Genomic DNA, 72,089 nt, shown 5'->3' with positions numbered 1-72,089 from the left:
TTACGTAGCTGATTTTAATGCATATATATGTATAATATACATGTATATATATTTATAAATTATATATAAAAATTATAATTTTAAATATATAAAGTATAAGATAATTTATACTTATATATTTATATATGTACATATAGACATGTGTTATAGAGATAGAGATATGTAGATATAAATCTATCTCCAGGATTTAATCAAGGATCTCACATTGCATTTAGTTGACATGTCTCTTTACTGTGGTCTCTGTTTTGCTTTGCATTGTTTTTGATTTTGTTTTGTGGTACTGGATTGCTCTTGGCAGTATCAGTATAGACTCATTATTTTTTCAAGACATGTATTTTTCAGTATAATGGAGATATGTCAAGAGGACACAGTATTTAGCTTGAAGAAATTCCCACTGGGAAAACTGGCATAATTTGAACATCAAAATAGCTAATGATAGAAATGGCTATAACATATTAGGAAAACAAAGAATATATTCTGAGGGAGATCACTTCATGGATTGTATAAATGTCTTTTTTTAAGTTAAAATTTAACGAAGAATATATTCTAATGTAAAAAATAGAAGTGGAAAGAAGGGAAAGCTCTTCTTTACAGAAGAATATCAACTAATAAGGAATTTAGAAAATTACCATTTTATAGGCATCGTAGTAAAGATTTAGTCAAGAAGCATCACCTCCCAGTCCATGTTTATCCCTCCTCTCTCCCATAGTGAGAACTCAGGTTCCCAAGAACCCAAGACTTTTACGCATTCATTCAGTCCTGCACGGCAGTTTCTGTACACACAGCAGTTTCAGTATTGCTGCATCATTACCAATACCAACTACTTAGTACGTAAAGTTCAAGGTTATTTTGTAATTTAATTTTCATTCTTAGAAAATGTCAATGGGAGTATAGTCAGAATACTGTGCTTAAAGTTGACTTGAATAATTTTTCTAATGTGTGAGTTTTATCTATTCGACATAAAGTTAGGTCTTCTTTTTCTGTTTAAATTCAATGTTTTTCCCATCGTGTTGATTTTATTTTTTGGAAATGTAAGCCATTAACATAGCTGAAAAGTCAAACACAAATCAAAAGGTATACTCAAGAAAGGTCTCTACACTTACACTTGGTTCCCAATCACCCCTGTCGAGAACCAATTTCACTAGTTCCTGGCTTATTGCTCTTGTGTTTCTTTTTGCAAAAAATAAGCAGTTTCATCTACAACTTTTTAAAGCCAGTTCCACTTGCATCCTTTTTATAATCATTATTTTCAAATTTTGGAAGAATATATGAGAAAATTCTGAAAGGTAAATTCATCCCAAGGATATTTCTTCCCATTTCCTGCTTGGAATTAGGGGAAATATCCTGGTTTCCTCTATGAAGGACATCAGAAAAGGTGAACAGTAGAGAATAGGGTAAGTGACGGAGGCCAAAACCACATATGTGACTTAGGGGATAAACATCATCAAATTCCTCAAAACATGTATTTTTTTGGTCTGAACAGCAAGTGAAAAAGCAACTAATTTGCCCATTTCTGATTCTCTTGTCACTGATATGATCAAAATAATCAGCCGAGTTATAGTACTTCTTAGACTAAAAACAAATCTCATCACGTTGCTCTCTAGCTTAACCCTTCCCCATTGCCTTCAGGATAAATAACACACTTACGAAGTCATCAGTAGGCTGCCCTCTCCAGCCCTGCACCCCACGTGTGCAAAAACACACATACTAGTGAATCCCAACTGCTTGGTTCTCTTCTCACCCAATTTGATTTGCTCACAGCAATCCTGCTACTTAAAAAGCTCTTCCCCACATAGTCCAGGAAATCAGCTGGATGGTTGTCACACTGATCAGCCCCATGAAGCAAGTCTGTTCTTCGAACCCTGAGGAAGACTCTTACACTGCAAAGCTTCCCATGTCTGAAGCTTGAGTGTTGGGTTTGTAACAGCACCTCTAGAAATTGTAGTAGACCCTTGAACAGCTGACCCTTGAACAACATGGGTTTAATCGGATGGGTCCACTTGTATGTGGACTTTTTTTTCAATAAATACTGCAAATGTATTTTCGCTTCATTATAATTTTCTTAATAACATTTTCTTTTCTGTAGCTTACTTTACGAATACAGTATATAATACATAATACATATAACATAGAAAACGGGCATGAATCATTGGCTTATGTTATTTGTAAGGCTTTTGTTCAACCATAGGCTATTAGTTTAGTTATAGGGAACTCAAAAGTTACGTGTAGATTTTCAACAGTGCAGGGTGTTCAGCACCCCTAACTCCCACATTGTACTCGCTGCCAAATACAAGAGAAGTATGAGTTTAACCTTTGAGCCAAGGGCAGTAGAGAAAGGCTTATGGCCATGCCAGTACAGCACTTAGCCCCAGCCTGTCTGGTCATGCACTGGGGTGCATTCTGAACCTTCCTGATGGTGAGGTCTACTGGCCCTGTACCCAGTGCCTTTTCTGCCTCAAGCTTCCCAAGTTCTCAGCCCTACTATCTTATGGCTCTATCTGCCTCATCTCTGCTTCCCTTTTTTGCATTTCCAACCAGGCTAGAAAATTAACAGTCTCCTGAGAGATCTTGTCATTTGACTTCTTGCATTTCTATGTCCAGGATCCTACATCAGATTCTATATGGCACTACAACAATCCCATAAATTCTGACATTTAATCTTGGACTGGTTCCTTCTATTGTCAGCAAATCCTTTCTTCTACTTGAAGAGATGCTAAAAGAGCAGTGATTTTCAGGCTTTACTGTGAAAAAGAATCGACTGAGGAATTTCTGACTCAGTAGACCACTATGGGGCTCTGGAATCTGCATTTCCAGCATGTACTTGGAAAGGCTGTCCTAGAACTTCTTTAAGGAACACAATAAGTAGACAATCTGGGTGCTTTCTGTCACCCTTCACCCAACTGGGCCCTCTGAAAGCTAGAGATAATTTTTTCTCCTGATTATTCAAAATGACTGTTCACTAGACATCATGAGTGGAATCTAGGTGAACAACTGTTCTCACTAGAACTACTGCCCTCAGGTGGTCTAGAGAGGAACTACAAATCTAAGATATCCTCTTAAAGCTCTTTACCCTAATTATATCCTTACCCTAAAATAAACTTATCTTTGAATTGTGAATAATATTTTATTTTCCACTCAAGTAACAGACATTATTCTGTTGACTCTCTTTGTTTATCTATGTCAATGTGGTTTTTATTAGAACAGAATAATACCTATCTGTGTATTTCACGTTTAAAGGTATTTAGGTAGTATACATATTTATAATTCATCACCTTACTTGCAGAAAAACACCCAGCTAATCACATATTACTTTCTTAAAAAATATAACAAAATCAAAACATATGTAATAAAATCAAATTGTCTTTGACATCTATGGAGCTGATACAGATTAGTGAGATTTATTACCACTTGGCAGATGAGTATCAACCAGGAATGGTGAAAAGTGTCACAGCCATTCATAAGCAGAGTATGAAGTGAGGCCCATGGAGTGAAGTCCAGTTGAGGTCTAGAATGGCGGAGATGGGAGGCTGTTTTCCTCTGACCTTTGACAGACACACGAGCATGCTCATCTCCCATTCTGAGGGTGTCAGAGGTATTCTGGCCAAAAATGAAAGTGTTTGTACATATAAAGATTTTTTTTTTAAGTCTTAATAAAATCAGATGAAAAGGATTATCGAAGATAGATAAGGAATACCAAACCACACTAAGAATATGGAAAGAGGAAGTAGAGCGCATGGCATGGGGGAATGAAACCTCTGTACCACTGGACCACGGCAGGGCCAATCTGCCACACCTCACATGGGCAACAGCAGGTGTTGTGGTTATATGTGAGCCTCTGGGATCTTTCTGCTGGAGCTCTACAGCCACTGCTACTTACCAGTTCTCATCTTAGGTGAGTTACTTAGTCTCTGTAACCCTTTGCCACCTACCTGAAGAGGGATGGTTTTAACTTAGACGATTGTGGTAAATGAGTACTAAGGAGTTGCTTTCTGAAAGTTGGGTGATAGAAAGAAAATTCTAATATGTATACTATCTAAATATATTTAAGTAAACATTACTGTTTTTCATTGTAAAATATACACAGCATAGAATTTACAATTTTAACCATTTTCAAGATCACAATTCACTGTCATTTGGTACATTCACATCGTTGTGCAACCATCACCACCAGTATCCATCCCCAGAACTTTTTCATCACCCCAAAATGAAACATCATTAATATTTTTTGATCCACTAACTGGTTTTGGTCACGTTCATACATTTCTTAGCATGTTTCCTAACACATGTTAACTGCAGGCATAATATGGGAGATCACGGAATCCCATTTTAGCTTTCGAATTTCAATTTTGAGCAGTCTTATTTGTAAAGATTGACATTTTATTGCTTTTACTTAGAAGCCTTCCAAAGAAAAAAGAGGAAATTTGCTCTTTAAAAAATAGAATTAAACATTTTATCTTGAATTTTTGTAAATTTAAGATATATTACAGGATCTTAGCAATTTTATTTTTCCTATATCTTAAAATACTTTGCCATTCACCATCTTAGGCATTTATTTGATATTACTCACTAATTATTCTCAACTATGCTAAAAAAAAACTAAAATAATGGAAAATAGAAAATGATGGAATTGTCTGCAAGGTTGATGTAATAATGAAATAAACCAGTGACCTTCAGTTTTCCTACTGTCTTGCCTTAAGTATTTCCAGCATCTTTTAAGGATTAAGAGAAAACAGGAGATACCAACTTTGTAGTTTTTTAATCTTTCAGTAAACACGATTGAGCATCCATAATTTTTATTTTCTACTCATAGTGGCAAAAATAAAGAAATGTACAGAAGATATTTCACAATTCTTAAACAAATCAGAATCTTAATGAAAAAAGATTTCATGTAAGTAAAATCTCAGAGTCTGAGTCTTCAGATGACAATGTCCTGAATGAACTTTCTCAAACTCTAGACTCAATGAGTGGACACTATATTTCTAAGGACAAAAGGAAATATGGTGTTTTCAAGGAGTTAGTCACTCAATAAGAACTTCACTATGCAATACTTTGGGATCAGAACCTGAAACATCCTATTTTGCTAAAAAGATGAGTGACAATATTCTTTCATCTTTTATGATAGCTGTGCACCAAAATTTGTGTGATACCAGCCATAAGTAAACAAGGCTGGTATGTATAAAAGGGTGAATAGAAAAAAATAGATAATGTAAAAAGCAAAATTTCTACTGATCATTCTAATTGATGTTTATAAATCTGAAATGTTTTGCAGTTATGGAGCAAAGACGGTTGTCCTCTTAAAGAAAATTATAAGCCATAAAAGTTGTCGAAAGTATTATATTTTGATGATGTCACTACAAGGAGATAAAAATCAGAAGTAACAATAAGCTAAACCTTTTAGAGATGTATCTGAAACCTGGAATCAGTATTTACAAGATAGATATATTCTGAAATCATACATGACACTTGATGACCAGTTAATGGAATTTTAAGGAAGGTACAAATATCTTCCAAAGCAGGAAAACAGAATGAAAAATAGATTTGCTGTTTAAATTTTTATTAAAATTTCTAATAAAGTGTTTTTTCATAATATCTGATTTTATTTCTGTAAATTATTCATAAAATGACTTAAAACCATAAAAAGGGTTCATTGGACTCTAATGGTAAATGTTGAAGACTATTTCTGGTATATCAAGGATGTACACAGTAAATAAAATTTTGTTATCACTATCATCATCATCTGCAGAGTCCACAAAGTTTCATTAAGTCCTAGATTTATTCTGAAAAAAAAAAAAAAAACCCACATCCTATGTTCCATGGAACAATAAGGACTCATAAACACCAGCAGGTTTGAAGTAGCTTGTTACCACAACCAGAATAGGAGTGTGCCCAGTGTGCCTTCCCACTATGACATGCAAATGGCAGACCTGTGGGCTTGATGTGGCCATTCACAGGTGAGCCATCTTCCTGGAATATGCGCAGGACACAGTGCAAAGCCTGCCAAGATGCATTACTCTCACTGATTACCTCCCACTTCCACTGATTCACAGAGGACTGAGCAGCCACCCAAAGCCCTGGTAATATACCTCCCAAGACTTTTAAGAGCTCAATCTTTAAAGAGAGAGAGAGAGGGAGGGAGAGAGAGAGAAGGGAAGAAAGAAAAGAAAAACTTGTATGCCAAATTCCTTTCGATCAAAGGCTGTGACTTTGAATATTGAAAGAAGCTATGGGAAATGACTATCTGGCTGGAGAAGTGTCCATAAAAAAAAAAAAAAAAAAAAAAACAAGATCATACAACTGAATACAGAAAAGGATATCAATAGGGCCACAGAAAAGAAAATAGAAATGAAGGAATTTTTATAGAAACTCCTAAGAGAAAAACATGAGAAAATGGATAAAGAAGAAAACTTAGAGCTTTAGATGTCTAGGTATCAATAAATGTGTGTGTGTGTGTGTGTGTGTGTGTGTGTGTGTGTGTGATTTTTTAAGTTGGTAAATATGACCTCCTGCGAATGTCCAATCTAAGGGAGAACTTTCCAGTCCCGAGAGGATCTCAGTGGAAAGAAAAATGACCATAAAAGAGTGGTTAGTTCCCATACAGGCATATATTCAAGTAGTGGCCAAAGGACCGCCTAGAATGTACACTGCAAAAGCCATTCCTGAGTTAGGAGAGAGGAAAACTGGATTTCCTCAAAGGTTCCTTCCATCTGAACTGAAGATAATGATTAAGAGAATGAGTTCTGAAATCAGTGTCTGGGTTCAAATACCAGCCCAGTATTTACTGAGGGACATTATATAACCTGACTAAATGTAACTTTCATCATTTGTAAAATAGCAGGCAAGTGGGGACCAGTGGTACCCACTTGATGAAGATATCTTCTGTTTGCCCCTGCAGATCCCTTGTACCCTTCACTGTCCTCCTTTCTGCCCCAGGAGACTGACCAATAGGAAATTCCTCAATAGACTCCTGCTCCGGCAGGAGATTGAAGGAAGGAAATAGGATGAGGGTAGGGTATTGAAGCCATTGTTTCACTCCCTATAAAATCCCATCTGACTGGCTGTGCCCTTCAAGTGAAGGTCGCTGCTGCTCTTCATGAAGCCCTATCTATATAACTCTTTCCTTCTGGATTCTGGAAATTCCTCCCTTTGCACAGCCCTCTAGGCCCAGGGATGGTAACATCGCCTTTGTTACAACCCCAGGGATATGGCACTATGTCATGGCTCCATACCTCTGCTCTCACTTTGTAAACAGTCTTAATTTGAGTGTGCGTCTGTGCTTTGCTGGTTTCCTTACTCTACCTTAAGGGTTATCAAAAGGATTAACTGTACCTAGAAATTAGTAAATGATCATCACCATGTATCTGTATCCTCCTTTCTCTCGTCTCTCACTCCTCTTTCCACCCATAGTCAACCCTTTAGCCAGTTCCTCTTCTGACTCTTTAGCAGAGGAGTCAGCAAACTTTTTCTGCAAAGAGCCAAAGTGCCAATATTTTAGGCTCCGTGGGCTGCAGTCTCCATCACCAGTGTTCAACAGCGCCCTTATAGAATGAAAGCAGCCACAGGCAACATGTAATGAATGCATGTGGCTATGTTCCAGTAACATTTTATTTATGAACACTGATATTTGAATTTCATATTAATTTTCATGAGCCCTGAAATATTCTTCTTTTGATTATTTTTCAATGATTTGAAAGTGCAGAAACCATTGTCAGCTCACAAGTCACACAAAAACAGTTGGCAAGCAGGGTTTGGCCTAAAGGCCCTACTCTGGCAACCCCTGCTTTATCAGAGCTCTAAAATTTTGCATTTCTGCTACATCAGGGAGCTTTACTGCTCCCAATGATTACTGTTTTTCCCTGTTCTCTTTTTTTTTTTTTTTTTTTTTTTAAATAAGACTTGACAAATTCATTGTTTGAAGCTAAAGCTTGCTTGCTCTTTCCCATCTTTGTCAGCTGGCTTCCAAGATCCTGTCCCATAGCACGTTCACGCCACTCCTGCTCTATAGCACCTTCCAGGGGCAATGTCCTTGAAGCTGTTCCCACACTAGGAACTTATTCCAGCACTGTTTCATCCAGTAACAGGCATATCCAGGACTAGCCAAGTGCTATTCGTTCCACGGAAATAAGAAGAAGTCTGGTGCATTTGGGCAAAACCTGTATACTGACAATGTTGAGAAGATGAAGTCTGTCTTTGCAGGAATTCACCTGATTATGCCCACCGTGGACTGGTACACATTCGGGACAGATAACAATATGTGATGATTTACCAGTCTGATGATTAGTCTCTCCTCCCTCCCCTTTTCCGAAGGTCAATCTGATCACTCAGAGCAAAAGTGCCAGTAGATGCTAAGGTATTTAACCCACTCCAACAGACATAAAATGGCTTACACAAAGACATTGTTGAATTTTAATGAGTCTTTTCAAAATAATTCCTGACCTAAAGCAGTGGTTTTCAACACTGGCTACATATTAAAATCACATGGAAAGCATTTTTAAATGCTGGTGTGAAAGCCTCATCCTACAATAATTGAAATTTTATATGCAGTTTTAAAAAGCTTCCCAGGTAAGTCTGGTGCAAGGTGAGGCTTGAGAATCACAGACTTAGAACAATGGGCAAAGAAGAAATTTTTAGACAGCTGAAGGAGGTCAGAAAGTGCCCATTCAAATCATGAGCCTTTTTTATTTTCTTAACTCTACCATGCGAAGTCTCATAAAAGAAGGCAGTATGGGATGGACGTGAAAATTATTATGCATCTAGTTTTTGTTTTGCTTTTACTAATTACTTTTCACTGATTGATTCATTCATCTGACAATATTTATTAAACTATTTTGTGCCAGGCATTCTGCTAAACATTGCCGATACAAATATGAATAACATAGGTATGCTCCCTACCCTCATGGAACTTACGTTTTCATGGGTAGGAAGGGTAAAGGGAATACAACTAATTACACTATTATTTTTTAATGACGATTATGGTAAATTTCATGAAGTTCAGGGTGCATCTGCCAGGGAGATCTCACTCACTTGAGGGAGATCAGGGAAGGCTTCCTTGAGGAAGTGATGCTCTAGCTGAGCTTTAAAGCATGAATAAGAACTAATGAGATAACTAAGTAGGGATGAAAGAGGGCACTACATGTGCAAAGGCCCTATGGTGGATGGGTAGGAGCTTAGAGCATTTGAGAAACTGAAAGAAGGCAGTGTGGGTGAAATTCAGAGAGGTAGGAAAGCATGGTGGTGCACCTGGGGGCCAGGTCAGGCAGGGCTTTGGAGGCCTTATTAAAACACCGTGTGTTATCTCATTTGTACTTTATTAATACCTGCATTTCATAGACTCGGAGGACTTGAAACATGCTCAAAGTTCCATCACTGGAAAGAGATGAGGCCAGTGCTCAAACTCCCTTCTGTTTAAGGCCAAGACCTGTACTTTTTCTGCTGCCCATCCGTCTCTCCCTGCAGTTCCCTCCACCTTCTGAGGTGAGATGTTTCGCTAGCAACAGAAATTATAAATCAAGTCTATGTTTCTATATAGAATCTCTCCATAAAGAAATATAGTATCTGTGTTTATATATAGATGGGAAGGAATGAAATAGAAAGGAACGAAACTATTAACTTCAGGAAAACTGACCTTCACTCTATGAAAAAAGGACTTGTGTGCACTTCCTAGCCAGTCCTTTGCAGAATTCAAAAAGGCTCCTATCATTGGACCATAATATAAGTTAATTAGATAAAGTCATTCATTGATTTATTTATTGGTATTTATTGAGCACTTATGTACCAAGTACTAGAGACAGATGAAAATACATGATCTCAACATCAATGGAGCTTAGAGTCTAAAAGAGAGTAGAGAAGAAATGTATTTAGCCAAATTCAAGTCAGAAATTCTTGAAGGTTAATAGGAGATAGGAGAAGAGCATGGTAATATTTTACAATTAATATTTATTTCTAACAAGGTTATCTCTTTCTGCCCCACTTCCTTATCCCAATATTTTTCAAACACGACCACCCAAAAACTCAAGGTCATCAAGAATTGCTAGTATCTGGTAGCTAAGGAAGACCACTTCATGAACAAAATTTAAGCAAGGACATTCTAAAGTTTGATCGATGAGGGAAAAGTGTGTAAATCGTCAAAAAAAATTTTCTGATCTAGTTCCAAAATCAGCAGTGTACATGAGATTGATCCAATCCTCTTCCAGATGGTTTGAGGAAATCTGAGCTGAGTCCTAGATGTAATGGTTAGTATAAGAGAGATGAAATGAACAAATAAAAAACTTCATTAAAATCCTAAAATAAAACTGAAAAATCTGCAGCAGATGGTATGGATCATAGACAGTTAAATGTCTGACAAAGGCAGTAATGATTTTTTATATCAGCAACAGAGATTTGGGGGAGAAATGAGAAGACTAAATTATAGGAAATACTGTATTGATTTTTGAAAATGGAAGTAAGATTGATTCTGGCCAGTACCTCAGGTAAACTTTTTTGATCTCTATTAAAATATTCAGTTTGATTCTAACAATCAAGGAGGCACCTCAAGAAACTTTCCTGAGACCCAGAGGTAGGTCATGGGAAAATAAGAAGGGTCTATCTTCCCATTATTCTCCATGGATCTTCAAGAAGCAGTCAACAACATGCTCAGAGTAGTCCCACTCATGATCCTGGAGGACCAGCACATTTACCCAGGTGAAATTTCCAACTGACTTCAGCCTCACACACACAATCAGGAGAGATGGCTAAGTGGGGATCTCCTGCTAAGTTTTACTGTACATCAAAAACACACTGCAGGGGTGTGTGTGTGTGCATGCACACGCACGTATGTACACAAATTTACATATATGCTACCAGTTACCCACCTTCCTCCCTTAAGAGATACTTCTTCCCTACAATTCAGTTAGAACTTGACAAAAGAGAACAAGAAAGTCAGACTATCACAGCACATTTCAGGCCTCTCCCAACATAATCTCCAAACAAAGGTCCAGAAGAACACCTTCTTGGTCCTCTTTGGAGACTACTAAGTCGTAACTGAGCCTAAGAACAGTCCCTTTCAAGAATATCTTACATTTTATGCAGTCATCCTTCCCTTGAGTAAAATGTTAAAATGGAAATAGATTATAAGAACTTTGTTTTTAAGGAAAACAAAGTTTTACCATACAACACCAGCCCCTCAACCATCAGCTTTACTCTCACTAATATATATCTGCTCTCAGGTCTTATCTTCCAACATATGACCCTTAATTTGATGGTCCCATTTCCCTAGATCAAAGCCTATGTAGCTGTCCACCATGTTCATTGTTGTGTGTGTCCTTGGTAGGCTGTCAGCTGTCTCTGATGTGTACATTTGTGTTCTAGATTCACTACTCAAAGTGTGGCTCCTCAATTAACACAGTCAGCAGGACCCCAGGCCTCAACACAGACTGACTGAGTCGAAATTTTCATTTTCACATTATCTCCGTGTGATTTTTATCCACATTAGTTAAAAATCACTGCTAAGAAGTAGGGAGTTCTGTCTAAACTGCTAAGCACTTATCATATTGCCGAATACAGGTTAGCGGTAAATCATTAAAAGTTATGTCACTAGGATGAGATTTTATACAGAGTCAGAGGGAATATATGAGAATTGGCTGTTGCTATGTACATCTTGACTCTGGAAATTATGTCTCTTATATGAAGCACTTAGAGACTCAATGACACTATGTATTTAAATGGTGTTAAGTACCAAAGAAGTTCAAAGAAAGAAGAGCTTGATGTGATATTTTCTGGTGGGGAGAAATACCATGGAGAAAGCAGGACTTGAATTAAGGAGAAGTGGATAAGATCTTGTTAAAATAAGACTACTAGAGAAATCTTCTAAATCCAAAATGGATGGGCTGAGTTGTCAGTCACTTACGAACCATGTGAACGTTAATAAATCACTTATTTTCTCTGATCAGTAATAAAACCAAGAGGGTGATGTGGCATAACAGAAACAAGATTTGGTGTTAGGTGGACCTGGCTCCAATTCTGTTTAGACCATGCAACCTTGGAGCAGTTAACCTTACCTTGCTGAGCCTTACTATCCTACCTAAAGATGAAAGTAATACCTGAGAATTAAATATCCTGACAGTTTCCAGGTTAGTGTCCGGCACACAATAGGTGGTCAGCCGATTTTACTTTACAATTTCTCCTCCCTTTCCTCTGGCAAAGAACTGGGCCAAGACAAATGTGAACTAAATCTGGATCTGAGCCAGCAAGAGCAATCCAGATTAGGAAAGTCCTGAAGAATTCAAGCTTGATGTGGCAGAAAGTAAAGCCCATTGTGCAAAGTAATATTTTAGGAAGACCAGCCTAGCAATGTATCCAGATTGGATTAGAGGTAGGTGACGGTTAATGGTGAACTGGCAAGCTCACCGAAATGCAGAAAAGACTTTGTACCTGCTTTCACGGCACATCTGACCACATCTGTGTTGGTCATTTGTCTCTGCTCTTAGATCCACTTCTGAACTTCCCCTGCTCTACCCTGTATATTTGGGGACTAGATTTCCTGTCACCTGGCTTCCCTGTACAATCAGCCAATGGAGTCTAGAAAGATTCAAAGTTGGAGGAGGAAGGAAGCTAAGATGTCTATCTTTTCCTCTCCCTGCCCAGGGTGGCATCTTGGGAAGTGCTATTTCTCCTGGGAGCCTCCAGTTCCATCCAGCAAATTTGTCCTCTGTGCTCTCAGCAAGCAGTCTCTGCAGAGCTCCCAGCTCTGCCAGCAGCCCCAGCTCAGGCTCCCTCTGTGGTCCATCTGGCCTCAGAGTAGGAGCGACTTCCAGCCATTGCCATCCTCTGGGTTGCTGTACCCTCTCCTCTTTGGCTTCTCAATTTTATCATCACTTGGGTAACAATACCAGTTTCCTGTACTAATTCCTTCTATCAAAAACTAAAAGTGGTTTATATTTCCCAACTAGACCTTAATTGACATAGCATCTAAATCGAAATAAATCTTAGATTATTTTTGAATGCTTATGTGGGTTTCTAAGTCTTGGAAAATGTACAATTAAAAGCTACATAATTATTGATCTCCCAGTGAAGAGCTGGAGAGAAATTGGGGTCAGAATTCTCCAACCAAAAAATATTACAGCTCTGTTACTTCAAGATAACTATTAATCTGTAAATGTAGTAATATATATGAGAATGCCACATTTAATTTAGCATTTGCATGGGTGATCTGGAAAGGTGAACAACAAATGCAGAAATTAATTCCACAGATATAATTAGGAGATGTTGTAAATGCCCAAAAGGATGGCGAAATGATCAAAAAAAAAAAAAAAAACCTGGCAGTTATGGAAATATGGGCAGGACATGGTGGTGAAACTCATAAAAATGCATAGTTGGATCAAAATAGCAAAATGAGACACAGTCTGAAAAACATACACTTGTATAGGTAAGAGTAATCAAAAACAGATTTCCATGGGTAAGGAAAGAAAATAAGAAACAAATAAAACTAAAGACGACGGAGTGGCAATGCAAACTTGGATGCAATTTTGAAAAATGGTGGAGGAAAAGAGCCTAGTTATTTTAAGCTTGGACAATAGACACCTTACGATTCTTTTAAACCAAAAAATAAAATTATGTTCTCTCTCTCTCCAACTTTCAGTCAATCTCCCCAATTTATGCAGTATTGATTAGGCTATATTTGCTATAGCTTCTCTCCAGAACAAAAATAAGAAAATTATTAAGAATTGCAAGAACTCTGGGAAATAAAATGTGAAAAATAATGAGCTGGAGGATATGAATAATAAAGGAAGTTAAAAGAGCCAGATTGGCTGAACAATCATATTTCTAGCACAGACCCATAGAAAATCAGGCATATTGTGTGGAACAAACAAATTCCAATTAGAGAATAGATTTCAATGTTGACCTAATTATCTAATGTCCAGCTCTTATTTTTATGGGATGAATCCAGGCAAGTAAAATAAATTCTTGGAGACAAAATTGCTCTTTCTAATAAGGAAAATTATTTCTTCTTTCTCCATGAAGCCCCAGATGGTCAGAAAAAAAAAGCCCGATATATTTTATTTTGTTCCATTCAAACCTGAAATATCACTTCTATAAGGACGATATTGACTACAAGGGGCCAGACAGTGTTTTTCTGTGTGATCAAAAGGGTTTTCTTTTAGGGAAAAAAAGAGTTCAAAATAAGGACAAGAATTCATGACTCTGAAAGGATTCAACCAGCACCATGTAGCAGCCACCAGTAAAAATCACTTGCTCCCAAGTAAATTATTAGGTGAAAAAACAGTGAAGGATTAGAGCAAAACACTCACAGCTCCGTGTTAAGCTGGGCTGTTATAATCTAAGTATTCATGAGAAACCATTTTAGAATTTAGAAGGGGGTGGGAGAGAAGCAACTATAGTCAACTGTAATATAGTAAGGGTCTGTCACATGATCTAATTACAGAAATGAAAGCAACCCAGGAATTATGTGGTCTATTCAAGCCTGCAGGGAGTACGAACAAAGAATATAATTATACATCAAGCCTGTTGATTAAACAATTACTATTTAAAGCAGATATAGATTTAAAATTAATTTGCTTCTGCATTCTGAGGATTTGGGGACTGAAATAAACAGTATTTGAAGTTTAATTATCCATGTGTAAGATGAAGGGACTCATTTCAATTTGGTTAGCACTGCAGAGCGTTTTGGGTGGTGTAAAAGGAAGGATCTGACTTGGCTGCAAGCCCCGGCACTGCCGAAATGTGTGATTAAAGGGAGCAAGGAGGCTCACTCAGCCTAATCCCCCCAGAGTGTGGTAATAGCACAGGAGAGATTGTGCAATTGCAAATTAATATTTAAATGAACACTAGTTTGAAGTTTACCTGGAGGGGGAAACACACTATCTCAAAAAGAACAGAAGAAGGCTAGCCAAAGAGTTCCAGACTCTACAGCCATGAGATCTGGGAAGTGGAGACCTTCATGCATGTTTGAGCAAATAGGACATCTACCTGCCAGCTACTCTGAATGAAGTGATTCTTATCAGAGGCCACGTGTTCAGTGTCCCAGGGCAGAATTACAGGGCTGAGGGGTGGGCAGGGTGAAAGGGTGAACTGGAGCTGGAGTGCAGGAACGTAAACAACAGAGACTAGAAAATTCAAGTTAAAGAACAACTGTTGAGATGCATAGTATTATGTCTGTGTTCACACAGCAACATCAAAATGCAAGGGGACAAAATATCCAGATATCAGACCCAACTCACTACTCTGAGACAGGTGTGCTCAGTGACCCTGTTAGGCTCAAAGACCCCGGAAGAGGAGGGCACGGCATCATGGGCTTTAGAACAGGGTATGTTTGAGTTTAAATGCCAGCTCTGCCATTTTCCGATTTTGTGACCTTCGAAAGCATTTGGCTCTCCAAGTGCCTTCCTTTTCATTGGTGAAATGGCTTTCATTTTGTCCTCACTGGGTGGCTGTAAATATTAAACATGGTAACAAGGGCAAACCTCAGAGTGTCCTCTCTCTACTTAAAATGCCCAGAGGCTCCCTTTCTGGGTAAAGACAAATCTCCTTAACTTGGCCTGCAAGACCTGGCAATGGAGTAACCCTTCCCACCTCACAGGGCTTCTCTTGCTTTCCCCTCCTCAACTTTCTCTGAACGTCAGCCATGCTGGCCTTTTCTCAGTCCTCTATTCTCTCTCCTGTCTCAAGGTGTACCCATTTGCTTTTCCCTCTGCCTTGGAATAGTTTCCCTTCTCCTCTTCCAACAGTTAATGTGTATTCATTCCGTAGATTTCACCTCACATTATCCCGGTTGGTAGTTAGAAGCTCAGGCTCTGAAGACAATGCATCAGGTTCCAAACCCAAACTCTACGTAGCACTTACAACCTGTGTGACTTTTGCCACCTAAGAGTCAACTTCCTGCAAAACAGGCATGAATGCTAGTACCTACATCAAACAGTTGTGAGGATCACATGAGAATACATGTGACACTTCCAGAACAAAGCCTGGTACAGAGGGAGCACTACAAAACTGTTCTTGTCAGTCTCCCAAGGTCTGCCTTCCATATCACTTCCATATCACTTGCCACAGTTGCAATTATACATTTCTGTGATTATTGCCATAAGCTACCTCTCCACTAGAACGGGAGCTCAACAGGGACAGGAATTTTCCAGGGTTCAGTCCACATTATAGATTCAGTTCCTGGCAGAATAGACATTCAAATATTTGCTGAGCAATGACTGAAAATGCTGAGCATAATGCCTGGCACATACTGAGGCCTTGATAAATACTAACTTTTAAATAACTCATTAAGTAAAAAATAATACTCACATTGCCCAGTAGTTCTCAACTGGGAGTCGTTTTACTCTTCCCCCTCCCCCGCCCCCTGCAAAGACATTGGCAACGTCTGGACAGGTCAGGAAGGGGAGCTAGAGGGTGCTACTGGCATCTAGTAGGTAGAGGCTGGGGAGGCTAATAACATCCTACATAGCACAGGACAGCCTTCCCACAACATAGAATTATCCAGCATAAAATGTCAATAGTACCAAGATTGAGAAACCCTGAATTTTGCCTTCTGTCATTTTTCCATAATTGCTTAATTCACCAGTTCAGTATAACAGGCAAATCCAGCTTAAAGGTTATCACCCTTGCCTTTTATTCAGTTCACCCCTGTAGGTACAAGACCACCCTTGCCTCTCCCTCTGTCCCCAAACACTGTTAGCCTAACTGGACAGCCTTAGTCCTCCTGATTCTGGTGCCAGGTGTAGTGTAGAAATGTGGGTGAGGCTAAGGAAAACCACACCCTCCAAGAAATCTCCCATTTGATCACTATTCTGTGTCATACATGTATTCCTATTTTCAGCAAAGCTATCAACAGAAGCCAAATATGAACACCATTTATTTGCTTTCAGGAGAGAGCTCTGTTTCAAATATCATGCTTCAAAAAAGTTCATGTAGCCAAAAAAAAGGGGTGGGGAGGAGGGCAGGGGCCCACAGGTACAATCTCTCATGTGTAATACGAGATTTCTCTAAGATTGAAGAGAATTTGCTCCAACAAAAAACACTGTGTTCGAAAATTATCAAATGTAAAGTCACAAGGATGAATTATAGGATCTGAGAAAAAACAGGATAAAGGAAAAAAATTGTCCTTAAGTGGCAACCAAGATTAAGGCCAAATGCACCAGCATACACAAATGCTAGAGGTTAATATAAATTTTTAAATCTTAATATTCAATCAATCGCATAAAATTACATGTTCACAATGGTTAAAAATCACAAATGTTGGTGAGGATGTGGAGAAATTGGAACTCTCGCACACCGTTGGCGGGAACGATTCAGCCACTGTTGGTTGGAATGATTCGGCCACTGTGGAAAACAGTTTGGCAGTTCCTCTAAAAGTTAAACACAGAATCACCACATAACCTAGAAAATCCACTCCTAGATATATGCCCAAAGGAAGTGAAAACAAATAAACAAGAACATGTACACACATATTCACAGTAGCACTATTCCCAAGAGCCAAAATGTTGAAACAACCCAAATGTTCATCAGTAGATGAATGGATAAACAAATTGTGGTATAGCCAAAAAGTAGAATATTATGCAGCCAAAAAAATATTGATACATGCTACAACATGGATAAACCTCTAAAAAAAAAAGTATGCTACATGAAGGAAAGACATATAATATGACTTTGTTCATATTAAATATCCAGAATAAATAAATCCAGAGAGACAGAACATAAATTAGGGGTTACCACAGGCTGGAGGAAGCAAAAGATGCAGAGAAACACAAAAAAAACCTGTTTAATGAGTAAGAGGTTTTATCCTTTAATACAGATTACAATCACATTTAAATTAAGATGGAAACATTTTAGAACTAGATAGGCGTGGTGGTTGCACAACACTGAATGTATAAAATGTCACTGGATTATTCACTTTTAAATGATGGATTTTTTGTTATGTAAATTTCATCTCAATAAATTACTTTTTAAAGTATGCCGAAATTGAACAAAATTGACACACATTGAAAAAGAGAATACCTCAAAATGAAATAGATATAGTAGCCTGAGGAGTTATAAGTGATTTATTTTTGCAGTCTTTTTTTTTTTTTTTTTTTTTACATTTGTTGTAAAAGAAAGATAAACTAATGAAACAACAGAGTCTAAGTTTGGGAGTTGTTAGACAGGAAATATTAGATTTAACTTCTATAAATTATATCTGAAAAAAGTGACAATGAAATCTGCAGATAATCTGATCTCAATGTATTACAAATGTTATTTTTTAAAAACAGACTTCTTATTCCATATATTTATTTTTATTATCATTGTACTGCCCAAGCAGTATGTAAACAAATATGCAAATCCCTTTATAAGTGGTTAAATATTTCTAATTAGCATGTGGCAACCAGAAATTATAGGTATTTTTGATAACTGTTTTTGAGAGTTGACTACTTTCATCAATAGAATCAGGAATGTAACTGTTTGGACTCTCACACTGAAGGATGGTATGGCAAACTCACATAGACTACAGGTTCTATTTAGGCTATTTGCAGATTGCACACCAGAGAACTGACTGTAGGAAATTGTGGACTGTATTCTTTAATAATTTTTTTATTTTTCAATTACAGTTGGCATACAATATTATAATAGTTTCAGGTAGACAACATGGTGATCAGATATTTATACACCTTACCTAGTTATTGTACCTAGCTCTTATACTATTATTTACTATATTCCTTATACTATATTTTACATTCCCATGACTATTTTGTAACTATTAATTTGTACTTCTTGATCCCTTCCCCTTTGTCACCCAGCTTCCCAAACCCCCTCCCATCTGGCAACTATCGAATGTTCTCTGTATCTATCAGTTTGTTTCTGTTTTGTTTATTTTGTTTTTTAGATTTCACATGTAAGTGAAATCATATGGCATTTGTCTTTCTCTGTCTGACTTACTCCACTCAACACACTATCTTCTAGCTCCATCCGTGTTATTTCAGATGGCAAAATTGCATTCTTTCTTATGGTTAATATTCCATTGCATATATGCACCACCTCTTCTTTATTCTTCCATTGATGGACACCTAGGTCGCCTCCATATCTTGGCTATTGTAAATAATGCTGCAATGAACACTTGGATTCACATGTCCTTTTAAAGTAGTGTTTTGGGACAAATACCCAGAAGTGGAATTACTGGGTCCTTCTTTGTCTCATTATGGTCTTTGTTTTAAAGTCTGTTTTATCAGGTATAAGTATTGTTATCCCAGTTTTTTGTTGTTCTTATTATTTCCATTTTCATAAAATATCTTTTTCCATCTCTTTACTTTTGGTCTTTCGATCTGTAGTGTCTTTAGATCTGTAGTGAGTGTCTTGTAGACAGCATATGTAAGGGTCTTGTTTTCTTACCCATTCGGCCACTCTATCTTTTGATTGGAGCATTTAATCCATTTACATTTAGAGTATTAATTGATAGATATGTAGTTATTGCCATTTTATTATTTGTAGTTTGTATTTTGTTTTCTTCTCTTTAAAGAATTTCTTTTTATATTTCTTATAGGACTGGTTTGGTGGTGATGAACTCTTTTATGAAGCTCTTTATCTGTCCTTTAACTCTAAATGATAGCTTTGCTGGGTAAAGTAATCTTGGCTATAGGTCCTAGCTTTTCATCTCTTTGACTATTTCATGTCAATCCCTTCTGGTCTACAAAGTTTCTGTTAAGAAATCAGCTAAAAGTCTTATGAGAGCTCCCTTATTGGGAACTAGATGCTTTTCTCTTGCTGCTTTTAAAATTCTTTCTTTGTCTTTAACCTTAGCTATTTTAATTATAATGTATCTTGGTGTGGGCCTATAACTTTATTTTAAAGTAATACATATTGGTTATAAAAACTTTGGAAAATATCATTATTTCCAAAATATGTGCAAATGATGGTACACTGTATGCCTCACCCACCAAACTTCTAAACCTTTTCGAGCATGAACTAAGTGAAAACGAAACAAAGAGAAGAGCAAAAATTTGAGGCTTGGCTCAGTACAGAATAGATATGTTACCAGTAAAACATCAACTATCAAAGGCTCATGTTGTAATCAGCACTGGGGTGATGCTACATCTAAGAAAAGACTGAAGAACACCATCATGATTCACAGATCCAAAGGTTTTGGTTTTGAATATTCACTCTTACCTTAGCCTATCAATGGCTTCTCTCTCAGTCCCATTTTATCATCGAAAATTCAGTTCCAATATCTCTCCTCTTCTTTCAATAGTTGCTACTCTTGTTCTTGCAGTAAGACTTCCCTGAGCGAGTCACCTTCTCCTAATTAAAAAGACCAGATATTAAAGATGTATAAGTATCCTAAAGCGATTTTCTTTCTAAACAAACTGGTAGGATGAAAAGACACCCCCCAAAATGGTAAATAAAATAAAAATAATCAGAATAATCAATGTTGAGAACAAAGGCTAGTGGATGGATTTTCCAAGTATGGAGTTTGCCCCTGGTATGGGAGGTCTATCCCATGGCCGATCGAAGGGACTGATTCATCTCCATTTGCCCAGGAAACTTAGCAATAATGGTTTCCCTCAAAACAGTTGCTTGAAGAAACATGACCTTAAACAGTTAGAGAGAAGAAGCCCAGCCAGCCGGCCTTGCCTCTGCTTTTTGTGTTTGATGTGCAATCACACACAACCCACAGCAGAACACCACAGAGTAACATAGCCAAGAGAGACAAATATTTAGTCAAATTTTCAATGTTCTCTCATCCTGTCTTGTCATGACATTCAGACATGAGATACTAATAGAAGCCTAAAAAAGAAGTGAATTATATTCATCTTATACTAAGTAAGACACTTCAGGCTCCTTTACATTGTACAGTTTATGTCTCAAAACCTGCTCTGGTCAAGACCTTAGAGCCCAGTTGCCTACAATGGAGCCTGATTTTATTCTGGGCTGTATAGAACTGGCTATGGCAAGCAAGTAAAGACTCTAGAGCGATGGCATTTCAAGTCTTCAAAAAGGTATATTTCCATATAAACCAAAGTGGCCACCAGAGCTGAGGCACTCATACCCCAAGTTCCGAGAAAATGGAAAAGACACTCTCATGAACAATTTGGTATCATTAAATTTCTCCTGGGACACTCTGTCCTGTCTGTAAATATTACCAAATCTAATTCTGGGTGGCTTCTGAAACAAGGCAAGTAGTCAGGATTTATTCAGGTCAATGTCTGGAAACATGCATGTCCCACACACAGTTAACTCTGTGAACGAGAAGTCACCCCACCTACACACTCCTTTACCAGCCTAAAACCTTCACAGCACAATATGTCTCTAAGATGCTTTAAGACAGCATCACAAAATTGGACAATGGCTGGCAGCAATCCTCTCCCAACCTTGCCAGACTTGGGTATTTTTTTAGGGCATAAAGCATCTAATGGTCATAAATACTTCATTTAGTACTTTTTTTTCTAATGCGTTGCAATAAGTTCACTCTTCAGCACTGGACACTGCCAAATATCCCATCTTAACCTCTCATCTAACTTCTAGAGAAATTTCATCACAATCTTTTATTAAGCTTCTCTCAAATGTTTAGTGTTTGCAAAGTACTTTGCAATAATTTAGTAGTCTTCTCCCAGATCACCACTTAGAGAAAGGAGACTGCACTCTCACTATCAACTTACTTTGCAGAAACAAGCCCTGGAGATGTGAGAGGTTTACAGCTAGCTGCCAAGATCTTTGGGGGGTAATAAATGAAGTGCCAATATAACCTTTCAGATATCTGCCCCAGGGCCTGTCACACAGACACAGAAAAGGCAGCTGACTCCACTAAGAGGACCAGTGGCTGAGATGTCTTCACTTTTTGGCTGGTGATAGTTCTTGAGTTTCCCATTAGAAGATGTCCTTATATAGACAAAAGCCTATACTGAAATGTTTTAAGGTTTTGCTTATCAGGAAAGAGTAACATATTAGTCACCTAACATGTTGGCAAATTTTCATTTTATATGGACAACCTGGTATCATCTACAAAGAGAACAGGTCCTGAAACAACAGGACATAGGACAGGTAAGTTTGGATAATTAGGCTCAAAAGGAAGAGAAGAATGATCCACAATAGGTAGTGACCTAGGAAGACAATACATAAAATAGTAATGGGGGTAGCAAGTGGGAGAAAGAGGATGAAGGCACCAGACCCTTGGCTTGTTTGAAAAGGAGCAAGAGGAAGAGAAGAAATGAAAACCAGATTTGGCTGAAAAGACAAACTCTCCTAAGGCCAGAACTTCCTTTACCATTATACAGGAGAAGACATGAGCAGAATGGTGATGGACCTGGTCTGCAGGTCATGTTTTATACACCCAGCCTGCATTGGCACCACTCCTAAGGGAACAATAAGATCTCAGAAAGCTGTGAGGGGTTTGAGTGTCAGGAGTAGAGCAGGAACAGAGGAAAGGTAGAGGAAAGGGTGAGAAGTTCTCCAGGTTGAGAAGAGTAAAACATCTCAGAGGCCCATCTCCTGGCCAAGCATCTGTAAGTGTCTCTCTAAAACCATCTGGGATCTCTATCTCAGAGGGAAAGACAGCACGTGAGGAAGAGCTGGCAACCTCAGATGGCCCTATCCTGATCATGGCGTGAGAAATATGTCCGTCAACTTCGCAACGCTCTTTCCATTTCCCATCCTCTCTTCCCACAAGCCCTCTATGCTCCCTTTAGGACTGCCAGGGCCAGACTGTTAAGAGAAATGGTTTACTTCTTTGATAAAATATAATTATTGAGTGGTACCATTGATAAATCTTACCAAAAAATAAAAAGCCATTTAAATATTCAAAGTTGCCCATGGGTTCCCTCTTGCACACAGACATCCTCACATTTTAGCTTCACAAATTTCCATGGTTTTACCCTCAGTTCCTGAAATACTCAAATTCTCATGCTGATCTCTGGCTGCTTTAGCTTCTATCATGATCCATCCCCAAGGGACAGGGCCAAATGCTCCTGATCTTTTCTGACACCTGCTCCTGATAATATTTCCCACCATTAAAACTTACTGTCCTATGTTCCACTCCCTAAGGACTTTGCTCAGTGCTATCTTTGCTGATAAACTAACCCATGCCAAGAGAAAACCATTGCCTTACCGTTTATTGAGAGAATCAAGTGAGAGAGATCAAAGCATAAGTTAAGGAGTTAATACTGTCATCAGCACATTAGTCCTCACAGGTAACAAACTGACATTTTAGCAGAGACCATGAAAACTGTCACATAAGTGAATGGTCCGGTTCAGGGGAATTTCAGGCATCAGGGCAGGTTGGCATGGGAGAAGGCAAGAGAGAGAGAGGCTATGGCTTTTGGCTCTCGTCCACTCACATTTTATAAGTCAGTTACCCACTCCTCCTGCACTTGCTGCCCACCCTATGCCCAGACCGTGTTTTGCTTCACTCAATTGAATCTGAAAAAAAAAAAACAGTTTGATCTATAGTTAATAAAATACCGTCTGAGGGACACAAGAGCGATAACGTAGTTAGTTCCCAATTATGGAAAATAGCATGCCTTAGGGACAAATGTCTTAAAATCTTCTGCGTTTGGCAAAGCACCATCATTTAGTGACTCAGTCCCATAGACAGGGGCAGAATGGCTTTCATTCAGGCGAACTGGTTCTGTCACTTTCTAGCTCTGTGATATGGGACAAGTTGTTCAGCCTCTCTGGGCCTCAGGTGCTTTATCTATAAAATGGGATAAATACATCTATATCACCAGGCTAACTTAATAGTTAACATAATATCCACAAACCACATAACTCAAGGCTTGTTACACCGTACACAAGTGAACACAGTAGCAACCACAACAGCTCTTCCCAGGTATTCTGAGAATGGAAAGATTCAGCCTTCAAAAGGTACTCAAAGGTAACTGTGTGATCTACCTATTGACTAACAGAGACTTGGAAACCACTTGGGGTTGAGAATTTCACGCTTTTGAGACAGCTTGCAGAGCTGTGAAGTGCCTCAACACCTCAGTGATTGGAATTTCTGCTCTAGAGAGAGACATTACTTGTCTCAGGCAACTCCAGTAACAAAAGAGAGCCTGGCCACCCCTGCGACAGGACTTCTCTTACCCATAAGCCAAGGTCCATACCCATTACCTGTCCTTTTTCTGACCTTTCCCTTGTCCACCCACCTGTTCCGCGCTACCCTCCCAGCTGTGAGTGCCTGCAAGAGCCTGCCTAATCTCAACTTGGAAAGTGCTCTTTGCTTTTAAAATGCCTTGCCCAGCTTAATCAGTAACCAGCAGCCCTCCACTGCCAGTTAGTCGCCTGCCCTGACATGAGTTCCTTCTCCTGCCAGCCAGCAGATGTAACTTTTTAAGGAAGATTCAATTTCCAGCCAGCGCCCTTCTTCCAATGACAGCCTCCCTCTGTGAAGGTTACCTGTCACCAGCATTCTTGCTCATGAATGCAAAATAAAGTGGGTGCTTACCCTGACCTTGGAGAAGCATGTCATGCCGTATACGAGTTCTAAAAAAGAGCATATAATGTTTGCCACCTTATTTGTGTCAGGACTGAGAAAAGGAAGACCCATCTGGCAGGCTACCCTCTTAGGTTCACAGATGTGGCTTGTGAATGGCACTTATCAACAAAACCTAGCAATGATATTCAGTAGGCATGACATGGAGAAAATGTTAATAAAATCCTGCCTAACAGTAGGAACAAATTTGAATAGAATCAAAGTCATATGTGGGTTTTTTTCTCATATACTGTCTCCTCGGCATATATTAACCTTTTGCCAGCTTTTTTTAAAAAGGGACAAAACTAGGATGATTCATTCATTCAATCATCCTTCGAACATTTTTTGAGCACCCATTATGTAGCAAACCTTGTGCCTAGAACTAGAATAAAAAAATTGAAGGAAGCATAAATTATTTTAGGCAAATAATGCTATTATTCAACATTTTATGCCAAGAAACCGAATTCTCAGTTTGTTAAAAACATAGCAAAAAGACTACATGCATTTCTGAACCTTTATTTCATTTGGAAACAGGCTTAGGGAAAAGCAGGGCTCTAAGAAAGAGCAAATAACATGTTAAAATAGCTAGGCATGCTGTAGACTTGGGAAAATGTTGCAAAGGAGGAAAGTGTGTTGGGTTATGAGAAAGAGACATGCAAACAACAAGAATGGATAGGATGATCACGGGCAGTCTTTCAGAAGGAAAGTGCCTAGTCTTGCCATTGTTTGTGAAATGGTCCATCGTACAAGAAGAACCTGCAATAGCCAAAACGGGCTGGCCTTCCTCATCCAGTCTGTGCCTCGCTGCCTGACACACTGATAGTGAAATCCGGCTGAGCCCTGCTCTGATAACGGTGCAAGGCATCATTTAGCAGAAGCTTCCTGTTACAGAGCTTTTAACGAATTCAAGGACTCACTCTGTCATCATTATCAGAAGTCCATGTTTCCATTGCTGAGTCAGAAGAACTAAATTGGAGCTGGACCAGAAACAAATGGTGAGTCAAATGAAAAACTAGCTGCAGAGCAAACCCCCTGCTACTAAGATGGCTGGGGCTTCGTGTGGAGTACATCAGAAAATTCCTAGGGCCCATTCATTCATCCAAAAAAATGATTATGGAACACCTTCCATGCTTCAAGAGTCATCTCGGGTGTTGCGGACAGAGCAATGAAGCACAGACAAAGCCCCATTCTCATGAAGCTTATATTGTAATGGAGAGAGATCATATGAACATGATGAAAGTGAAGAAAAAAGAAAAAAAGGAGCTAAAGAATAACTTATGAAAGGACCTTATAGGGCCAGACTTTACTGCAGACAACAGAATCCACTCTAACGACTTTAAACAGAAAGGGATTCTATACAGAAAATTCAGTGATTATAAAATTGTTAAAAAGGGATGGAGGAGCAGGCTCTCTAGCCTGACCTCTCAAGAACAATCCCCAGCCTGTGCACAATCTGTTAAAAGAAGCTGTTGCATCAGAAAGGTGAAACGACCCTGCTGACTGCGGGACATTCCAGCCCAAGTGCAATCAAAACAGCTGTTGCTGCTATCCCAGAGCCCCTGACGGGAAGGTGCCTTTTGCTGCTATATACGGTAGCCACAGCTACGACTGCCTGCTCCAGAATCACCCCACTTCCGCCGCGATCCATGCCAGCCAAATTATGCTTGGTCCTGTCAATACTGAGACCCTGTGAAACACAGAATGCATTGTGATGATAGAAACTAAATCACTTCTGGGATCCGAGCTCCAAGAGAGTCAAGGAAATGTGAATTTTAGTTTTGCATTCTCAACATAGGAAAAGACGGTTTGAATGCATGTCAAACTCCCTGATCTGTAATCACTACCACACACCTTGGAAGGCTAATCAGGGAATGCCTCTGGAGGAGGTGACATTTAAGCTAAGATCATGTGGCAACTAAGGAAGAAACTACGCACACGCACACGAAAAAAAAAAGAAAAACAATAACGACCCCGGGCACAGTAATGAAGGCAATAGACAGCTTGGAGGAGTTAGCCGAAGCTACTTCAAACAGGGTTTAGGAGAGCACAGTTAGGAGGTGGTGTTATTCAGGGTACTGAGAAACCATAGAGAGTTTTATGAGGGAAACTGGCATACTCTGATTTGTATTTTTTAAAAGAAAATTCTGGCCTCGAGTTAGAGAATAGATTATGCATGAGCAAGGATTGAGCCAAGGAGACAAGACAGAAAATCCCTTTGGATGAGATGGTGACCTGTGCTAGGATCTTGACTGCGGAGATGAAGTTGACACATTCTGTGTGTATTTTGTAAGCAGAACCACAGGCTTTCAGAATGAATTAGAAGCAAGAAATAACAAAAATGGAAGCACTAAAGATCATTCCCATGTTTCTAACGTAAGTGAAGGGTAAATAATATTCTATTTCCTGGGTTTAAGAACAATGGGTAAGACATGTCTGCAACCCACCAAAACAACTCATTCAGTCCTTGATATTAAAAAAAAATATATATCAGTCACATACACATGTTAGAAGGAGACTCAACAAGAAAGCCTCTTTGCTCTCCCATCTGGCCACTTATTTCATTCTTCAGCATATTCAGAGTATCTTTAAGGTTCTGGAGTAGGGGTCTCGCACTCTGTATGTTAAAGGGTCCGACACTGATGGGATCCATACTTTGACTTGGATTAAGGTTTATGCAGTAAAAGATATGTAGGGCAGTACAGAATAGCGTTGGGAGTTGGTGTCTAATCTGTGAGAAATGAAAGTCATAAAATACAGTCATTGGAAGTTGAAAGGCTGAGCTCTGAAAAGTTATATGAATATAGGACTGTGGCAAGTCAAAACCTCATGTTCATTTTGGCACAGTGAAATAATCTCAGGTCACCTACTCCCAGATCCCTCCCCTCCTCACCTCTCTCTGTTCATTTCCACCATCAAAACACCCACTAACACTAGAATAGGATGCTTCTTGGGTTTTATGAGTTAATAGTTAAGTGATAAAATTATGTCAAAAGTAAAAATGTAAATTATTTGTTAATAATTTTTGTAATCTTTGTAATTACAAATAGTATTAGTCATCATCTGAGAGTCACCCAGAAGAACAAACGCAGAAAAACAACTGCTCTCGACTATGTTATAATCTCTTCAACAAATAAATAAACCAACAAGACTTTAAAAGTCTAAGCAAGAGGGAGAAAGGGAAACCATGCCTATGCCCTGCCTCTCTTAAGCAATCAGAGCTCTTCGACTAGCTCTGTTGCTGGGGCAGAAGCAAATCATCTTTTGCTCTCCGTAAGCATTAAACCTTCCACATGTCTTTAGCACTCTCCACGGGCATACTGGTGCCAAAGCAGAAAAAGATTTAATTTCATGTTGCTAGGTTTTCCCTTTTCTGCGGTTAATAAAGAGGCAGGTGCAGTCAGCTGGGCTGTTAGGAAAAAAAGGGGGAGAGGGTTAAAACTGTTTATTTGACCAACTTTAAGTCTCGCTAAACCACAGCATAAGACAACTCATAACTTGTTCCCAGTGCCCATACCTTAATTGCCTTCAAGGGAAGTGTTTCTGAAGGTATTTCTCACTAACAAATGAAATTATTTTGCCAAAATAGGACACTCTGAGTTCTGCATATAAGTATTTTTGAGCCCTGCTCCTACTGCTCCAAAAATAATATATGTAAGTATGTAACGTAGTAAGCCCAAGAGTAAAGTTGCTACCTGTCAAATTGATGAGTGGTGGGGGATGGAGAGGTATACCACGTGCTGTCTAGAATTAAAGGTTAAGTCCATGTAATCTATCACCTGGTAAAGGGAAGTTGGTCTATGTAAAAAGAAAGATTCATTCTTTTAAAAATTTGTGTTTAATCAAATAATTGGTTAGTAACTAAATGGTTGACTGAATCCGGCCAGTTTTCTTGATTTGGAGCCATTGATCTGGTCTCAGTTTCCACCTTTAGTGCAACCCTGGGCTGTGCTGGGATTTTGTTGAGTGCTTATACCAAAGGGTAGGGAGGAGAAAGCAGAGGGGCATGAGCCACAGTTTGTCTTTTTTGTCACCTAATAGGAAAAGGGATTCATGTGTGACTTTTCCTTAAAATCTCTTTGTTCTGAGCAGATGGTAGATATTTAATACATGTCTCTTGAATATGTCAATGAATCAGGGTACCCATCTGGTACAGGCAAAACTTATACTGGGGATTGTGGCTGCCTTTGTAACATACATTCCACTTCTCTCTTGCTGAGAAAAAAAGCAATGATGTCTGAAGGAATGACCTCATTTAAAGAGATGAACCTGTCTGACAGTGAGTAATCTCGACCCGTAGTGGGTCACTATGGAGGAGATAGGCATGCCGGTGGAGAAAGCTCAGGATGAGATCCCAGCACTGTCAGTGCCATGGCCCCAGACTGGCCTTTCATTCCTGGGGCCTGAGCCTGAGAACCTGAAGGACCTGTACAGCCGCTACAAGAAGCTACAGCAAAAGCTGGAGTTCCTGGAGGTGCAGGAGGAGTACATGAAGGATAAGCAGAAGAACCTGAAGAAGGAATTCCTCCACGCCCAGAAGGTGAAGCAAATCCAGAGCATCCCACTAGTTATTGGGCAGTTTCTGGAGGCTGTGGCTCAGAATACAGCCATTGTGGGCTCCACCACAGGCTCCAACTACTACATGCACATCCTGAGCACCATCGACGGGGAGCTACTCAAGTTCAATGCTTTGGTGGCCCTCCACAAACACAGCAATGCCCTGGTGAATGTGCTGCCTCCCGAGGCCAACAGTAGCATCATGATGCTCACCTCAGAGCACAAGCCAGATGTAGTGTATGCAGACATCGGGGACATGGACATCCAGAAGCAGGAGGTGCAGGAAGCTATGGAGCTTCCACTTCCACACTTTGAGCTCTATAAGCATATTGGCATCGATTCTCCCATGAGGCGTCCTCATGTATGGCCCACCTGGCTGTGGGAAGACCATGCTGGCAAAAGCTGTGGCTCATCACACCACCACTGCATTTAACTAGGTTGTGGGCTTTGAGTTCATACAGAAGTACCTGGGCAAGGGCCCCCACATGGTCCGGGATGTGTTCCACCTGGGGAAGGAGAATACACCTGCCATCATCTTCATAGATGAGATCAATGGCATTGCCACCATGAGATTTGATCCCCAGACAGGGACTGATAGGGAGGTTCAGAGAATCCTGCTGGAGTTGCTGAATCAAATGGACAGCTTCAACCAGAACATCAACGTCAAGGTGATCATGACCACAAACAGAGCAGACACCCTGGATCCTGCCCTACTGTGGCCAGGGCACTTTAACCATAAAATTAAATTTCTACTCCCTGACTGCCACCAGAAAAGACTGATTTTCTCTACTATCACCAGCAAGATAAATCTCTCTGAGGAGAGTGACTTAGAAGATTATGTGGCCCAGCCAGATAAAATTTCAGGGTCTGCTATCAACTCCATCTGTCAGGAGAGTGCAATGTTGGCCGTTCAAGAGAACTGCTACATTGTTCTGGCCATGGACTTCAAGAAAGCATACAGGACAGTCATCAAGAAGGATGAACAGGACCTCTCCCCCTACAGTACAGAACCCAGGGACTTCCCTCACTCCCCGGTCTCTTTTCCCAAGCCTAGTTCTCTTTTCTCTTTACCCAGGATTGACTTATTCAATAAATACACAACATTGAAAAAAAAAATCTCAACCCATTTTCTAGAAATTAGCTAAAAAATGGTTATGTGGCCCTTAATTCTGACCAGTGAGAAAGAAAAGAGGTTTCTGGGAATGCTGTTCTTGGTTCTGAAGAGACAGCAATAGGAATCCAGAAGTTTTCTCTTCTCCACTTATGAGAATAAGGAGTCTTATAGCCCCAGATCCTGCTAGCAGCCATTCTGTTAACACAAGGAAAACCAACCTGAGAATGAAGCCAAACTTTAAGATAGCAGCATGAAGAGACAGAGAGAACCTGGCCCTTTGATTACATTTTCTGCATCACAGAATCAATCAGACATAAAGCCTACTCTAACTTCTGAATTGCATGCCATAAGACCTAATTAATATCCTATTGTTTAGGCCAATTTGAATTTGGTAGTCTGTTTCTTGCAAGTAAATTTGAATGATGTGAAGACTGACACCATTTTCTAAACAAGATTTTTTTAAGTATTTAGTTATTTCAAATATCCAGTTTACCTCTCTTTAAAATGGATAACGAGTCATTAACTATTCTATACTTAAATGTCCTTAATAATCCCGTCTCCCTATAATTTTAAGATTTTAAGAATTGAGAGTCCACGAAGGCAATAAGAAGTCAGGGGTGATCGCATATAGCTCCCCCAGAAATTATGCTCTCAATTATGTTTTACAACAAATCTTATACTTTAACTACAGTTTTTAATTCTTATAATTTAGTTATATTTAGATGAGGGTTTTTTTTAAATTTTATTTTATAGTTTATTCTGGAGACTCTCTAATCAAAATCAATACAGAAGTAACTTGTAAATGGGAAAGGAAAGACCCACCCAGCCCTGTCCTCCTCCTACGTATCTGATGAAGTGCCCATTCTCTAACTGGGTAGTTGGGTATGAGACTGATTGTTCATTGCAGGACAGCATAGCTGCTAAGAGCAGGGACTCAAATCTTGACTCTGCCATTTATCAGCTATGTGCTTTTGAGTGAAATACTTAACCTCTATAAACCTCCATTTATCCTTCTATAAATCAAGATACAGTCGTACTTACCTCATACAGTTATTATGTGGATTACATAAGATAATGCATGTGAAACACTAAGCATAGTGCCTGGCATGTACAAAGTGCTCAGGAAATGTTATTAATATTCTCTTTGTGGTACAAGTAATCAATGAGTTTTGCCTAGAGGGAAGACATTGGCATTTTTTAAGTGCAGCTTGATAAACCAAATTATTATCTAAATGAGTGGGTTTTAGGAGAGCGCCGTTTGGGCAGAATGGGCAGAGTGAGATAGTCCTTTCCCTCTTAACGTGTATTTCCCTTCTCCCTCACAGGGAATGAGTCTGGATCCCTCTTCCCTCCTCCGTCATCACAACACTTAAGAATTCACCTCGACTGCTTTGTATGGAGTTCTGCGAAGTAATATTGTAACAGGATGAAAATATCGTGGATTGATATAGAAATGCTCAAAAGTGTCTTTTTAAAATCTAGAATATAGAGCATAAATAAATAGACCCAAAAAATGAAGAAAAAAAATCAATACAGTCTGTTTATATTGGCTCATTTCTAAGAAAATCAAGAAACTGCTTAAAGGGACAAGGTAGAAAGAACACTGGCAGGGGTGGAGGAGCTCTGTCCCCACCAGCTGAGTGTGACCTTGAACAAACCACAGTATCCTACTGGAGGTCAATGTCCTCATCTGTCAAATGAAGGCCTTGGACTTGAATAGTATTTTACACCATGTGCTTCCTAGAGCCTGGTCAGGGCTGTCAGGGGTGTGAGTGAGAGGGAAGGGATGGAGAAGGGGAAGCAGGAGCACTAAGAAATATTCCTTAGGGACCCCATTTGCTTTAACCAGCACAGTTTCATGATCATTTGTTACCTACTCTGTTGCAACAAAAGTTTGAACACATGTACACAAAAGCTTAAATCGATGGTCTCTAAGGTCTCTTCCATCTGACTTTCCAAACTTTCCCTCCACATGACTCTGACCACCAAAGCTCCCAGCACAGCCCGGTCTTTCCGTTTCCACTGAAGAGACAAGGAGATGTTATCAGAGGTGCTGGAATGCCACAGCCCCGTTACTCAGGATGCCTAGAGGAGCAAGTTAATAAACCCTGTGAGGGCTCATATGAATGGTAGGAAGCCTGATCCTGAGAGCAGAAATGAGAGCACAAGTTCTTGAATCTCTTTAGAAGTTCCTGAGCTGAGCTTCTTCATGAACCGACATTCCTTCCCCTATCCTATCCTCAAAGTCCCCAGAGAAAAATCAAAGGGATCCCATCTGACTATTCTCAGTGCCTTTGGTTTATTCATGTTCACCTAACTATCCTCTTTCAGAGTCCCTACAGAGTAGAGGTGAAGTTTATTGAGCTAAATGCCATGGTCTATGGAAGTTGGGTTTTACTGGTCAGAAACAAGGATTGGCAACTTTAATTTTAATCCAATCACAATAACAGATTTTCACCTATTTAACCTCCTTATTTTTTTTTCTTTTATTAACTCGTGGAGTAGTTCAAGCATACCAAAAAGTATCAAAAATAAACATTCCTGCATTCACCAATCATCTTTGTTAAGCTTAAAATCTGCCTTCTATCTTTAAGCTTCAGAGTTTGTAAAAAAAAAAATTAGATATGATAAAAACCCTTCCTCAGTCCCATTCTTCTCACACTCCCCTCTGCAAAAGAAATTATCTTTAATTTGATTTTTTTAACTTCCATTCATGTTATATTTCATTATATAATATATAACATAAACAATATGTGTAATATATTAAAACATATAATTTTCATACTATATATGAAATATATACAGTATGTATATATTCATAAATAATATATAGTATTATACTATAAATTTCTTCAATCTTGGGTTTTGTTTCAGGGGAGTTCAAGATTTTACTATTTAAGGTCCATCCACATCGTGACATGTGGTTCTAGATCACTTTAACTTCAACGTAATATTTCCCTGTATATAATATGTCCTTGTACGAATATACTTTACTTATCCATTCTCCAGTGAATGAAAATTAAGACTGTTTCATATTTCCATTCATTCTTGTCCACATGCAAAAAAATTTCTCTAGGGTAGTAGAGAATTGCAGGGGTTAAAATTAAGTTCATCTTAAATTTTATTTGATGTTATCAAATTGCTTTCCAAAATGGCTTTTCCAATTTACACTCCCACTTTACACTCCTACTAGCAGAGTATGAATATTTCTTCATCCCAACTTCTCACCGACAGCCAGAATTTGCAGATTTCTCAAATTTTGCAAACCTGATGGGTATGAAAAATCATTTCATTGTGGTTTTAACTTTTCCCTGATCACTGGGCAGGGTGAACAACTTTTTTAAAAAGTGCTGGCCATTCAGGGCTCTTCTCTGAATTACCTGTTCTTACCTTTTCCCTATTTATAAGCTGACTTCTCTCTTTCTTATTGTTTTCTGGGAGTTCTTTAAATATTCCAGACATTAATCCCCTGTCAGTTACATATATTTCAAATACCTTCTCTCATATTATGATTTGTCATTTAAATTGTCTTTGTTGAACAAAACTTTTAAGGAGTCAAGAGTTATCGATATTTTCTTTTAAATGTGATTTTCATGCCTTAAGAAATCTTAAAACCTATATAATTTTGTGAACCAATATCGTCTCAATGTAATTTTTTTAAAAAAGGTTAGGTGGCATTACTAATGTCAGGACTTGGTATAAAAAAAATTCTTACAAATCAAAAAATAAAAAGAAATCTCTCCCCACCTCAAAGTTATAAAGATATTTCTGTATATTTTTTGTAAATGTTTTATAAGTTTTATAATTTATACATATCTGATTGACTTAGAATCAAACTTGTATACATAGAATGAGACAGGGATATAATTTTCTTTTTCCATAGAAATAATCAATTGACTCCGCGCTATGTATTTTTCAAAAACTATTGTTGTCCCAATAATTTACAATGCTACTGCTCTCATGCATTAAGTATTATTCAAACAAGGGTCAAATCTCTCTTAGGTTGCACTAGCCTATTTATGTATTCCTTTGGCACTACTTTTCTATTTTGATTATTTTACTTCTTAATAAATCTTGATATCCAGTAGGGTAAGTCCTCCTGCCTTGTTCTGCTTTTAAACTTGTTTTGGCTATTCTTGGCCATTTGTTTTCCCATATAAATTTTAGGATAAAGTTGTCAAATTAAAGAAACTATTGAGGTTTTGGATTTTATATTAATTTACAGAGCATTAATATTTTATAATATTAAATTTTGCCATCCATAGACATAGTTATTTATTTAAATCTACTTAACATCTCTCAATAGTTTTAAATTTTTTTCTCAAGACAGCTTGCACATTTCTTAGATTTATTCCCAGACACTTTTGAATTTGTTACTTTTTAAAAGGTATTGTTACTTAAATTATGCTTCCAAATCTGAGAATTTTCCAACTTTGTGGCCAATGGATAGAGATCTTTGTAGTGAATGCTGTCGTGTACCCCTCTGATCTTCATTTAGACTGAAGGGCTTATTTGCCCAGCAGTGGGAAATGCTACTGGCAAACAGCCCCCAGTTGGTGGTCCTCTTTAGGAAGTGCCTTACCTAAGGTCACATGCCTTTCCTGGATAATCCTACATGCAAAGGTTGATTGACAGGACATAAAGACTCATCCTCCTCATACCAACTTGGGACAACTCTGAAGGGCCATCCCAGCACATCTTCTCCTCTGTTCAGTCCTGCTTCTTTCCTGTTCTGTCTAAAGGTATTGACCTCAAGAGCATGCTTCCTACATGTCTGTCTATCTCAGAGCCGGCTTCCTGGAGAACCCAACCTGAAATAGTCTATGAAAGCAGATGCTAAAAGGGAATTTTGGAGTTGGGTCATCCTGTGCCTGAGTGGCAATGAGAACCCATCACTGGCACAAGGTCGAGGGGAAATTGTTAAAACCTCCCTGTGTGCTTGAGGGCATTTTGGTCAAAGTACATGAGAGATTGACCAGGCTTTTGAAAACTACAGGGCAAATAATTATAGGAACAGTGAAACTGAGATGTATTAATCCTTTGAAAAACATATTGGAAAAACTAATAGAAATGAATTATCAATTAAAAAATCCGTGTGAAAGCCAAAGGGTCTTTATAGTATCATATCAAGTGGCTCTCACACTTTGTAGTCTGAGGGAAGTGAAGAAGGAAAGCTACAGACCAGGCCCAAGACCTAACCTAAGAGATGCAGAAGGTTCCAGTGAAGATGAAGCTCTCAGTTCATATAGGCCAGCTACATGAATTCAGAGCCCTGGCTAGGAACAAATGAACCCTCTCACAGGAATAGAGACACCTGGGTTGACGCACCTGAAACTAATCTCCACATCACCTGGAACCCTCTGAGCTTGCAGAAATGGCCCACCTCTCCCTGCTAAGGCCTAGTTCTTTCCCTCTCATTTGCAGATAATAAAGAGGCCTCTCTCCTACAAGGCAATACTCATTCCCCCTCAAGGTCCACCTCCACCTCCCTTCCTTACAACCAGCACAATAACTAAGGTTAACCCAGTTAGCATGTCCTGAGCCTGACAGAGAAGAAAATAGAATGTGACAAAAGCAGCTGCAGGACCTAGAGAGTACGTCCCAGCAGGAGGCAGGAGCATGTGAACTGGGCTGGATTCTGAGGATGCTGATTCACAGGAGGCAGAATATAAAGTTAAAGAAGTGAGGGTTTATTAACTCAGGGTACTATGGCAGAACATAGGATTCAACGTGGGTCCTGTTAAGGACCTTGAGAGACTGTGCAAGCACCTTGTTAGGATGGTTCCCAGAAGCATAAAGAGCGAACGCCCAGGGATTTGCAAACTACAGTCCGCTGGCCACATCTAGCCTATGCCTTATTTTTGTACAAGCTGCAAGCTAAGAATGTTTGGGGTTTTTTCCCCATTTTTAAAGTACTATAAAAATAAAAAAGATATGCAAACGAGGCTGTTTGTAGCCCACAAAGCCTAAAATACTTACCCTCTGGCCCTTTATAAAAAAAGTTTGGCCCCAGCCCCCAATAAGTGAAGATACAAATGGCTGAATTGCCAAAGCAAAATGTAGAATAATTCAAAGACTCAGGTGAGCAGGCACGGGAAAATGGACTTACCGTGTAAGACTGCAAAATCCACAGGATGACAATGCCCCCTAAGAGCGCCCAAAGCAATAAAGAATGTGCTGGTGAGAGGGGCACTGGCTTCCCCTATGTTCAGTGGTGGGTCTCCTCTGCAGGCCAGGGGTTACAGGAGCAGAGCCCATTACAGAACTGTGCTCACCAAGAGTAATGGGGATATGAGACCCTGAAATAAGAGAGGCCAGATGGACGCACTTAACTGTTGGAAGCCAAGGAGATGTAATTATCGTAATGAGTAGCAGGTTCAGAGCAGCCGGGGTATTAACACTGACTATCAGGAGAAGGTAAGTTGCTGTTTCACAACACAGGCAAGGAAGAACACATTTGGCATTTAAGTGACACACCTGGGTGCCTCTTGATACTATCTTGCCCAATTTTGATGGTAATTGGGCAGCTGCAGCAACCCTGGCCTAAGAAGGGCACCAGTAACCAGGATATCAGACCTCTCAGCAAGAAGGATCTGAGTCACCCACCAGGTCAGCCACTGAGACTATCAGAGGGACTGGCTATGGCAGGGATAGGGAATGGGGGTTAGAATGCATAATAAAGCAGGAATTAACAAGTATCATTTATGGCCCTAAGACCAGCTACAACGGAAGCCACAGTCCATCCCACTCATCTTTCTCTTATAAGTCTCTTCCAAAGAAGATTCCCACTGGAATCCTGAAGGAATGGCTCCCAGAGCTAGATGAATAGATCCCAGTGCCTCCCAGATCCCCCTTCAGAACTAAGAACTTACCCCCTCAGATGCAGGGAATACCATCAGTTAGATCTCATCTACAAGCCCTCTTAAAGAAGTGTCTTGGCAGAAAAGAGCTGCCAAGCCCAAAGCCACGCCCCTCCCTAGGCCATCTCACACCCAGTAAATGGTCATCTTTGGGATAGAAAGGCCTGGCCTCCTCACCCAAATTTGGGACAATTCCAAAGGGACCTGCCAGCTTCAGATCTTTCCATAGGGTTGTCCAGGCCTCTTCGAGGACTGCATCCCTGCTCAGCCCTGCTTCCACAAGTGTTGATATCAAGAGCACAACCTAATATACTCTCTACATGCTAATCTCCACTTTGAAGCTTCTCTGGAACTCAACCTACAATCTTTTATCCAACAACTTTATTACTGAATTATGTGATAGCTTTTCTTGGATATACAAATAAAATGTCTAAAAACCAAGACGGTTTTTCTTCTTTTCTAATCCTTACATCTTCTATTTTTCTTTTTTATCTAACATCACTGACTAGAACCTCTAGTACATTCATAAATAGATGCTGAGATGACAGGCATTTCGTCTTATTCCTCCTTGAAGTGAATACCATACTGTAACATTCGCTCCAATATTTTAGTAAATATTCTTTATCAAATATTCCCCTCTTTTCCATTTCACTAAGAATTTTTTTGAATTATTTCGAATTGTTCAAGAGCTCTTTCTGCTTCAATTTCAATGATTATATTTCTTCTTGAATTAGTTAATATACTAATTACATGAAAAGGAGTTATTTGTTTAGCCATCTTTACATAGCTTCTGAACTGCACTTGGTTCACTCTCTCTCACACACACACACTCTTGTGCACATGCACAAAAATGCATATGTATAAAACTCAAAGATACAGCTGGATTCTGAATTGCAAATATTTTGATTTTTGGCCCTCTGTTTATTAGTGATTATTGATCTGCAAATTTCCTTTTTCTTTTTCTTTTCTTTTTTTTTTTTTAAATGCCTACGGCACCTGGTATTTCTGGGTGGCCTCCCATCCAAGTACTAACCAGGCCCAACCCTGCTTAGCTTCCGAGATCAGAAAGAGATTGGGCATGTTCAGGATGGCATAGCCGTACACTTCCTTTTTCATGCTGACATTTTCTGTTTTTAGCATCAAGTTTATCTGATTTTCTATCAAAGTTATACAAATTTCATAAAATGAGTTGGAGCGCATTCACTCTTTTTATCACCTGGAACATCTGTTTAAGATTGTATGTTTGATAGAATCCACCTATAAATTTGGAGTTTGAAAAGTGTGTGTGTATACACATTATATGTGTAGATCTTTACAAACAATTGAATTTTGTTAAATGATTATAATTTTCTGTTTCTTCTTGAGTCAATTTTGGCAAATTTATATTTTTCTATGAAATAGACTACTTCTTCAAAGTTTTTACATTTATTGATATTTGGTTAGCCATAGTATACTTTTTTTATTTTAAATATTTCCTATATATCATTAATGTTTCCTTATCCATTTATAAAAGGATTTATTTGTGCTTTCCCTCTTTCCTGCCCAAATTATGAACAAACTGAAAAATCAAATAAAGGTATAATAAAGGTAAATCAAATATAGTATAATATATTTATACTGATAAAGGCTAGGGTGGCGATAGTAGCTTAATATGGGAGCCAGAATTTGACTAACTGACTGACTGATGGACATACTAACCAGAATCCCCCAAAAGGGCTGCCTGAGTCAGATCTGTGGCATAGAAGGGCAGGGGAACACTTATTCTGACTCCAGAAAGGTTTGCTCTGGAGAAAAAAGAAAGAAAGAATGGTGGTAGGGAGCAGAGCTGAATTGAGTAAGCTCAGTTTAGTCCTCTCAAATTTACCAATTAGGTAAATCATCTTACCTTCCTAGGGACACAATGCATAAAGAAGCATAAGAAAGTTAGTTCTTAGATTCTGGTGAACCTTTCTATTGTCAGCTTTTGATTTTATTAGATTTTGTTCTCAGCCTCACCTTTTCCTTCCTTTTAATTCTTTGAGTTATTCTGTTCTTTTAATATATTCCTAATTCATTAAGTCCTGATTTTCTTCATTTCTAATGAACATAGATAAGGCTGTCAATTACACTCTAAGAAGCTATTAGCTCCTACACACTATTATCTATGACATTTTAATTTTTGTTTGATTATAAATATTTGTTTCCATCATTATTTACCATTTGACCTATAACTTATTTAAAAAGTTATTTTTAATTTCCAAAAATAGTTTTTAAAAAAAATGTTTACTTATTGTTTTCTCATTTAATTCCATTGTAGTCAGAGAACTTGATGTGTACATGCTTTTTTTGTATTTACTATATTCACTGAGACATTCTTTATAATCATTCATGGTTAATTTTTTAAATGGTCCTTGAGTCCTTGAAAGGAATTTGGATCTTCCTAGCATACTGTTTCTTTTATCCTTATTTAAGGATCTTTACCTCTAATAATAAACATTACTTTGTATGATATCAATTTAGCTATGTACGCTTTCTTTTAGTTAAAATTTGTCTGGTGTATCTGTTGTCATCCTTCTACTTTTAACTTTGAAGCTTTTAGATATGTCTCTGGTTTTTGTTTTGTTTTGTTTTGTTTTGTTTTTCTTTTCAATCCAATATGATAATCTTGATCTTTTAACAGGAGGGTTTAATCCATTTACATTTATTGAATTATGGACATATTTGAACTTATTACTATCATCTTATTTTGTTTCCTATTTACCAAAAGGCATATTTATCTCCTATTCTCCTATGTGTATTTCTTGCCCATTCTCTCCTGGTTTAGAAGTTGCATATTAATTTCCTTTTTTTTTTTTTTATTGGTTACCTATAAAGTTGTAATGCCCATACTTACCTTTAAAAGTTTAATCAATTTCTCTCTCTTCCTCCATAACAGTACAGGAACTTGGAACACTTTAAATCCAGTCTATGCCTTCCTGTCTTTCATATTACTTTTGTAGGCTTTTAATTTTCCCTTGTCTTTTCACCTCTAAATCAAACCATTGCTGGCACTGTTATTTTATAGAGTCGCTACTAATTTAGATTTATCCCATGCTTACCAGTTTATGTGTTCATCATTCCTCTTTGTATCTCACTTCTAATTTCTGGGTCTAACATGTTAATGAAAAATTCTGTGTTCAGCCAAATTATCATTCAAGAGTGAATGTGTAATACAATTTTTTCTTGGCACATTGAAAATATTATTCTTCTTTCTGCTATTGAAAACTCCATTGTCAGTTCTCATAAGTAATAAGCTGTTTCCTTTTTATTGTTTCTAAGATTTCCTCTTTGTCTTTTGAGTTATGAGATTTTATTTCAGTAAGTCTAGTTGTATTTCTTTTTACTTAATCTGTTTGGAATTCATTGTGCTTGTCAAATATGAGGTCTTAGGTCTACTTTTAACTCTGGGAAACTCTTAATCATTATCTCTTCAAGTACTGCCTTTCCCCTACTTTCTTTATTCTTTTCTTGGGAATGATGATTAATATATATAAACCTTTTAATCCTATTCTAAATGCATTTTCACCAGACTTATATATTTCCTATCACTTTATCTCTCAGTGCTAGTTTCTGGATAATTTTATTAGATCTACTTTCCAATTCACTAATTCTCATTTCAATTGCTTTCAATTATATTCCCTTCTAGAAGTTCTAGTAAAGTCTTTTAAAATCTGCCCTTCCTTTTTTAAAAAATTATTTTTGTAATAACTTATTCTTTTTTTATATTTCACATTCCTTATTATATATCTGTAATCATTTAAAACATTATTATCATAGCTTTTACCCAATGACATTACCACCTTAAATTACTGAAAACTATCTAATTTCTAATGTACTTTTTTTTTTATGTCTACTAAATGCACATTTATGGTAGATTGTTTTCTTGTGTATTTTGCAACTATGTGTCATGAGCTCACGCTGAGCAGGTATTTGTCTGTGAAAGTCTTGGGAGATTCGGATTTAAGAGTTCATCCCACCATAGCAGTTTTGCGTTTGCTTCTGCCAGAAACTTCAGTCATTAGCTCTTTTTATAAAAACTCCTTAGCTTGGGGGTTTCCCAAATAATGTAAGCAGAATAAAATCAAATGTCAAACAGGCACAGGTCTACAAAAGGCATTTTTTTCTTGTCTTTCAAGGAGTATCTTGCTAATGCTCAAAATACTGTAGAAAACAAGCAGATTATAAGAAACTTGGTCCATTTTTACCCAAGGTGGATATCCTCTTACTTACTCCTTTCTCAATAATCATATGCACCCAAAATGATACCCTAAGTACTGTTTTTTCCCCTTCTCTCTCTCCAGTAATCCTGAGAATATTTTTCTCCAAAGGAAACTAACTGGCTAAAGCATTTTCCAAAAAGGGCAGGCCCATAGTCCACTTTGGAAACAGTAACTTTATCAGCTGTAAGGTAAACATCTACTAGCATATTAATGAGGAAAGTCAACAGGAAAAGAAAAAAAAAAAGAGTGAAAATAGAAAGAAGGAGAAAATTGCTATCTGTTAGCCACGGACATCAAGCCGTAAAACCACTTTGTGCCTGATACTCTCTCTTGGTTTGCAGATGGGGTCCAGAGTTAACCCAGGTCTCCCTGACTCCCTTCTTCAGGAGAGCCTATGAGCCCGGAAGGGTTACCCAGGATACATTAGAAATATAGCTGTAAGTGCAGGAAAGCTCAAGGCAGGTAAAAGTCCTGTTTCTCATTGAATCATAGTGGTTGCTCTTTTTGTAAACTCTGCTTTAGTCAATTAGATCCCTCTAGACATACTGCCCCATTTCAGATTTTCATTTCTTATCCTCTCTTAACCACACTTTACCATCCCCCAGGTTTTCAACAGCAAGTGTGCACATGTACTGATCCTCTAGGCTGAAAGCTAAGACCACAAATGGGGAGGGAGGAAGGATTGGAGGAAAGGCTTTTGTAAGCCTCTCAGTGTCAAAGTAACTTTGGCATCCCCCCCTTGAAGGCCAGCTTTACCTGTGACATAAGGTTGCAAGGTAATGTGAGTCTAAAATTCAGGCCTTCTGACGCTCCAAGACATTTTTAAAAATCATATAGTCATCAAAAAGCTTTACTCCCAGCTGTGTGGAAAGTGACTGTACATCTCTCACTTAATTTTGGTTGCATTACCTCATTCTATACATCATTCATGACAAGCAAGGAACTACAGGGTTCCCTTGGCTAAGTCCTCTTGTCCTTGACCCAGCTCTAATTTATTTGGCCATTTACTCCATAAATGTGCTAAGTCCTGTAGCCGAAAGAGATTGTGCAGAAGTTTACATGCACTGAGTTCTTTCCTCCTTGTCACAACAAGCAAGAAAAGCCAAGGTAAATAAGAATCTTGACCTACTACCACCTTCTTGTCCTTCCCATGGGATCTGCAATGACATTACTCTGGCAACTAGGATAAAAAATGGGGAGAGAGGGGAGATTTTTAAAAATGTCTTTGGATGGTAATTTATGCCTTCCAACCTGGCACTTTTCCTTGAACTTAAAGGGAACACCAAGACAGACTGTGGCGTGACTCCTCTACCCCACGTAAGTGAATACATTTACATTTTCTCAGCTGTTCGTGTTGGGGAAAAGCTGGGAGCCTCCATGTGCTTCAAGGGCCCATCCAGGTCTCAAGCCTGTCAAAAGGGAAACTCAGGGAGCAGGCTGCCTCAGGCCTCAAAGTGAGAAAGCATCCAGCCATGCTCAGGCAAACAGTTCCTGTGCCAGTTTTGTCTTGTTTGTAGACACAGCTCTTCCCCCAGTCTTCATTATCAGAGCTTCACAATTCTCCTAGGAGGAGATAACATGAAGCAAAGGATTCATTCTGAATCTGCTAGAGAAGTGGCAATTTTGGGGGTTAAAGTCTGCAAGTATTTGGAGCTGAACCAGGAATGCCAGTCTGCCCCAGGACTCAAATACGATTAGATAAAGGAGACTTTTCAGCCAAGGCTTAGACCCACTCCAATCTTCTATACCCTCTAACCCTGCCATAAAACTGTTAGAACTGATGGGCTGCAAGATGCTGAATCATCAGAGTTGAGATTAGATCATGTCCATGTACTGTGCACAGACATAAAAGCAAATGTCAACATTTTAGAATGGATTTCAACAGTAAGGATTAAAGCAAAAGGGGTTTTATGTTTAACTAGGAGTTAAGCATAAATTCTATTTCCCCAGAGTTTCATTAATAAAGATTTGCTTCTAAAGTGTTCAGGGGCACTGCACAGACCTTGCTTGAGATCTAGGGCGACAGTAGGATAAATAAGCAAGACACAAAAGCAGCAAAATTAACTGGAATGTCTCCCAAAATATGCAATGCACTTTGAAACCCCAAGAAAGAGGCCAGCAAAAAAGATACACACTGCTCTGTTTTAAAAGGACTGTGTTTATATTTGCTTAAGAAAAAGGAGCCAGAAAAGCTCACTCAACAAGATCATCTCTTGAGTCCCATTCTCATAGAAGCCAGCTAATCTGGTAATTGGAATCACTTTCCATCTATCCATGGGTCCTGTTGAGCCCTTTAATTCTTGTATTATGGAGACCTTAAAACCAATTGCTAGAAGAATGTATCAAAGAAAGTTTCAAAGTCAGCTTAAGGTTAATTTCCCTCAAGAAATTCCTGGCTTTTCTTCTTTCAGTCCCTCCCTGTCCCCTCTACTTAATTGCTTCTGTCTTCCCCCAGCCTAACCCCAACTTGATCTTTCTTACCAAGGTCTGCCCCAGGACTGGCAGAGCAGACAGACAAGCTCTTTAAGAATATAGAGTTTACTATTAATAGCAGTGACACAGGCCACTGAAAGCCAAGGCAGTCAAGTAAGGAAATCTGTCAGCCTGGATTAGCTTTCCAGCACCTGGGAGGTAGGACTTATTTATAAATAAATATAGACAGCAAAAATGTCTGGCCCCGCATAGGCCTCTGCTGTCTGAGGAGGCTTGCACAGATCCAAGTCCAGAGGCTTTCTCCCAGCTGTCTTCTATACCTAGCAGCAAACTGTCGTTTTTGAAATTGGAATTAAAAAAAGGAAGGCTTGTTTCAGTTCAAATCAAAATCCTTGCTTGTCCATCTTCCGTGGACTTCCAAACACTTAAGCACATCTCCAGTACTGGACCGGAAACTGTACCTGTCACAGCATCTTCTAGGATTTGTGTAGCAAAGTAATTGATGGTTTTTACCAAAGTGTGGTCCCTTGCCTTCTACTTTACTCTCTGGGCCTCTGTGCACTCACCATGGAAGTACCGTGCTTTCTCCACGTGAGGTATAGCCCCTCTATTTCCCAGTCTTGGGAGAATTCCTTTTCTTATCACAGAATGGACTATAAGAATCAAATTAAAACCTTTTGAAAGGAACCTACATTTTAAAGAGCACTTTGGGGTTAATTTGCTAAGTCTCTGGATTCTAGATGCTGCACACAGACACTTGTTACTAAGTTTAGAGGTCAGGTGACTACCAGTATCATTCACTTTGATCAAACAATAAAATTACAAAATATTTTCACAGACTCTGTTATTGGACTACAATGGTCTCTAATCTAGAGAAGTTTACAGTACCATTATACTGAAAATCTATTTTAAAATATTTCAAGTAATGGGGTACACATACACACACATACTGAATTTCCTTAGGAAATAGTGGTCCTGTTTTGTAAGCTAATACAATTGGCCAGAGCATTTCCTTGCGCTATTCGGTCTTTCAATTCCCATTTCTTATCTTCTAATTATATCACCTCTTATTATAAATAATTCTTGCCTTCTAAGGTGTCAAGAGTAAGTACTATTTCCATCTACCTACTAACTACCCATATTTAGTTTCTTTAATCTTTCCTTCAATCAGATTCCCTAAGTCTCCCTCACCTCTGAACTCCTCCTTGCCCTTCTCCAAACTTCCTAAGGTTCTATGCCCAAAACTGAGCTTTACCAAATCGAAGTGATGTTCCAGATGCTTGTTCACTGAGGATCAGAGACCAGCTGTCACCTCTGCTCTCTGTTACCCCATGACTCAGGATTCATGTCCCAAAATAGGTCTGGCCTTTCATGCCACCTTCTCTCATTGCAGTCTGGCTGCTCGGTGGCTGTCCACTATCACCCCAGGTCCCCTTTGGCATAACTGCTTTCCAGGTTTCTTCTCCCCACGAATAATTTTCATGAACATTTCCCCTAAAGGAGTTCTATAACGCCTTCCACTCTGGAAGGAAGGAAAATTATTTACGATTTTAGGCGCTTCAGACAATATTCTGGAGAATGTTACAGAACATTCCAGGCAGGATCTGCCTCAGAAAAGATTTGATGGGTTTGTGAAGGATGACTATGCACCACACCTGAAGATACTGAAAGGAAATTTTCCCCTACTCAAGTCAATTCCCCTGGAGTTGCCATAAGCATCTCCATCTCTGTGGTGCTTGGTTGCTGGGAACCCTGCTTTCGTCTCTCCGCCTCCCCCAGGATCTGTCCTCCTCTCTTTTCTGGTGTGCTCAACTCTGGCAGGTGGCAGGAAGAGCGTCCATGGGGATTCAGAGGCCCCACCCTCCTCCAGGAAGGTGCAGGGGCCCACGCTCTGACCTGGGGAAGTCCAGGAGGCACTCATTTCAGGAACTCCCAGGCCCACAGCATAATCCCTACAGCTTCAAGGGAAAAAACATTCCTATTTTAAGAGGCCCTGGGTAATGAACGCTGTGCTCACCCAGGTCTGAGTCACTGCTCCTCTTTAAGGTTTGGGAAAGATGTATATTTCTCAGCCTCTAGCTTTGCAGGCTCCATTTTCCTCAGCCTCAATGATCAACTGGTTTACCACAAAATGTACAAGGAAGCACAGTGAGGCAATGGTAACTAAGGAAATTATTGTGTCTGGAATTATAATAACAGAGGCAAAGTTAAGAGTTGTATGAGTTCTAAAAATAAGTCACTAACCATATCCTACTTCCTCTAACATACATATATAGATAGCTAGAAGAGAAAACCACCCACAGTTCAAAAGAATCAATAAAGCGCACGGTGATTAACCACAGCCCACCCTGGCCCAAAGAAGTATTCCTACCCACTTAGTGAACAGACTTTTTACCCAATGAGAATATTTCACTGGAAAGCAGTTCATCAAGATAGAACCACTAGGGGTCTCCACATCAGCCACTGCAGCACTAAGTGGGATTGAATGTCATGTTACATCCACAGCATCTGGTACCCTTTGTGAAAACCAGTGCGGGTGAATGTGAGTTCTTCCACAGCGTTTGCCTGCAAAAACATGTATTTCTCCCTCATCAGCAAGTTGCTGTTGAAACAACTTTGTGTTTTAATATGAACACAAATAATAATAACAGCTTATATTGGCTGTACATTTACCCAATAACTCACTTTCAACTCACTTCATTCTTATGGTAACCATATGAAGTACCCCACTCTTACACATGAGAAAATAGAGGCTTGGAAAAATTAAGTAACTTTACTAAAACCACATGATTTGTAATGTTAGCGTGTAGGTTAGAAGTCAGCTCTTCCTAGCTAATCACTTTAAGAACTTAATCACATTCCTATACTGTTGTTTACACGCCAAATTTTGAATGGTAAAGGTTTCGATCCTTACTTTAATGGCAAATTCTCATTCCCCTGGCTAGTCGAGCTGTTTCTTCACACATCTAAAATGACTTCAGTTAAAATCCACTTGGAATTCTTTTCTTAGGCTGCTGTATTTATTATCACTTTTGAGGTGTGGCCCAGCAGCACATCACTGGTTCAGGGGGTCTCAGGCTCCTGAGCTCTCAAGCTCCCTTTCATTTTTCTTCCTTTGAGAAAAATAGTGCCCAGATCTTAATGGAATGATATCGGCCCCAAGTTATAAGCTCCCAACTCTTTAGGACTACCTTGGCATCTGTATTTGTTTAGCTGGGCTGCCATAATAAAGTACCACAGACTGGGAGGATAAAACAACAGAAAATTATTTTCTCACTATTCTAGATGGCAAATGTCTGAGATCAAGGTATCGGCAGGGTTGGTTTCTTCTGAGGCTTGTAGGTAACTGTCTCTTCTCCATCTGTTTTCAAATCACCCTCTCTTTGTACCTGTCGCTGTCCTGGTTCCTTCTTCTCATAAAGACACCAGTCATATTGAATTAGGGCCCACCCTACGGACCTCATTTTACCTTAATTACCTGCTTTTAAAAACCCTATTCCCAAATACAGTCACATTCTGAGTGACTAGGGGTAACAACTTTGACATATGAATTTGCAGGGGGACATAACTCACCCTATAACAGTATCCCCACAACTTCCTTATACAAAATTGTCTATGTTGTGTAATGTAAACGCCTTTGACCCTGACAACCAGGAGTTTAAACCATTAAATGCTTTTGTGCGTTACCTCCCTATAATGATGTAGTTAAGTTTTTCTGTGACCAAACCACAGTACCTACTGAAAGTGTTAGCAGTATCAATTATATTATAGTTTTCATCTTAGGAGACATTATGAATCTCGTTTGTAAAAAATAATTATATAAAATGTTTTTGCCAATTATGAATTACCAATTACCAATTGGTAAAAACAAATTCTAGATTTTTAAAAATTTATTCAGACCAATAACATCTTCTTAAATTATTATTGTTATATGCCTGGCAATTAAAATAAGTATAACCTCTAGTTGAAATACAGCCTAGCATAGCTTACCCTGAGCCTCAACATATGTCACAATTCCTGATTGTGTAAAGATTCAAAATGACCTGATTAGAGGCAATTCAGATGTATAGAGTTACATCAATATTAAATCTATCATTAGGGGGTGTCTACTGGTTTCACATATTACACTAGGTGCATTATATGCATTAAATCATTTATCTCCTCAAAATCCCTGTGAGAGATATTATCATCTCTGCTTTACCAGTGAGTAAACAGAACATTAGAGAGATTAAGTAAATTGCCTGAGGTCACAGAGCTCACAAACAGTCAAGACTTAAATGTCAAGTCTTAGATGTGAACATTGTCTCATCTGACTCCAGAAACTTTTAAAGATATGTAACACTGTACTCTCAGTGGCTCAGGACTTTTCCTGGGCCATAAAAATATGCAATCTAGATTCACCAACTGTCAGTTTTGGTAAATAAAATAAAAGCATCCCTGTTTCTATGTTTTGGCTGCAAAATAAATCATGGGGTATGCATCATCGGAAATAAAATCTATATCTATCTTTGGGTGGTGATGAATATTAAGGTTATGTAAAACAATGGACACATTTATTTTTCATAGAAAAAGTTAAATATATTGAGTAAACCTAGTTAGTAATCACAAGCTGCCTTGTAACATCTCTGGGACTGCAGTCTTGTGTTCCTTTGAAACACTTATATCATTGTTAAATTTGGTCTGTTTTTGTGCCCTGGCTTCCCAGTCAAGATTGTAAATGCGCTGAAAGCAGAAACCCTTTCTTAGCCTTCTCTCTGTTGGCTTGCAGTGCTAAGTGCAATGCCTTGCACAGGGCAGGTGCTCACTAACATCTAATGATCAGCTTTAAAGTCTTTACAAAATAAGAACCAAGAGAAGCCCATTAAAGGACTTGGTGATGAACACTGAACACGCGCAACAGGATGTCTCAGACATCCTTAAAACTGGCCATGGCGAGACGGCTTGCTTGCTCTGTGAGGTCAGATGTGTGATCCCCAGAGCTTTGATTTATAAACCTTAAATGCCAGAGTGATGCCTGATGGTGGTGGTGAGGTGTGTTTTTCTGTAATAATTGAGAAATTCTATTTGTTTACATAAAGTAGGAGGTGTAAGAAATCTTAACAGGTCCTATGTGGGGCCCTCAAGGCAGTCCTAAATAGAATAGGATTCTGCTTGAGGCCCTCAGTCAGTGGCCTGAGAGAAGCCAACAGAAGCACCAAGTCAGTTCAAGGCCATCAGTAGAAACAGAAATGCCTTCCTCCTTCCTCCTGTTGCTCAGTTGTCTTTTTTTTCTTGGTGGGACTCCATTGTCTCAGCCAAAAAGTAGATTACTGAAGTTACACCAACAGGCAATAGCAGAGTAATTATATCTAGAGCTTTACTCTAAGAAATACATAACTAGCTACAACATACCTAGAAGCAAAAATTAACAATAGCTCAAAAGAACACGTAAGCATGCTTAGTAATTAAGACTGAGCCACGGGGCCCCTTGGCAAATAGAAGAGAAACCCTGATGCCAGAGATAAAGAGGTCTTTCTCAAAGGAGAGCACTATCTTCAGAAGATAGAAGAACAGTGAGAACATGATTAGATGGATACTGGTAGATCTGGTCCCCAGGAAGAAGGCATTGTTCAGGGAGCCTGCTATGAGGAATGGAACTACTCTTTAGTCTGCCATCTCCTTTCAGTTCAGGACATCTGTCTGCACGTCTGCCCTAGGCCCATATATTTGTCCCAGAGTGACTCTGGGCACCTCTTCTCAAGCTTTCTACACCTCAGAGAACTAAGAATACTAAAAAAAAAATTGTTCAGCTATGGAGAAAAGACTTTGAGAATGGTTAATAGATGAGATGAGTTTATGGATTTATTGATCCTTTAAGGAGGCAGAGATACTTTGATGTGGAGTTAGAGGCAGTTTAGAAAGCAAACAAGCTCTAGGGTTTAGGCGGTTCCCTCTGAGATGTTCAATAGCTTAGGGCGTCTTCACACTAGTACGCAGCTCTCTCTTCTCTATCTAGGAAACCTTTAGCTGCATCACACCCTTAGGGAGGTTATAAATGCACTGACACTTAGAAGCAGAAATAGAGATGGAGGGCAATAAAAAGGAAAAGGTCTTTCTGGTAAAATTCCTTTAAATCTGAGTTAGCTTTCCTTAGAAGATGCAGATTTGCAGAAAACACTGATTTAGAATAGGCGAGAAGGCCATGAATTTGGAAAAGTAAAATAAGCTTAAATAAGAACAAGAAGGTGAAATCTGAGGTGCAAAATATGGTAGAAGATAGAACCTGGATTATCCAAGCCACCACCAGTGATGCTTCTGAATGCGCTCTCCTAGTGCGGACTCAGAATACGGCCTAGTATAAAGCATTCCTCCACAACAGCAATTCTAGAAAATGAAAAAGGACACTAGGGCTCCAGAAGAAGTGAGTCACACCAAAGCCATCACGACACAACTGACCCACCCCTTTCATCAAGGCAGAAATTACTCCATATTAGCCACAGCTTCCATGAGCTCATTAACAAAGATATTGGGAATCTGCTGTTCCTTTAGGAGGGAAGATTGAAACTGTGCCACAAATTACTTCACCCGGAACACTTTAGTCTGATTGGATGGATGGCAATGGGAAAGAAAATCTATCTCCCCATAGCAGTTTCCTTAATCCTGTTGTTGGGAGGGTACTTGTGTGATAGGAACTGAGATATGTCCTGATGCCAGTCCAAGAAAAGGCCTCAACCTAGAAATCCTGAAGATCTGGAAAATGTTGAGATACTTTCACTGTAAGTGAGTAGCTTGGCCAAAAGGCAATTATGGGCTTACACAAATTAAAAGTTCAGAGGTATTTCTGGTTCGGTGCATAGACGGATTCAGGACTCAAATAATATGATCTGGACATGGCTTTTTTCCCATGAGTTAGTCCTGCCTTCTGAAGTCTCAAGTCCCATTGATGGCATTGGCAACACAGGCCTCTCAGCCCTTCAGGTGCCCAGCACAGGAGCAAGAGTCCTGTTCCCAGAGCATCTGACTGGGTCACATGTTCACTTTCAAAACTAGAGTGTGGCCTGGAACATGTGGAATCAAAAGACAGAATCGGGTACACCAAAGCCACGTAGATTGACTTAGAAAAAATGGAATTCAAGCTATGGCTATCGTAAGAAGAAAGAATAAATACTACTTAGTGATAGAAATAACAAACGCCCACTATAATTAGTGAGCGCTCTTGAAGCCGGTGTTTTCGGAAACCTTTGTCCTCGCTTGGGTTTCCCCCAGAAAACAAAGCCTGAGATAGAGGACTACATGTGGGACATTAATTTACAGAGTTGATTTCCAGGAAACAGTTGGGAGCTAGAAAGAGTGAAACAGGAAAGGAAGGAAAATTAATACAAGGTACACTGCAGAGGTATGTAGGAGGAAGGACCCAGGAGAGGAGTATTTACTAAGCAGCTACCACCTTCCATTGGTGAAGGGTTGCCCATGGGTGGTAATTCTCAGTTCCATAGTTGTGCATGCTTGAAAATGGCCTGGTGGGTTCCTGCAGGTGTCCTACCCTGTCAAGTCAGAAAATCCTGGGGGTATAGCTGGTTTCCATGACAATGGTTAGAGTTAAGGTAGGGCAAGAGGATGTAAGGTGCACACAAGAGTTAGCCAATGTATCTTTCCTCTTGGATACTTGTTTTGCTTTGTTTTGTCTACTGTTGCAGGTTAATTTTTACCAAAAATAAACTGTAACAAGAAAACACCACAGGGCTGGGTATGGAATTATGCGGAACAGCAGGGAAAGACTTTGGCTTGAATCCTGACTCTGCCATCAGCAGTGTCACTCAGAGCAAATCAACCAATCTCTTTGACTATCACCAGTGAAACACAGACATCAGTAATGCCTACCTTATGTGATTTGGGGAGTATTATTAGTATATAAAGTCACACTGTCTCCTTATTTAGAATATTATTTCATTTTCACTATTCTTAACAAACGAAGAAGATTCTATAAATTTTAAATTGTCCATACAAAAGAAATCAACTTTTATATAGTGCCCTCTCACCATTTCTGCTTCTTTTCAGTCATGAAGTTTGTAATTCACAGTATTTAAAACACCCAATGCATTGCAGGATTGAGTGGTGTACCACACCAACAAAAGAGTTGTGAAATGTCATTGAAATTGCCACAGGATAGACCATCAAGATTTCCCCAAAAATTCTAATTTCTTGAAAATGTATCACCATCATCTTTTAAAACCCACTTAACAATTTAAAACAAGGGAGGGGCTATTTTACATCTAGCCATGTGGTAATGCAGTTTCCAGGAATTTAGAAAAATATATATACCATACATTTGTTATCATTGACAGCAGCCCATATGCCTGAGCATTTGCTTTCCACAGTTTCTGAGAAACATGATGGGGAAAAAATTGCTTAACCCAAACATAATTCCAGATCCATTACATAACGCTGAAGCCAGGACACTGAGCCATGCAGTTTACCCCTTGGTCCCTAAGACAACACTGTGTCACCTTCTCCCAAGCCCCACCCCGGGCTTCCGTCTCAGTCCCACTTGGTTCGGTCTCCCTGTGGTTATCTACAGATGCCTTCTCTCAGGCTCTGAGCATCAGAAAGTCAGTCTCACTACCTTCTTACTTCCAAAGATCTTTGCTTGTTGGGGAGTAAAGGCAGGAAGCCACCTCTTCCCTCTCCGTCTCTTAAATTTCCTCCTCAACCTGGCTTTAATCCTAAAGTGATTCAGATATTTTCAGAAGAAAACCAAACCACCGCTGGGAAAGAATAGGCAGAGATGGCCCATATCACACTCCAGACTCCTGTGAAAAACACCCTGAAATGTCCAAATCCCTTTTAGTTCCCGAACTACTTCAACCTCTACATCAAATATCATTATTCAATACAAAAAAAGCAACTTGATTGCACATTAGTCTCTACAGGTGTTTTGGAAAATGCCTATGGGAAAAAAAAAAAATCCATGTTTAAACTAGCCTCATTCATCCCCCAAAGGTGAACTTCATGAATATCATGCAGCCTAAATTTTAAGTCAGGCCATATGAATGCTCTCTCCATCCAGTTGTTCCTCCATCAGGGACTAACAGGCAAACAAACAAACTTTCATATACATGGGAAAGAAGCCAACAAGTATGTCATTGTTGTAAGAATTTCTCAGCTCAAATTTTAGAAAAAGAGAAATGGGGGAGGGTGATAAAAAGATTAGGCAAAAATAATTGAGATAGAGCTTTAAAATAAAGAGCAAACTCTGATGCATGGGAGGAGAACGAGGTCACATAAATAAGGACAGGTGGGAACGGAAGCTGAGCGGAGAGAAGCACATGTCATTAAAATGAGAGCAACAGCTACCCAACTCGGGCTGCTATGGCCACAGAGGTATGCTGGCCCAATGTTGCCGGGTTTTTCTCTATAATTTCAAGTATGGTTAATCTGCGTCTTGCAGTTCAGATTTTTGAGAAAGAAAATATCATTGACCAGCCTACCCTACATACTGATTCTTCTAGAATCAGGTGCCTGCTCCTATTTCAATCACTTGTGGTTGGAGGGCCTGAGGCGGGCCAGGTCACGTGATCTACTGTCTACACTGGAGAAACTTGGAGAGGGCAAGCTGATTTATGAAAGGGGACTGTGAGAGGGACTGGTATGGAAAAGTTTGCTTTTACAGACCTAAAAGATAAACTGTAGACTCATGACAGCCACACAATGATTTCTACTTGGGAAAAGGATCTTGCCTAAAATTCCTCCATGTGCAGACGGGTGCTGTATTCACAACTCTGATGCTGTGCTGCTTGTCTGAGCCAAGGTGGGGATAGAGTAAAATAATGAGGCTTCACCCTTGATTCTTTATACTGTTATTAAAGATAGAGAGACTTGGAAAAGAGGAAACTGCTCCAGAAGTATGAATGAAGATGGCTCCAAAACGCTATGCCTCCAAAATGTTACTGCCCCATTCAGAATATGATGCCTGCATCAGGAGTAATATGTTCCATCAAACTATGGCAGCATGTGTGCAAGAGTGTCCTGCTGCAAGAGAACAGGAACAGTGTCCCCAAGGGAGCGATGGAGCTCTCAGCCATGAACACCTAACCCACTACAATATCTTTGCAAACTCTTAGCTTGGGAAGCTGAGGGTGAAGCTCTAGGGTGAGTACATTAAGATTAGAAGAAAAATAGAAAAGACTTTGGAGATGTACTTTTCAGAGACAGTGTAGTCAGGATCTCACTTCACACACCAAGACAATGGAGCCCAGTAGGAGTGAATCTAGTATCCTTTAATAGAACATGAGCTATACTTCTAGTCCAGGGATCTTCAAATGTTTGTAGCAGGCTCTGAGTTTGAGGTGGAAGAACCAGAAAGAATATGACCACTCAACTATAAAAGCTACATCTTTCTGTAGTAGATTTCCAAACTAAAGACATTTTTTCACTTGTCAAAAGTGGGCAGTCAGTGCCTTGAAATACAATGACTGAAGGGCAAATGCTCCTTGACTTGACAGAACCTGTTTATAATTACAGCATTAGCACAGACACACTTTAATTAAAAATCATGAAAATGACCTTAGCTGTGCTATAAGACATGTATTAAAATCCTGGCTCAGGAGCCACTTTCTAGGCAAACTCCCATTTTCAGATCCCTTGCTGCCTTTTGTTAAAGGACTTCCTTTAGCCTAATACTTCTTAGGTTTATTCTCTGACCACTAATGACTCTAGCAATATCTGAAAAATAATAAGCCAAAAGTACATCACTCAAACCTGAACAGATAACACTATCCTACCCCTAGTCCAACCAGCTGTGGGTGAGGGACACAGTGCTCAAGCCCTGTGACTGTTTAGCTTGCAGGAATTTGGGGAAGGGAGACACTAGAATGGTCCAAAGGGTCACCTGGCCAAGCATGCTCATTTTACACATAAAGGAATGAAGGCTTGAAGATGACAAGTGACTGTCCAGGGCCACCATCCAGTGGTGGGAGAGCTGGGACATACCAGTAGCCATTCTAGACAATTACTGCTCAGGAAAAGGAGATGATGCCCAAATTAAAGAGAGATAATTTTGAAATTACAAATATCATCTTCTATTATGTCCCAGATTGTACTCCTGAAAACACTTAGATACGTGGTTTAAAAGAGACAGACAGATAGACAAAAGATAGAAAGACAGAAAAACAGAGAAAGTTAGTTAATTAATCCAGGGCACATGAGGAGGAGAAATACTACATGCTATATTCTCTTCTTGGAGATTCACATCACACACTAGGAAATCTGAGAACGAAGCCCAACAGTAAAGAAATCTATTTAACCCAAAACTCTTTTTCCAAGTCACATCTATTAACATCCTACAGACCCCAGTGTTCTTGGAAATATACATACATAGGGACATGCTGGCTTAGTGAGAAGAGAAATGAATTTCAAAATAATTGGGCTGGAAAGTAAAGAAATTGAAACAGTCTGGCTCATGTCAAGCAAGAGTTCAAAAACGGCATCATGTCATCCATATTTTCTTCCCCTGAGTCTTTCACGCTTGAAACTTAGAAAGAAATGGGGTATAAGAGTGTCCTTGAGTAGCAAGGGTAAAGAGAATAAATCTTTTTCTTTAATTTACCATTAAGGTTTGTATAAAGGAATAGCAACATAGACCCTGCCTTTGCCACTCTCCTCCATGTGTTTTTAAATCCCTACCAGAAATATAATGCTTAGAATAGTATTCACGCATATTTATAACTTCTGTACGATGAACTACCATGATTTTCTTTTCCCTCGAAGCTGGTAAAGTTACATTCCTACCTCAGAAACTGTGAAGAAATCAAACTTGGCCTTTAAATAAACTAATTTGAAAGGTTTAAAAAAATATTAGAGCCTTTTAAAAAAGGAATAAGAGACTTGAATATCCCAAAGTGTGAAAATGCCACATTTTATACTCAAATGATTCAAAATAGATGAACAGAACGCTTCCAAACTTTCTAAAAATACACACCTTCAGGCAATTAAAAAAAATCAATCTAAAGGGTCATTTATTTCAAGAGCCTAAAAGCCTGATTTAGCACTCAAGTGAGCCCCCACAGCTGACTGGATCTGGGAGTACAGGGCTGAAGAAAGGTCATTCACTCCTCCCTAACTCCTTAATGATATGTTTAGCCAGGCTAATTTTAGATCTGTCGGAAGCTTTTGATTCAGTTAACCATAAAGTGTTGGTGACAAGACTGTGGTCAATGGCAGGCGTGGGCTGGGCTCCTTTTGAAGTCAGTTGGTGAGTTCATTCCTGGAAGAAGGGTGTCAATAGGTAGTCACGGGGAAATGCCTATGATCCATGTATATCTCCTGGGAGGTCTGTTCTCCCCTCTCTGTTTACCCATCACGGGCAGGAGACCATGAGAACCATCAGTGAAGGCATCATCTTGATGATCCTCATCTCATCGTCATCTTTTCTACTGATTCATTCATATTGTCTTATACTTTGGCTTGGCTTGTAAGTTATTTTAGTTTGGGCAGGGAGTAGTTGGCTTCAAGTCAACCTGGATAGTCTGAGGATGTGATCTTCGGTCAGAGGAAATGCTTTAAGGATACCAGAGGTGGATCTGTATCATAGCTACTCAGGGATAGCAGCTGACTGACTGGTCTTTTAACAGGTGCTTGTGCATGGACAAGAAAAATCTTTTTCCTTGGATTCAAAGATGCATGTACCTAAACCAGCTTCCAAAAAAAAGGCACTATTATATTTAACTACCCCTCTGGTTCATGAAAGTTCCACCACAGTAATATCCACTCTTCTCTACTTTGCTAGATTTTACAGGGAGATTTTATTACCCTATTATTCATTAAAGAGAATTTCTTTATCCCTATGAGTTTTCTATGAATCAACTCAAATCCTTTCCACCCTCTCAAGGTTTACCATGAATGGATTTTATCTGATGCAATATGTGCTTCTGCTCTGTATGCGCTCCATAAAGCTATCTATAGCAAAGAAAATATCAATGTTCTACTCAAGAACTCAACAGCCCAACTGAGGGGAAAAATGTCTTTAGTACTGTCTCTTACTAGATTTCAACAAAATCAGATGATGTAGGGAACTCAGAGATAATCCATTATCAGCCTTTCATTTTATGGAATGAAAAGCAAGACTTAAATTTCCTCAGTGGATGGAATAATTTGGCAGAATCGGAAAATTCCCACGGAGCAAGAAAACTAATATTATCTTTCTAAACTTTATCAATCACCCATGGTCCTCACAATGGGTCAAAAATTGTGAAGAACAGGAGGAAGACAAGGGAATAGAAAAGAGATAAAAGTGAAAAAGTTAGACGAGAGAGTCAGTTAGCGAGTAGCTGCTGTCATCTCCTTGTCAGCGCCCTTTCCTTCCCAACTATTTTTATGTTCACTTCGGTCTCATTAGATAAACCTGGTATCAGCAAATCTCACAGGAAATCCTCGGTCACTCATACCAAGGGATGAAAAGAGGCAGAGACAAGTACACCTAAGTGAGCCCCATTTTCCAGCTTTGGGCCTATAGATTCCTCAATGATTAATATTGCAACCGTGGGTTTTAAATGCTAATTCCATTCATTTGACAGTCATCTACTAAACATCTGCCATGTGCTAAGAATTCTGCTGCACATTCAAAGGACATGGATATGAAGGAGACATAGTCTTGCCTCTAGAAATTTACAGTTTAATAAGAAAGACAGGAAAAATATTCCTCCTGATTACAAAATTCTAAGAGTTCGACATTTCACACTAACAAATATAATGCAGGGAGGAATAAGATAAGTGCCTTCAGAGAGGTTTGACCTGAATATAATGGGAGTTAAGAGAAGGAGACCAGTTTGGACAATGCATAAACGAAGGGAGATATGTAAAAGTGTGTCAGAAGCCAAACTGCAGAGTATCTAAAAGGATGAGCTAGAAAGCTTGGTCTGAATTCTGTAGGTGATGGGAAGCCACTGAAAATTTTTCAGAGGGCTGGTCTTTGAGCAAATTAATTGGACCACAATGAATTGGAGTGAAAGACACTACAAAGAAGCGATCAACTTTTTATGATAATCTAAATAAGAAGTAATGAACACTTGCAAAGACAATGGAAAGGAGGCAAATTCACTAGGCATTAAGGATACAGAAAGGACAGGAATATTTAATATAAAGGCTGAAAGAGCATTTACTAGAATATTTGTGATGAAAACAAAATTCCGCCATATCAAGTAGACACTTAAAAGTGTGAGATATTGAACTTGCTATGGAGATGTTCTCACTGTTGCCCACTGTTTGTTGACTGAGTTAATGATCTTGCTTGTAGGATGAGAATATTTGTGAGATCTTTATTGTATTGTCCTTTGTGTATCTTTTTATGGTTGAGAAGGACCAGAATAAACAAATGAACAACAGCTATCACATATCTGAGACTAAAAAAGACTACAGGAGGTCTCATAATCTCTTTTCTGATATATAAATATAGCAACAACTATATAATAATGGGCCCATGGCTGTTGAATATAAAGGAAATGATCTGTTATAAACTGTCTAAATCAATAATTCTGCTTTACCATGACCTTCGTCTGTGTCCCAATTCATTTTTACATCAGAGCTTCCTTGTAAAAACTGACATTATTGAATGGGTAAGAGTTTGCCTTTGGAGGGTCTTCTATTAATAAAGAATGCAATCTGCACATAACATTTCTCTATCACTTATTCTCTGAGGAGCCTCAATCACCTAATCAGATGCTAAAGGATTTGGGAACAAATAATAATAGCCAGTTCGTCTTACTTAGCTGCTAATGCAGACACATTGTTGACCATCTCCTCAGGCAGTTTTCCCTGTTAAACTGAAAGCAACCTGACTCCATGTCATTCTCAGAGAAGTCTCAGATTTGTATTTCATTCCTTTGTGTACTCATTCTTCTGCCTGCCCCTGCTCCACCTTAGCAAATATTTAGTGAGCACTTGGTGTATGCCCAGCACTGGGCCTAGTGATGCACATCCTAAGATAAAAGGCAACAATCTTTTGTGCAAATATTAATGAAAGGAATTCATCTGGCCTGTGGAACACCTCAACTTGCAGACAGAAACCATCTCTACATAAACCTGGTGTCATCTGTTCATTGGTGCTCCTGAGTGGTTAAGCAGGTCCACTGCAAAGTCCTAGGACAAGACGGTACCAGCACCAGCTGGGCAATGTATTAGCTATGAATCCATCGAGTTATTTAAATCTTCTGGGCCTCGGTTTTCTCCTCTATAAAATGGATGTAATAATACTAGTACCTCCCACACAGGGTGGGCCCTGGTAAGAATTAAGTGAGACAATTAATGCAAGGAGTTTAGGATAGCAATTGCTCTACATTAAAAAATATTAGATTAAAATTATCATTAATAGTCTTACTATCTGACCTGTGATCAGACCGCAAATGACCACCAGTGGCTATGATGGTGACTATCCTTTTAGCAGGTAAGAATCCACTTAAAAGACTGGCTAGCACTTCGTGGAAAGGTCTAGAAAGCAATGCCCATTTTGATTTGCACGTCACAGGAACAATTCTTCTTTAGCCTGTATGTTTTCTGTTTAATTTCTCTCATTTTCTTATACTAGGAAAATTTCATCTGTTCCTGATGTTCATTCTCTATTTAAAGATGCAGCATTCAGTCTGTGAAGCCAGCAGATCTCTGCCAATGCTGTCACCACCCAGGTGTGTGGCACTGAACACCCAACTGCAGCGAGAAGTGACATAAAACCACTGCCATTCCAACCAGAGGGAGTTGCTTGTATGCAGGGTAGGTTGCAAATTCGAGGCCCCCATGAGGAATAAGCAACAGAAACCATAGAAGGCAAATAAAAATGTGTTCTTCATGAGCAATTATAATAAAATGAGGGAAAGAATGAACTAAAATAGAAAGTTATAGTGGGGTAGGGGTAGAACACTTTAAATCAAAAATTGTTTCTCTTTATTCTTTGAGAGTCTAGATTACTTAGATGAATTTATAACTGTTTTCGACATTTATGTGAAACACAACAAAGACCTGGACTCTAGTTGCCAGGCTGGCTATACCCGAGGAGGTCGGAATGCGTCATTAATTAAGGGGAGGCTGCAAAACTGGTTATCTGTGAACTTCCGGTGCCCCAAACACATACTTCTCCAAGCCAGAGCAGGTTGCACCTAGTAAAGATTTCAAGGTGAATGTGACTTTCTTCAATGCTCCTCACCCCTAACTTCCTCCTAGGTATTTCCAGCCTAGTTACCCTCACATTCCAGGGAAGACAAATCTCCTTCAATACCACACCCGCTTCTCAAACATCATCTGCAGAAACAAATTTAGCATTAAACATTACATCACCCCCTTGCTGCAGATTACGGACCCAGACAACTACCTCCCACATGGGCCAAGGTGATCTGGGCAGCCTGAGGCACCATTCTGTCCAAATTGGAATAGGGCAGAGCTTCTTGCTGAGCAGATGCTCTTGAGCCCAGCATATCTAGGAATTCTATTTTATTTCTTTTTTTTTTTTTTTTTTTGCCTTTAAACATGCAGATCAGACATCAGACCTAAAAGTTTTCCATGCTGCACAATTTATGCTAGCTCATTACCTCCTGCTACACTCTGAGGCTTTGTAACGGAAATTGGCTCTGATTTCTGAGATGGGCATTACATCATCCTCTTCTTTTAGCACATTATGTCATCCCTGCTGAGACGCATTATCTCGGGTTGGCTCAGCAGTAGCGATTTTTGTGGCCGACTGCAGTGTTCCCAAAGAACTGCTGGGAACCACAGATTGAAATCTGAAACATTTATCTTCTAAAAAGCTGAAAAAGGGGGAAGATGTTCACATTGAACCCCATTTATTTTCCTTAACCCTCTCCTCTCTCGGCTCCTTTTACATTGTACTGCAGCAAATGCCAATGATCAATGTGCAGAGCCGGTGCAGGGACGATCATCTTGAGATAAGCACTGCTAAGGGTGCCTGAAATATTGCTCCCCATCATCGGCCGATACACTTGCCATGATGCTATCTCAAGGAATGCCGCAAAATGCTTAAAAGGAATCACCTTGGATGCTCACATTGATAACACAGGGCACCTGCCTAATTCTTCGGTTATTTAAGAAAATTTCTTCTCACAATCTATTTACAAATGTATATGAATGAAAACCACCTACACACATATCTGCATGCTTATTCTCCTGACCAAATCGTGGTCAAAAAGGCAAACTTCTAGAAGATTTGTAATAGAAATAATTTTTATGCAGGGTACTGAGCTGATATTCTCTCTCCTCACTCCGACCATGAAATTAGAAGCCCGATTTGTATCTCTCCATCCTAGGCAGGATTAGAAACCACTGCACAGAAGGAATAAACAGGTGCTTTCAGGGAAAAGCAAAGATATTCCCAAATGCCCAAGAATCCCTGTACTTTTCTCATCACAAAAGTATAATTGTGAAAAAAAAAGTCTCTAAATATTGAAAGGAAATGGGATACATTCAACCATGACTAAATTACAATTTCCCCCTTATATAACAACTAATGAGATTCATTGCGTGGGGAGTTAAGTGATAGGGAAGGGATTAGAATAAATGTATGATATTCCCTTCCCCTGCCCACCTGAGCTACATTTTTTTCTTTTTTTTTTTTTTTCATTGATTTTTCTAGACAGTGAAGACTGTTATGCTCTCGGTTGCTTTTTGTGGCTCTCAAATGGTAGCCACATTCAAACAAACAGCTTCATAATTAAATTGGTGGCAAGTAAAGCTATCATTTGGCCCACTCGAAGAGCTTTGCTCCTACTCCTACCCTCAATGGTTATTTGTGTTCTTTTCTAGTGCTTGCCCCCTACTCCGATGGATCATAAAACAAGATGGTGGCATTCATCCTCTACTCAGCCCATGGCAAGGCTGTGTGAGCAGTCTGAGCATCCTAACAGGGGTTGGGACACCTGGCCCCACACTCGTGGTGTGGAAACTTCCTGGGTGACCTTCAGCGACCAACTGATATCCCCATCTTTAGCACCTTTTCTTTCATATTTCATATTCATTGCCATTTGCCTCTTATCTCCTAGAGGGGACAGTGAAGATTGATGGTATAATCCTGCAAAGGGCTCGGAGGCTTTCAAATGGATGGTGCTCCATAAAATAGTGTTATTTAATAGCTGAGAACATTTATAAGAATCCTCTTACCCTTCTCCTTCCTTTCCTTTGTCCCTTTGTCTCCAAACCCTGCCTCCAGCTCTAGGAATTTTATGATCTGAAAGTTAAAATGCTTTAAATCTTAATAACTACATGTGCCACTCGGGATACTAAAAGGAAACTATATATACTCTTTACTTGCCTCATTCCAAGCTTTTACTGCAGCCAAAGTGACTGCTGCACCATTTAAAAATTTCACTGAAAAAGCAAGTAGCCTTTAACACGTTAAGCTGATTTTCATGTAAGTTGTAAAATATTAAATGACCAGAACTTCTATCCAACAATGTAATTACCTGGCCCAATCACCTACTTTCCCTTTGAGGAGGCAAAAAGGTGGTTTCACAAGCCCTGAAGGATGTATGCCTGCCGCTAGATGTTGGCTGACCAGGCACCAGCTTCCGAAGACAAATTGGGAGATGGGGCTGAGCATTACTTCTCTTTCTTTCTCTACCATTCTGTTTGTCCAGTAGGTTGTGCTCAATTCTGAGAAATAGACTTTCAGGATACTCAGAAGCCCTCAGTCCACTCCCCAACCAGGCCAACTGTGGAAGAGAGTCACCATGCTCTTGGCCCTCTAACAAGACAGCCACTGGCCCTGAGAATCTACAGGAGGAGTTTTCCTGCTACCCTCTTACAGAGAGGAAGAAACTGAGTCCAAAATCTATGGGTAGTTTCTAAGAGCAACTACATATCGGGGGCAGGGGAGAAATCAAATTGCACAAGGTGCAATCAACTATTCTCTAATGGATGTCCCAAAATAAAGGTGGAGAGCAGAGCTGGCCAAGTCGGAATGGGGAGATCATGCACTGAGCCCACTGGCTCCTGACATTACAGTAAAACCCAGCCTTGGAGGGAGGAGAGAATTCTGGGCCTGGCTTCAGCCTCCTTTGCCAGCTGCCTTGGCACTGGTCACTATGTTCTGAGGTTGGCAGAAGGGGAACAAAACAATATGGACCTTTCAGTCTCTCCTGAGCAGAGGGCATGTGGAAAACTGGCATAGCCTCTCCTTGCCCCCACCTGTATGCCAAAATCACTATCAGGATCACCTAATTCATAGAAAAATTGGCATTTGTTTTATTGATAAAGGTCTTGATCCTGCATTTACCAGCAATGCTAGGATACCAGCTGTCCTCACCAGCTGCTCTCTCTCTCTCTCTCTGGGTACTACCTCAGAGTCCCATTGCTAGTCCCCTGGGGGCTTGTGGCATTTCCTAGGCTTAGAGCCTTCCACACTTCTCAGAATGATCCCTAACAATGTACTTCCAGACATGTCTTCTTAGAAACAACTAAAAAAATTTTTAAGCATGTCATGAAGACACAGACTACATAAACACCAAAAGTTACAATTCAAACCCATAAAGGTTATAGAGAGATCCACTTCATCCAGCTTAGGAGGGCGTGTGACAGGAATCATACAGTTTCCCTTAAAATACAAGTCTATTTCTGGCCAGGATCCTTCTTAACCTCCAAGAAATTTGCATTCCCTTCACCTCTATTCCTAATCCAGATTAAGCATCCTGCCTTTCTCTTAAGAAGGTTTTCTCTTCTCCATATTTCCTTCATGATCTGAGATGTCTCTTGTCTATCCCTTAAAAACAGTATTAAATTTTCATTAATCCAAAACAACAGAACTAGGTGGACTCCATGCATTCATCCCGCAAATATCTATGGAGCAGCAGCAACTATATGCCAAATATTGTAAAAAGTGTTGTTAGGATGAATCAGACATGGATTCAGCTTTTCAGAAACAGGAGAGACCACAGGCAAGCTATACTAATAACTATATGACCCAGACGGTTAGCTTTTCCTCTTATTCCTCTTATTCCTGGGTACACAGCTAGATATACTTCCTGACTTTCTCTGCTCTTAGGTGTGGCCATGTGCCTGAGTCAATAAAAAGTGGGTGGAAATGATGTGTACCACTTCCAATGATGTGCTGGTGAGACCCTGCACACTCTTTCCTCCTCTGGCTGGTCGGGATGGTGAGATCACCAAACCCTGGAAGTCCTGTGTTGAAGATGGCAGAGCCTCAGACAGCCTGAGTCACGGAATGCCCACTTGGAGAAAAGTTACCCTCATGGTCTAGTCATGTTCAGAAGTGGTACAAGAGTAGGAAATAAACTTCTACTAAGTTTATCCATCACATGAGTGGATCTATTTATAAGAGCAGCCAGGTTACTCTAATTAATATAAATGTTGAAATGATTTATTGAAATGGAAAGGTATTCATAATGTATGAGAAGAGTAGAATAAGTTTAAAACTTTCATAGTGCTATATCACTTTTTAAAAGAATATGTATATAAATGTACATACACACATAAAGATAAAGTTCTAAAGTACGTACAGCAAGGTATAGGTATTTATCTCTGGACAGTGGTAGTATAAATATCCTGATATTAAATGATATCATGTTATAATTTAAAAAATAAAAGCTACTTTTAACATTAAGAAAATATGTCTTGAGATGTAAATACAAAAGTATAGCATCTCCAAGTGGGTAAAGATTTCCTGGGAAATCAGAAAAGGCTTCTCAAACTAAGCATCTATTAATGTCCGTTCCAACACCGAAAATCTATAAATTAGCTACAGCCTAAGAAATAGAATAGTTCGATTATACAACACACATTCTTCCCAGTCTTTACATACTGAGGCCTTGTCAATGGAGAACAATTCACCAAAAAAAAAAAAAAAAAAAAAATGGAAAAGATAAATCTTTTATCTTTACAAAGTGTCAAGAAACTAGTCCCAGTGGTTGGTTGGGGTGGAGGATGGGGAGAAAGGGAAGTATTGAAAGGTTAAGGGAGGGAAAAACTAGCATATTTACCTTACACTCTATTGTACCTTCTGAGTATTTTGCTGTATAGATCTATTACTTATTCCAAAAATTCAAAGAAAGTTTTCTTTATAAATGTTGTGCTATATGCATTCATTATATATTTTTAAAATTCTAAAATCTAGGATCTTTTGTAAACATTACATCAGAGATTCTCTTTGAATTGGTTAAGAGCTGAGACAGATTCTGAGCCAAAAACAAGCTATAATTTCCCAGTAGAATCCCACAAAATCATAGATCCAACTGGTCATTGCAGCAAATGTGGAAGAGAGCCTAAACACATTCTTTCCATACACTGGAGAAGAAGCGTTGTCAGTGAAGGGTCGCCTCTGCTCTCCTCCAAACCGTCTTCAGTAGTGACTGGAGAAAGATTCTGGTGTGCAATAGGAATGAGAAACTGCAAAACATGGTGTGTCCAAGTCCCAACCACTGTTATGACATGAAGACTTGGAGGAGTAAAGGCGACGCAAGAGAAGAGAGGCAGGCCACCAACTCTCTGGATTGGGGAAGAGTGATGCAGGTTGAGGTCCCCACAAAAGCCTCTGAGATGAAGATCTGCCATAGATGGCTTACTGGGTAGGGCTCTTGGGGACAACACCAGTGAAGAAGTAAAGGAAGCAAAACTAGGCAACGGGAGTTGAGCTGTTATACAGTCACAACAAAGGTATCGGATCCCACAGGGCACTCTGGACTTGCGACGGCCCTTCAGATTTATCCCAAGCTGGAGCTGAGCTTTTATATACCCTCAGGGTCTTGGGCAAGCAGCTCTCTTCAGCCAATTTTCTGGGAGGGTCTCAGCTGTGGAGACATCAACAGGCAAACTCCCAACAGCTTGGGAACAAGTGCCTAGGATTCGGGGACACACTACAGCATCCACTACAGAACAGCAGAAGGATGTCAACTCTTTCTCCTATCAGTCTATATCCAGTTGTCAATAGTGCACATCAAAGTCTACTCCTGTCATGCCTCTTTGAAATTCCTCAGAAGCTTCCCATCACACATGGGAACAAATAGATCTACCAAAGCTCCTCTTAGGCCTAGAGACCAAAACCCGTGTGTCATCTTCCCCATGGAATGTAGGCTCCAGTTCCAGAACTTACCATCCTCTTTCATGGCTCTTTCACACAAGCTGTTCTTTCTCCTAGAATGCCTTCTCCATTTTACCATTCTAGAAAATTCCTAGTCATCCTTCAATCTTCATGGCAACTTACCCTGGGAAACTTCCCTGGCTCCCATGGTCAACTCAGACTCACTTTCTCCCATGTGTCCTATCCCGTTGTGTATATCTACACTCCCACCCACACCGGGCCCTATAAGATGTAACAGTTCTACACGTCTGTGTTCCCATAGGCTGGAGGCTTCCCGAAAACAGAACCAGCTCTTCCATCTTTGTATGTCCGATACACAGGAAGTATCCGATTAAATGTTTATTAAATGACTAACTAATGTGGAAGAAATGCTGCTGGCAATGTTAGCCTTGTCAAGGAACAGCAGTTGAATTCTGATAAACTGGTGGGACAGGAGACAGGAACTAAGGACATGGGGAGAGGCAAGTTGTTTATAACCAGACATGTGCCCCAAACGTGTGGCTTTTATGTCATCTTTGGTTCTTGATATCCATTGTCCAGCTTCAGCTTAACAGAATGGAAAGTGTATTTGGGGCTCGTATGTTGACAGCAACATTGCTTTTAGATTACAACCACTAGAAACATTCCCAAGGATGACTTTAAGGAAGGAATATTGGGCTTCATGGATCCCTGGCTGAGGCATCTCTCTCTACATGTTCTCCTACAGAATTTCTGCCAAGGACAAAAGGTGTCACCACACATGAGTGACATATTCAACTTTTCTGCACAGTGCTGACCAATGAAGGTGTTAATTAGGGCATGGGCAATGGGACTGTATGAGCCAAGAAAGTTTAGATCAAAGGGGAACAAAGTCCCAGGTAACAGGTAGAAAAGAAAAAGGGATTTGGCTTATTCTGAAGCTCTCTTGTAAGGGGAAAGAGATAATGCGGGCTCTCACCTTTCTTTGTCTCTTGTCTCGTACTCATCCTTATTCCATAGTCTTGTCCTCATGAGGAATGGAACTAGCCCAAACTATGGTGAAAAGTGATCATATCTCAGTCACATCTTGAACAAGTAACAATTTTTTTCTGATGCAAACATAATACACTGAGTAATAAAGCAAAAATATCTACGGTCACTGTAAACAGACATCACATCAAATTTGGCTTTAATCAAAATGAATTTTAGGTCCGTCTTTATTTTGAGATCTTACTGCTTCATTACAGAACCAGGGACCTGTCATTTTGGGGAGTAAAAAAATATTCTATTTCCTCAGGAAATGCCAAGGGGCCACAAATTTTAATCTGCTCCAGCTGGAGTGGAGGCTTGGGGCTTATTTATGCAGCTCACGAAGTATACCTTCTCGTGTTTCCGCCTGCTGACAAACCAAAGATCCTCCTCGACCGAGGTTAAGGTATCTGTTCCCAGCATCCAAAGGAAGATTGCCCAGCCAAGCAACTGCTCCACCCACCTGAAAGCCTGCTCAGGATTCCATCTGAATGTAGGAGTCGATCTCTAAATATAACCCTGAAAGCAGCCTCTGCCATCATCCCTGCACTTGTAGCTTCTCTCCTTCCAAAATAATAAAATGGGACAGAGGGGTCTTTGGGCTTTTTCTTTAGAGAGGCTGGCCCCTCTACAGAAGGCAGCTTGGGGTAATACGATACAGGAGAGCAACGCTCTACTGTCTCTGCCCCAGTCCTCCCTTTAGGGTGAAAGGAAGGGGAGGCAACAGTAGTCCTCCACCCAGGATTGCCATCAGGCCCAAACCCTCATTTCCTCACTGGTTCCCTCTCAAAGCTGATGGTCCCTGAGGTGAGCCAATTGTCCCAGGGCACTGATTAACCTCAGAAAAATCATTAGAGGTGAGCCTTCTCCCCACTTCCCAACCCAGAGCTCCTACTGTAAAATTTAGAATTTTAACACATTCTGTTCCTGTGATCATTCTTATCTCACCGGATGGGATTCCACTAACCAACCGATATCTGTTCATTGTCAATCTCTCTCACTAACCCTGAGGTCCCTGACAGCAGCGCCGTGTCTTCCTCATCTGTGGACCATCTGCACCCACCATAGCATGCGGCACATAGCAGATGACCAATAAATGCTGGATGAAGGGATGGAGAGGTAAATGGAGGGAGAAATGGGGAAGGAACTGCCTCAGTGCAGCACTTGGTAGACATAAAGACAGATGATGGGAAGTACAGTTTGAGGAGCTTAACTACAGCTGTGCCCTGCAACTCAGGGCCTGGTCCTGGAACTTACAAAGAGCGCTCTATGTGCTCCAGTCAGAGCATGATGGTGCCATGGTCCTGCCCTCTGAGTCACCTGCCCGAAACTGAATCTAGCTGGGGGTAAAAGTGGGCCCCTCTATAGAAGGCCCAGGAGGGAATCGTGTTGGGATCACCTGTGGAACACAGTGACTTTCACTAAAACAACTCAAAGCTGGCTTCTCTATTTTTCTGCAAGCTATTTCACTCTGTTAGGAGAAAGGTGAAAGTACAGCCCCACCCTGGTCCCCTCCTGGTGAAGGAGGCCAGCCAGGGCCCTGTAATTATGGTCTCCACTGCCACACTGACCTTTCATCCTAGATGTGGCTGAAGATGGCCTGGAGCTGATGTAGCTTGTTTATCTGTGCCAGACTGTGATGCTTCCATGCACGTAGTAGGGCTGTTCCCTTAGACGAAGCATAAAAGGCCACATGTCTTTGAGAGGAAGGTAGTTGGTTTTGTGAAAATGCCATTTCACTGGCTCAGCTTTATTCCCAGCCAGGCAGAGCCTGTTGTCAAGTAGAAACAACTGAGCTCCTCAGGAGTCTGAGCAGGTCTCCTCTGACCTAGAAGCGGGAGGCCCAGCACCAGGGTAACCGAGGGGCAGAGGATGAAATTAAGCAAAGGAAAAGTCAGGCTGGAGTCAGATTATACTTCCTCATGGCCAGAATTCTGCTTCTTCTAAGACCCAGCTTCTAAGGAGACAAGGCCATCGCTCCCCTTTGGCCCACCCTGGACTGCCCTCCTCAGTGGGCCCCTTCTGGGGGACACAGGGACCCAACAGGCCCTGCCTGTCTAAGAGAGAGCACCTCCCTTCTGCTGTGGTCTTTCACGCTGGCTTCTGCCTGGTGAAATGGATAGTTAAGAACTGGTTAGAAATGAAGAAACTGCCCTTTATGAAGGCTGAACCTGAGGCTTTCTGGCAACCCCAGCCATTCATTTGGCTTTACTGACTAATTTCAATTAAATCCCAAGCTAGAGATTTTGGTCCCTTCGTGCTTTAGTCTTTTAAGTGACAATGAGGTAAAGCATTTCTATCATATTATAGAAAACTCTAACTAGACTAATTGTGCTGACCATTTAACAATATGTACAAATATCAAATCATTATGTTGTATACCTGAAACTAATATATTATGTCAATTATACCTCAATTTTAAAAGAAAGAAAACGAAAGAGAAAGGAAACTGTCCTAATTACACCGTAGATGGAAAGACTGTTTCCACGACAGCCGAGGTAAAGAAAAGTTAACTTCTTGTTTCTTTTTTTTTAATGTTCAGTGAACTCTAGGTGCCTGCCCTAAGGTACTTCATTTTACTTCAATTCACTTGATCTTTCTAATAACTCCATGATATAAGTATTACTCTCTTCAGTTTATGAGAAAACCAAGGTTCAGAGAAGGTGACTGACATGCCTACAGCAAATAAGTGCAGAATCTTTTCTGCTCCGTCTATGGTTTCCAAACCTGGCGGCAGAGTAGAATAACCACCTGGGGCCCAAGTCCCATCACCAGAGTCTGACTTAATTGGTCAGGAGCGGGGGTCTCAGATTTTTTTGGTAAGAGGATCAGTGGACTATACCATGTTGAAATGGGGGGCATGTGAACCCTTAAAAAAAAAGTCCCTTGTAGTTTTCATCTCATCTTTACCCCAACACTGGGAAGTCACCTACCATGTGACTCCAGCTTAGTCCCATAAGTGATTACAGTAAGTCTTAGCTAGGGTGGAAAATCAGGCTGACAGCTGAACATTTCTGTAGCTCATAAATGCTTTTAGCCTATCTACAAAGTTATACCAAGTCTCCTAGGTAACTGGGACTATTTTCATTAAACTAGAAGATATTAAGCGAGGTGGATGACAACACTTGCACTGAGATTTTCATCTCCTGCAACTGGTGACTATTTTGTGGTGGATTTGGAGGCAGCTTACCTCTCTATGATTCAGCATGCTTCCCCAGTCACAGGAGCAAGAGGAAAGAAGCAGAACACTGAGCTGTCTTACAGGAAAAATTTGGAGGCATAAATAAATTATTCCATGTTTATGAAGTGCTTTGGGCTCCTTGAGTAATGGCGGAATGTCAGGGCCTGGTGTTATTAGTTTTCACACAAGTCCCAAGATTAATTGCTCCTCTCAGCCTTGCTCCACAGCTCACGAGTTATGCTTTATGCCTATCTAAGTTACTTTCCACGTGCCCTGGCAGATAGCAAAGCTAGGGCTTGAGCTTTTCCTGTGGAGGGGCAAGGAGGAGTGCATCCTATCGGCAACTTTTCTCCTCATGACGGATTCCTTTGAGCTGGAATTCATCTATGGCTAATTCCTTGGCATTTGTTTAACACAGGCCAAGGAACCAGATCAACAAAAGGTGCTATATTCAGGTATAAGCTCTTCTTACTGAGCAGATTGCTTTTATGAAACACAAATAGTTTTCAAATAATTAGGCAATTGAGCCCCCAACTTAATGGGTGGGAAGGGTTTCTACTTTATAACTGCAACCTTGGCCCTTTATTGTCATTTTCCCCTTGATCTTCTTTTTCAGCACAAAACCAGTTACTTTTCATAAGCAAAGGCATTCCTTTTTTGAAATGCCACTTTCTGAACAAAGAACATAATGATAATCAGCTTCTCACAACCAAGTGAACCCGACTTTATTGCATGCTGCTGTTTTGTTGGGGAAGCCATTATTGAATGTGTTTGACTTTGACACTATAAAATTTTAAGTGCAAATTCAGATGATTTATGTATTCGTCCTTGTTTCCACTACAGAATCCAAGAATGTTAAAGTGAGAGGGAAGCTTAGAGATCTAGTCCACATCCCTCATTTTAAGGGGAAATTAAAATCCATGAAAACAAGGTAGGTAACCAGCCTGAGGTCACCCAGAGTGCCCAGAACTCTGCCCTTGGCTCTCCTCGTTTATCTCACATCCTTTCTGTAGAAAGCCCATCCGTTCCCATGAATTTAAATGCCATTGCATATAAATATCTCATCCCAGATCTCCCTCACAAAATTGTTGCTTTTTTACCCCAAACCTCTCCCCATCCTATCCCCCAGCCTCACTTTCTCCATCTCAAAATCCAGATTTTCTCAGGTCTGAAACCTTGCCATCATTCCTTAATTCTTCATTTCTCATATACCCCATGGCTATATGGAGGTACTAGTTCCATTTCCGAAAATTAATTACTAATCTAACTCTCTTCCACAATCCCCTCTACTATGTGGTTGACACTACAGTCAGCTCTTCCTTGTTTTATTTCAATAGCTCTAAGATGGTCTCTCTCCTTTCCCTTTCCAGTTGATCTAACATGTAGTAATTAGAATAATCTTTCTAACTCAAAAATGCATCAGCTCATGCACCTGCTTAAAACCATTTGTTTTGGAAAAATAAATAAATACTCACTAATGCTAAGAAATAATTCGAGAACCAGAAGCTTTATCTATGCTTTTCAGTTTGAATTCCAGTGGTGTTCCAATCCCGCCCTTTGGTTTACTAAGAAACAGTCATCCACTCAAATAAAGGGAATTTTTGTGAGGATACACATGGAGTGACAAGGTACAATGTCTCTGAAATCCAAGAACAGGAACCATAGTAGGGCTTGAACTCTAAAGAGACCGACATTGAAAGAAGGCTCTGGATTCAAAATGGCCCTGAAGAATGCCCTCTATTAAGTTTTCCTTTGGTTTCATAATTAACACTATTAACACATATATCTGCTTTATCTTCTGTTCTAAGTGGCATTTATTAATTCCCTCAACAAATATTCATTGAGGAACAACATGTGCTAAGCCATGCCAATTCTGCCTATCATTTGTGAGTCTTTATTTTATCTACACATGACTTTGGTTTTCCATGTACCCATCGACATTTCTTATAATTTTTTTTTTTTTTTTGCTTCAATTCCTTCTGTTAGCTAGACAATTCTTCCTGGATTTTACCTGATATTCCCAAGACAAAAATCTAACTGGGCCAGGTTATCTTTTAGAGCTGGGTCAAACATTATAGACCACCAAACAGCTTATGAATTGGCAGCCTCTGGATTGGAAGCCCAGCTCTGGTCCAACCAATTGTACTCAGGTATGTTGTTTAGCAAGTGCTGTGGTTGTGGCAGCTTCTATGGAAAGGAGAGATGGCAGGGCAGATCTGATCATATCTCTAG

The 72,089-nt window shown here is 39.6% G+C and overlaps 1 protein-coding gene and 1 pseudogene across 1 annotated transcript; one reads left to right on the top strand and one right to left on the bottom strand.

Annotated features, from left to right (window-relative positions):
* The first annotated feature begins 28,610 nt into the window (after positions 1-28,610).
* LOC107498695 (26S proteasome regulatory subunit 6B-like) lies at positions 28,611-31,509 on the top strand. The gene is given in 3 exon segments (XM_036226289.1): positions 28,611-29,330; positions 29,332-29,983; positions 31,421-31,509. Coding segments are annotated over 3 exon segments (1,338 nt in total). The 5' UTR covers positions 28,611-28,733.
* A 6,430-nt stretch (positions 31,510-37,939) lies between these two features.
* LOC118607377 lies at positions 37,940-38,059 on the bottom strand (annotated as a pseudogene).
* Positions 38,060-72,089: the final 34,030 nt, after the last annotated feature.

Source organism: Rousettus aegyptiacus, unplaced genomic scaffold (genome assembly GCF_014176215.1).
Source record: "Rousettus aegyptiacus isolate mRouAeg1 unplaced genomic scaffold, mRouAeg1.p scaffold_m13_p_8, whole genome shotgun sequence".
NCBI lineage: Eukaryota > Metazoa > Chordata > Mammalia > Chiroptera > Pteropodidae > Rousettus > Rousettus aegyptiacus.
This window is presented reverse-complemented; position numbering and strand designations above follow the sequence as displayed.